General features: G+C 43.2%; 1 protein-coding gene across 3 annotated transcripts; it reads left to right on the plus strand.

Annotated features, from left to right (window-relative positions):
* The first annotated feature begins 13,155 nt into the window (after window positions 1-13,155).
* Window positions 13,156-31,961, plus strand: LOC139540024 (Wilms tumor protein homolog). 3 transcript variants are annotated; one of them, XM_071343522.1, is made up of 9 exons: window positions 13,156-13,940; window positions 18,497-18,613; window positions 19,641-19,743; window positions 24,997-25,080; window positions 27,406-27,505; window positions 29,748-29,892; window positions 30,010-30,099; window positions 30,575-30,667; window positions 30,968-31,738. In XM_071343522.1, the coding sequence occupies exons 1-9, from the start codon at window positions 13,541-13,543 to the stop codon at window positions 31,087-31,089; spliced, it is 1,254 nt and encodes a 417-aa protein (XP_071199623.1). In that variant the 5' UTR covers window positions 13,156-13,540; the 3' UTR covers window positions 31,090-31,738. The 3 variants fall into 3 exon arrangements, with proteins under 3 accessions (XP_071199623.1, XP_071199621.1, XP_071199622.1); XM_071343520.1 differs by lacking the exon at window positions 24,997-25,080 and having other exon boundaries at window positions 30,968-31,961; XM_071343521.1 differs by lacking the exon at window positions 24,997-25,080 and having other exon boundaries at window positions 30,575-30,658; window positions 30,968-31,961.
* Window positions 31,962-72,089: the final 40,128 nt, after the last annotated feature.

Here is a 72,089-nt window from a genome sequence, read left to right on the forward strand (position 1 = left end):
TGAGAACATCACATGGGTACATCCTCCTCCCATGGCTAGGAGGTACAGAATGTCACCCTATATATCTGTATGAATAACTCTGACTGTGTGGAGCTCCATAAAGGATGAACTGTTTCGGCTGTGATTGAGGGAGGAACTGGAGCCGGGTCTTAACCCATATGCCGTCTTGCATTAAGCCGCGTCCCCATTGAGGTGTCAGCCCATAAGTCTCCAACAGCAGGACGCAGCAGCCAAATGACGGAGAACACTTCTTCACTCCAGGGGATCTTGTAAAACTGTCATGCCCCCAGCCTCTCCTCCTTGTCTGGGCCTCAACCTCAGCCTGCACTACTCTCTTCCTAAATCACGACTATATAATAACACGCCAACATCCAGTAAGCGGTAAATGTGTTTAGTTAGCAACTTGTAGAATAGCTAAGAGAAGGTGCGCTTCTGTTGTTCACTAGGTAGTTGTGTTCTATTTATTTAACATTGAAATATGGCTGGAGATCAGAGCTAACTTTTGTCCTGTTTAATGTTTCAAAGGGCTAAAATATGTATAGAATACTGTACAAAAAACAATGTCCTCTGTAACCATGTCAACGCTAGTTTATGACAGGATAAATAAGGTGTTGTTTAAAGTTACAGTAGGCCTACTGTGTGTGGGCGTTCATGTGTTCAGAATTCACTGTGTTACTCAATACTGCTTTTCTCCACTATATTTTCCAGTGCAACGATTTTCTACATGAAATGAAAATACAGTTATAGAATGCTCTCTGAACTCTGCTTATAGCCTGAAGAAGCTTAAGACTGAAACTTCTGCTTGATGTTTTTAGATTCACGTTATAGGGAATGTTCCGTGCTCTTGCTGTATCCAACACACCACAAAGTATTGTAACTCTGATTTAACCTGGTATTATTTGATATACTTACACTTGCGAACTGTCTTTCCTTTATTCCTTATAGGGTATCTGCTTACTTTACCAGCCAACCAGAGAATCTCCTGATGAGGCTTCAATGACATGCTCCATTACTCTTACCAAGCGACCCTTGACTTCACCTCCCTGATGAATGTAGCCTCTGACTTGGGGAGTGTTGATGCCAGGTTAGCTGTCCCTTTTTCTCTCTCTCACCCTGTCTCACCCTGTGTGAATCTTGGTGCAGGGTCTTCAGTGATACGACAATATTATATGAGACGGAAAAGGACGTCGTGAGATGACAGATGTTATGGAGCGTGTTATTTGAGGTTTGGTCTCTTTCTCTCTCATAAATCTGTTTAGAAGGGAGCTGTCGCATAGGCACTCATACATCCTCCAACTGGGTCATATTATTATCACTCAATTAGTAGATCCAGTCTCAGTTTTCAGCTCTGTGGCCCTTCACCCTGGTTCCCACTGGCCAGAGAAGAGCTCATCAGAGAAGGCTACGTCTGGGTGAGCTGCTGGTATGCTGGAGGGAGAAGCCCCAGATATAGGCAGCTCAGTGAAAGTATAGAGGATAGGCCATCCAAAAGGGGCTCAGTAGAGAGGAACCAGTGCCTGGAGCAGGTGCCTTCCATCACAGTCTTCCTCTAGGTTCATAGGCATCTGTAGGTACATAAAAGCACCAGGCTGACAGCCCCCTGTCCATCCCTTAGCCCTCATCCAATCATGGGGATGCCCCTTAATGTCTTTGTCGTAGTTTTTTTTCCTTCTCACTAATAATGATAACTGACTTTATGTCTGGAAGGATGTTCTTTGGAAGGACAGTCTCTCTGATCTACCCACTTCCTTGTTTTGTCATGCCGCTCAGTGTAGGTTATTTGTTTCTTTCTCGATTATTGAGTTCCTTGGGATAACACGTAGACTTGTTGATAAAGTCTGTGAGCAACTTTCCGTAAACAATGATCAGATCTGATCAATGGCCTTCAGATTGATGATGTAGCGTTCAGTGTTTAATGATCTGTCAGATTGGAGGAAAAATTGGGTCAAAGGTCTTCAGATTGATGTCAGTGGAGTTCCTGGTGCCACTGTGTGTTCTATTCCTCAGCAGTGATAAGCAACGTTTATTTATTTAGTGTGTTCTGTACAGTATAACCAATGGAACTCAAGTTTTGGCATGTTTTCCAAGAGCAAAAAAGCAATGCATAACTGTATATCACCAAGAGTCGATAGTGTGAAATGTAAAGATCATTTTGGTGGGAACATTTGAAAAAAAAAAGTTCCACTACATTAGAATGTTATTACAATACCTGCAATAATGTAATGTTGTATACAACAAAAATGTAATACAAACATTACATATGTCGCACATTTAATAGACATTACACACCACAACACAACATCATCACATGTTACTTCATTAATGATTAAATTGAGGAATGTGCATGACTCTTTATCTTCATCTAGAGAGCAAGGGCCAAGACACAGCAGGAATTCAGATGATTTAGCAGAGTTTGACCCAATCTCTCTCTCACATGCACTACAATGGCAGAGTCCGGTGATGGATGGCCTTCATGTCACTGAGGAGTGTTTAGTTAGTGGGTACTCACTGCCTCACAGCCACGGTCCAGGAGTGAGCTAAATTTACACTGATACTGGGTGAAGCGGCACTGCTAAAACGTCATGCCACAGAGCAATGGCTGATGATCAGGACGTCAAATCTGCCAATAACACAAAGAGAATATCAAAAAATGATGTTAGAATGTTACATTATTCTGGAAAATGTCAAACTTTTCTTTAGGAATCTGTGATGCATACGGTAGGCCTACTTGGAACTTGAGTGATGTTTTTTCTACTTCCATGTTTTAGTCGTGGTAAGGCCCTGCATTTAGGCTACTGTGGGCCGTGTGAAACTGTAGTGACCAGCCAGTGAACCCAGTGGCAGACACAGACAGACCTCATGTTTACCGTGCTCTTCTTAGTTTTCCTGCCAAACGTTCTAGCCAGAAAGGTAATCTTCTTTAGCCAGACTCCCTATTAGTAACTACTGGAGTATGTGCCTCACGGACAGGTGACAAGGACGTGATGTTTAGGGAACAGAACACAACCTTGAATGTGGCTTCCACATCCCTACTTATATTACAACGTCTCATGACTCACTCACCACCCAACAATGAGGATAGATAAAAATTGAGACCATCATCAAGTGACACTTCATTATCTCCCAGCTCTGGTGAGTCAGAGGAATCAAAACATCAGCCAGCCAGTGTAGCGTGACCAAAACAAGCTAGTACACCAATGAACGCTTGTCCTTGGGTGAGGCTTTTTTTCCATTTGAAACACTGTAACATTGTGACCTTTTTATCAAAGCAATTTGTTCTCCATTTACTATCAGCAGAGTTGGATCCCATCGCTGACACCAACCGTCTGACGCGCTATTCACTTTTAGAGTTCAGTACCGTGGATTTGGCAGCAGATCAGAACTGCTCTGTTATTTGTAGGACTTTGATTCCTACTATACTGATGCTGTGGCGTTCTTATACACAGAGATAGTAAGTTTGAAAAAAATGGGCAGACCAAACATCATTTCTTCTGCCTGTTGAACCCCAGCCAGCCCTTCTCCACTTTCTCCTCCTCATAAACCATAGAGAGTAGAGACCGAACAGTTTCAACTCAAAGGATTGCTAGTGTGTTGTAAGGATGTAGAACTCACCGTTTTATACGACATGGGACTTTCCTTTATGTATTGTACATTACTTGTCGAACAATACCTATGAGGCATTTACGAAGAGGCAATGTAGTCTGTAAATTGTTTATAAAGGCTGTTATAGGGAGCCATAAGCAGATGTAACGGCTTATAGTAATTCATATAGTTCACAATGGATGTCATTGACGTTTTGTATGTCCTACAGTACACAGGTAGACACTGTGTGAATGTGTTATATACCGCTGGTTCATAGAAACTATTACCAAAAGGACTCCTTATAAATCCTTATCACTGCATTTCTAAATATTCCTATTGGTATGTTTCTGTAGTTTCCAGGCATAGTTTAGTGTAGTGTTTTTGACATGAATTCAAGTTAGTCTGACTTGCAGCATACCAAGGCGCATGAATTAATGGTGTGCTGCAGCTGGCGGTACCTCTCTGGCTGATACGGCGCTCAGTGCCTCAGTCTCCCTGTGTTTAGGTAATGTTGGATGGCTTCCAACATCCGCTCAAATAGCTGAATATTTCCCCATTCAGCCTTTTGAAGAGTTGCCAGTGTTTTTAAGATACTCAAGTCTCACACAAGTTTCGGCCTTTGCCTTATCAACTTCACTGCCCAAATCCATTACCACCTGCACATCCAGTACCACCTGTTATTCTTAGATCCTCCTCTTTCTGGTTGTAAATCAAACTCCCACATGTAACGCCACATTATTATTTCTGACCAGACTGCGAGCTCCATCTGGAACTTTTCCGTGGAGGTGTGCCCAGTTCAGGCTTATTGTCATTTGCATTAAGTTGATAAAAATATGATTAAATGTAACTTTTCCTCCCCCTCTGAGAGGTCCATGTTGCTCCTCCAATATAATCAGCGAAAGTTTGTTACATTTACTACAGTAGCTAGTATGTTTTGTGTTTTTGTTATAAACTTTTTATATAGTATTGAATTGACTGAATGGCGGTACAGCAGAAGATATATCTTAGTCAGTCCTCTGTAGCAGTTAGTAAACAATGGGCATTGTGGAACACCAGCCCCAAGGCCGCCTCTCTCTACTGGGCCTTAGTAATAACGACTGTATCAGTCTACTATCCCCAGAGAGAGACGCCCCAAAGAGGCTCTTTCTCTCCAACACCTGTGTAGTTTTAATGTCGTTCTGCACGTGGCCATGCTGCCAGCCGGCTGTGCTGCTGTGAACTGACCTCGGTGGTATCCGCAGATAGTGTAGAAGGGAGTGAGCAAGGGCCTTAACGGCACCAGTACGAGTACGAGAGAGTGTCCGATTATTTATGCTGAGCATGTGAACAGAGGGACATTGTTTTGAAGCAGACTTTGGGGGATTTCAAAAGCGAGTAGCCTAGTGTTGAGGCAGTAAACGAAAGGTCGCTGGATTCGAATCCCGGAGCCGCTAAGGTGGAAAAATCTGCCGTTCTGCCTTGAGCAAGGAAGTTAACCCCCCAAAACAACTGCTCCCTGGGCGCCGATGACTTGGACGCCGATTAAGGCAGCCCCTCGCACCTCTCTGTTTCAGAGGGGTTGGGTTAAATGCAGAAGACACATTTCAGAAGAATGTATTCAGTTGTACAACTGACTAGGTATCCCCTTCCCATTTAATGTAATTCACTGAAGACGAAAGCTGATTAAAGAAGACAGTGATTTATTTGAAAAAGATTTTGTGTTATCTGTCAGTTGTAACATCTGTACAGTTTGTTGCAGACTGCTCTCAACAGCTGTCCTCTGCACTCCATTGAAGTGAGGCCATATTCTTTCCATGTTTACAATAATTTGTCGCTTCAAGTGCTGTCTGTTTGCTCAAGGCGCCAGAAGCATATTCAAACTTGAGTGTTCTCTGCCATGGATTAAAAGCAGAATTTCTCATTTTCTCTAAGGCCTCTCAGTGGACTTAGACCACAGATGAATCAAACGACTGAAAGTCGACTGGGGCTATCAATTAGTGCAGAGCAAATGAAGTGGCCCAATGTTCTACCTTGAAGTCCATCATTTTCGAAGGAACTGAAGGGTGTGGAAAAACAAAATATTTTCCGGGTCAGCTGGATCACTGTGTTTCTTGAGGCTGGAAAGCACTTGGGTAAAAGTCTGTCAGGTTTTATTTGAAGATAATTTGTTGTTTGTAGAGTAAAAATGCATTCTATGGCCCTGGGAGCTATTACTCCTCTCTGCTATTTTTAAGAAATGCCAGATCGGACATCTACAGATTGCCTCGGAGATCCTCTGGGATAGGAAAACCTTTGATACATATATTTTTTTTTAAATAGAGTGAATAGAGTGAAAGGGTGTATGTGTGTTAGACACAGAGAAAGAGAGAAAGAGAGAAAGAGAGAGAGAGAGAGAGAGAGAGAGAGAGAGAGAGAGAGAGAGAGAGAGAGAGAGAGAGAGAGAGAGAGAGAGAGAGAGAGAGAGAGAGAGAGAGAGAGAGAGAGAGAGAGAGAGAGAGAGAGAGAGAGAGAGAGAGAGAGAGAGAGAGTGCAACCTATTGTCTCATTCTATCTTCGTTGTCAAGGTGGGGTATTATCTCTCAGTCCTTACCGGACATCTAAAGAACGATCATGATTGGTCTGCCCATTGATAAGAACAAAAAGATGTTCATCAGAGTACAGTTGTGGCATTCATGTTTTAAACAATAAATATGGAAAACAATCAAATATTTAACATCATAGCATTAAGCTGTGAAACCATAAGGGACCAGGGACCAAGCCCTGCTGTACACTACTAGAACGAACAGCAGTCTGACTTGTCTCATAGCTCTGTCTTTATTTCCCCAGCCTCAGACGACTCAGGCCTCCAATCTTATTTCCAACTCCCCTGTTGATGGTAAGATAAAGGACTTTGACACAGTGACTCTTCCCGACATGACAGGCTTTTTTTCTTTCTTGCCTTCTTCCCCGAGTTTAAGAGTTGAAACGTGGGTCAGCAGCTTTTAGCAGAACCCCAGACTAGAATTCCAGATGGTGGAGTCAGAAGCTAGCTCAGCTCATCAATTTAACGGAGTGCTGCTGCGTATATCTATGCTTGCTCGGGCCAAAGCTTCCGGCCACACCATGGCCCCAACGTGGAACAAATTGAGACATATCTTGTCTAATTGGTTACATGATGACCACTATGTACCCTACAAGGAAGCTGTCGAGGGGGAAATGATGCTGAGTGCATATTTCCGTTAGGAATCCCAAACTCTGACACGTCATCCTACAGTACAGACTGACCAAATGTCCATCTAGGCCTATGGCAGTTTTCCTGTGTATTACTGGACATTATTTTAGAACCAAGAGGAAAGTTGACACCATGTTTAAAAAAAATGATCAGGGAAATATTCCCTGCAAGAACATTTCTGGCATGTAACAAATTGAGGCAGTTACTGATAACAGGTGGTGATGATCTACTTTTATTTCCATGTAAACAGAGATGGTGGCCATTTTGAGTTGACTTTCATCCATGTCTGCTGTTTGTGTCAGTGTTGCCATGAGCACTGAGGGGTTGGCAAGATCGGAAGCAGTAGAGATAGATCAAAAACAAGGACTACATAAAATACTTGTGATTAAATGCAACAACACATTGCAAGATTTGGTTTGGGGGGGCTCCCCCACCTCGTGTGAAAACATTTAATGCTGAGTTAATTTCCTGCCTGGAACCAGCCCTGGGTCTATTGGTAACATGACCAAACGTATGTTTCTTTATTCATATATTTCTTCGTTAACATGCTTTGTTTCTCCCAATGTTGTTGTTCCAGCAATGAATGATTTATCTATCGATACTGACGGCACAAATGAAAACATACAGTATATCACAACTGCACGCCTAATCTCAGTTTTTGCAATTTTGCAAAACAGACATCCTGCATTGTTCACTCTCAGATAGGCCCTGTTTCCAATGTTTTCTATGCTATAAGCACTTTTCACCAAAAAAAATCTGTTTTGCCAGGAAAAGCAGTGAGTCACTAACTCTAACCACACAAACACTATGCTGGGTTTAGTTTTCTCTCTGTGTGTTGCTGTGTGTTTTGATGGAACTCTGATCCAGCATTCTGCTTTGTCCCCCAGCCTCCAGCAGGCTAAAGCTGGGTCACCCCGGCTATTTATTACTGAGCTCAGTAAACTCACTGAGGAATACCAACAATACAGACACGGGGCCTGACAGATTCCTGGGTCTCTGCCTTGTTTTACAGTTGGACACTGCTTGTTGGGAGTTATGATGAGTGAGGAACACTGTGTGTGGGTGTGATGTGTGTTTGTTTATATGGGCAAGAGTCCTTGTTTGTGGGCGTACAGAATAGGCTTCACTCCCAGGTGAAGATGGGCCACTCGTGGATTCCTATTCTCTCCCTTACTAAACATCTTGGATTGGATTACAGCAGAGCCAGGGTTGAAAAGGGGAGTTGGTGCACTGTCACAGAAGGGAAAGTAGCCTACTATTTTCTTTGAAGCTGAATGTGCGTGATTTGGCAAAAGTTAATGTGATGTCCTTACAAGTCATTACTTTCTGTATCCACTTTTTCACATTCTTCACTTTGCTGGTTGACAAAGCTTATTATAGACAAGGATCTGATCATTCCTCTGGGACTTAAAATGCATCCATTTAACTTTCCTGAAATGTACAATTCCTGAAATGATTAACTAGCCGAGATAGGGTCAGGGTCATGATCACTCATCGTTGCTCTCGGGAGTCGGGATGGTTTGCCCCATAATATGGCCGCTGTCTTCTTAACTATAAAAGCGGCAACATATTTTTTTATCTTAGAAGCGTCAGCGAAGGTCATAATTGGTAATGGCTGCAAATTGACACTGTCTGTCAAGCAGTAACACGTTTTATTTTATTCACTTTTTGTAACACAAATAAATGGTTTAATGCCCCCAAAATAAGCACATATTAGAAAAAAAATTGACATTTATAGCAAATTGGATGTTTGAAAATAAACGTTATTTTGATCAATTTGACCCATAGCCACTTGTCATGGACATTTTTCTGTTATTCATTCAAAGTGTTGGATTTCTGTGATACTCAGAGGCTGAGAAATTGGCGATTGAGCTAATCTGACATACATGTACCAGTACAACCTAAAATGGCCACCGATATAGGAAAAATGAGCTCATCTGCCATCAGACTTTTAGCTCTAACTTTGGAATGCTTTGGGCTATCAACTCAGTTCCAATTACATCTGAAATATGCAGTGGCGATTGTAGCACGTACATCTTGGTGGGGGAAAAGTGGGATGCATGCCAGCAAAGCCACTACACAACACAACACAACACAATACATCAATTGCACTATAACGGTGACAAACGGTGCCCACAAACTGTTAGGGCCTACATAAAGCTGTCCCAACAGCAGTCCTAACATCAAACCACTGCAACACCTGGCTATCAGCAGAGTCTTGTCTGGCAGCAACAGTTCATTGAGCCTCATTTATTGCCTTTCAAAAAAACATAGCTGATATGGCTGACTTGCTTAAACAAATTGGGTTTCTAATGACAGTTGAGATGTACAAACTATGGCATAAGGGGACGAGAAGCGGATTAGAGACAATCTGTAATTTCGATTCAGACATTAATGAGCGAGCTAGGACGGACGTTATCAATATAACTATTTGTTTAGCACTTATGAAATGTACGGCGACAGAATTCAGAACATGGGCCGTTCTTACAGTGTTCTCCCTGTACACCAAGTCAAAACCGTAGGATAAATAAAGGGGGCATGTAAGCAGACAATGAAAGCTCTTACAATATTTGATGATTACATTTCTCTAAAACAGGCTATAGGCTACATGTGCACCACCAGTCAGAATAGTAGGCGAAATGAAGAGGGGTAAATATACCAAATTATTAGGGTGAGGCATGTGGGCTACTAACATCTTACTACACAACATACACGTAATACTTTCTTAGCTACAGTATACATATCTCCCTGGCATATTACAACATTTATACAGCAGCATACAATACATTTTTGGACTCACCTTGTTGTGCTCACTTGAACAGGAAGGTTCATCCCAGATTTGGGACCACAAAGCCACTGTAACTGATTCCTTCCAAACCACTCATTGTTGAATTTGCGATTTCCAATTTGTTATGTAATGTTTATGGCCAATGGCCGATGAGCACCGATACGTTTTATCTATAATTTCTCTTCATTGTTTCTCTTCATATGAGAAGGATTAAAAAGGATTTGCCAGTAAATTGTCGACTTGATTGATGATGTTGACATGATCAGTCCTTTGCCTTGATGACAGCTTTGCAAACTCTTGGAATTTTCTCAACCAGCTTCATGAGGTAGTCACCTGGAATTCGTGCTGACTTGCCTAGTTAAATGGTTAAATAAAATAAAAGGTTAAATAAAATTTAAAAAAAATAAAAATGCTTTTCCAACAGTCTTGAAAGAGTTCCCACATATGCTGAGCACTTGTTGGCTGCTTTTCATTCACTCTGCGGTCCAACTCATCCCAAATAATCTCAATTGGGTTGAGGTCAGCCGATTGTGGAGGGCAAGTCATCTGATGCAGCACTCCATCACTCTCCTTCTTGGTCAAATAGCCCTTACACAGCCTGGAGGTGTGTTTGGGTCATTGTCCTGTTGAAAAACAAATGATAGTCCCAATAAGCGCAAACCAGATGGGATGGTGTATCGCTGCAGAATGATGGGCTCGTGTATAGCTGCTCTGTGCCAAATGTTGTGCTTTTATCACAAAGTGCACTATGGGGTCAACGTTTTCAGTTCAGCCACACGCCACTTTTTTGTTGTTGTAATTTTTACCCACTTTTTCTCCCCAATTTCATGATATCCAATTACGATCCAATTGTCATCTTGTCTCATCGCAGCAACTCCCCAACGGGCTCGGGAGAGGGGAAGGTCGAGTCATGCGTACCCCGGAAACATGACCCGCCAAGCCGCGCTTATTAACACCCGGTCGCTTAAACCCAGAAGCCAGCTGCACCAATTTGTTGGGAAGAAACACCGTTCAACTAAAAACCGCAGTCAGCCTGCAGGCCCTAAACCAGACAGCGCTGGGTCAATTGTGAGGTCCTATGGGACTCCCGTCACGGCCGGTTGTAATGCCGCAACACTGCGATGCAGTGCCTTAGACCGCTGCACCACTCGGGAGGTCCTACACACCACTTGTATACAAAAGAGAGACATTTTTCCAAACGGACCCATTGCCGCTTTTAGAGTTAATTTTGCAACCTGTGGATGGGTTTTGCGCGGCCCCTTTTTAGTAGGCTATAAGAAGACAAGACCTGGCCATATAGACTACTCTCTATTCGAAACGGAATGATCCGTGCTGAAGTAGGCTAGGGACACTTTAATCATCTTGTGAAGTTTTGTCTTGTTCCCTACCACAGCGGCTGCCATCATCAGATGCATGGTAACATTGGTAGAACAGCCTAATTCCATAGCCTTCCAAATCCTATCGCTGTTACAGTGGGAGCATAGAGAAGATGTTGGAGTCTTCCCGAATGCGCAAAATGTATTTCTGGATTGAAAGTACAGAGGTAGGCTAGGCCTACTTGTTTTGTCTTTCAGAATATTTATATGTTTTAAAAAATAATATAACCATATTGGACAAAATAAAAAATAATGCATTTCAATGTGTTGCCTTGTCATAGCGCCATAACACATCATTTACACTGGAAGATAATTTCAAAAGTATTCATAATCAATGATGTTTTAACAGTCTATTTTGGTCTCAGGGTCACAATCCTTTTTTGACAGAATTTATGCAAATAACCCATGTCTAGAAAATGTACTTCATCATCGATAAAACATTACTAATATAAGTGTAGGCCTACTACACATTTGAAGCATAGTTTGTAATTATTAATACACATATAATAGAATATAACAATATCATGTAATAATACTTTATTAGTAGTAGTATTAGTATTAGTAGACTATTAGTATTATTTTGCTACTTGGATGAACTTTTAGCCTTTGAGCTAAATTCAACTTTTAGCCTTTGAGCTAAATTCAACTTTTAGCCTTTGAGCTAAATTCAACTGTTTCGATAGACAGAGGTTCATATAATGTTTAGAGATACAGTGAACGAATTAAGAAAAATTACAGGGATTATCGGAATACATTTAGTCAAAATAATTAAGTTTCAAGTTGAAATGTCACATGCACAAGTACAGTGAAATGCCTTTCTTTGAGTTTGCAAGAAAGGCATTTCACTGTACTTGTGCACACGACATTAAAACTTGAAACTTAAATATGCCAATCAGAAAATAATTAACCAAGGCACGTCTATCGAAAAACGAATTGTGTTACTTTGCATGAGCCGCTTATTTAATCAATGTCAAAACATATTCAGGTTATGGTATCATTTCAAGAGACGAGAATGTCACTCCATCGTTTATATGTCGTGTTCAGGTACATTGTCTGTTCGTAAATAGATGGCTTTTGATTGCATTCATGATATACAACCTAGGCTACGTGCAGTGACAAGGCATGAGCAACACATAATGTATATCCAACTCACCGAACCAAGATAACATCCTCATCGTGTCGGACTATATGAAAAAGAGACGCTGATTTCATTGCGTAAACAAGAATGTAACTAATTTAAGTGTATCTTCCAGTTATAAATGACCAACAATGTGAGATGATGTTGTTATTTCGAAAGCATTTCCTACATTTTGTTGTTCTATATGCAGTAATATTAAATAGGCTGTGTGTCGACATCCCACATATGTTATATTTGTTGGTAAAGCTGATGATTAGTTTTAGGCCACCCCAGGAATAAGCTAAACACACAGTGGGTATAATAATTCCAAATCGAACGTTTTGGCAACATCCAAAGATTCAGTGAATAATCCTGTTCAAGACAAATCAAGCAGTAATATTGGTACTCACAACTTATTTGCACATGCTGTGAAAGGAATATAGTGAAGGGATGTACACTTGTCTTATTTCTAAATCCCCAAAATTATTTCAATTTCAATTGAACTCTCTCTCAGTCACTCACTGTCTCACTCTCTTGCTCACTTTCTCACACACGCGCGCACGCGCACACGCACGCACACACACGCACACACATGAACACACACACACACACACACACATGCGCATGCATCCATACACACGCACTGATCAAGTGGACAGCAAACCTGGTTCCAAAAAACAGATAAAGCAACACCTCATGTCACAATGCCTCTCCCCTGTTTGACCTAGATATTCTGTGTGTATGTAGGCTATGTTTCATGTTTTACATGTATGTAGCTCTGTCCTTGAGCTCTTCTTGTCTATTAATGTTCTGTATTATGTCATGTTTCATGTTTTTTGTGGACCCCAGGAAGAGTAGCTGCTGCTTTCACAACAGCTAATGGGGATCCTAATAAAATAACCCAAATCACACAAACATTCTCATTTAGACTTACTGCATGGTGTGATCTTACATAGAGAGGGGTGTTTAGAGTGAGGGGCTGAGGAGCCATACTGTAAATGAAATGAAGCCAGCTTCTCATCCCTCTTGCTCATTGGCCTTGGCTCCTCCTCCAGCCTTCTCACTAGGTCTCTATTTGAGCTTTGTGGGCTCTAAAGAAAACAGACGCATGAGTAAAGGAATAGAGGGCTACTCCTCTCCTCCTCTCCTCCCTTCCCACTTTTTCTCCTCCATTCACAGAGCTGAGAGAACACTCCCCAGGTTGGACCTCCAGGCAGCACCTCTCTCTGTCCACTGCATGGACTCCCGGAACACACAACAAAAGAAGCACTATTGTTTCACCTTCGTTTGGGGGAAATTGTGTGTGTTTCCCTAGATACAAAGTTTGCCGTCTTCCTATGTTACAATGAGGCTTTGTTGGACGTGAGTTTCCACAGAACCAGGAGCCGGGTACATCAGAACGCCGAAGAAGACTTAGGTCCATTTTCAGAGCGACCCTGTCGGGGTTTTGGACAGACTGGTTTCAGGGTGCGGTCGCTCCGCCAGAGATGGGCTCAGACGTACGTGACCTCAACGCCCTGCTGCCCCCGGTGCCAGCCTTGCCAGGGGGGAACGGGAATTGTACCCTGCCCGTCAGCAGTGCTCCTCAGTGGGGCCCCGTACTGGACTTCCACACTGGCACCCCCTACAGCTCGCTGGCCCCCCACCCCTTCATCAAGCAGGAGCCCAGCTGGAGCTCTGGGGACCCCCATGAGGACCCCCACTGCGGCCTGAGCGCCTTCACTGTGCACTTCTCCGGCCAGTTCACTGGCACAGGGGCCTGCAGGTACGGGGCCTTCGGGGCCCCCCCTCCACCCAGCCAGCCCCCACCAAGCCAGCCAAGGATGTTCAGCAACGCACCCTACCTGACCAACTGTATGGACACCCAGCCCCCCTCCAGGAACCAGGGTAAGGTTAACCCTAATCATCTATTCTGGAGATTAGATTAGATTAGTGTAGTGTAGTGTAGTGTAGTGTAGTGTAGTGTAGTGTGGTTGCACGAGGACTTGGTATTAGGTAAAATACAATATTTTAATTCTCAGAAAGAATGGATTTGTTCCGTGTTGTTCAAAGTAGTTTTAAGCAGTTACGTTTCTAGTCCTTCTGTATAATTTTGCAAATGTATGCTTTTCTTATGATTTTACTATTTTCCCTGCCTACAGTTTTTTGCTGACTCTAGTGATGTACATTTGTCTATAGTCCATGATCAATAAACAAACAAATGTTGTTGACATGAGTTTACAATTTAGAAAATCTCTGCATTTGCTATGCTCTTTTCTTTATTACCTTATCACAATTTTCACAAACTTATGATTGATTTAGCGAGTTTATAATTAGTGCATTGCATACATATATATAAACAATATTATTTAATGCCGCTCACTGAACTTAGTACTGTTTAAATTATTTATCAGTAGTATATTCCACTGCAGCAAGTCAATTTCATAACAAATTATATTATGAATTACTGACATTGCTTTTAAATGAATGTGCTCTGAAGTTCTAATACCAGCAGCTGTGTTATAGTTCAGCTGATCATACAGCCACAGGACTCTTAAACATTTACCAAAAAAAAACTTGCCTTTATTGTGGACTTGTGTTTTTTTTTTACAACTGAATCTCAAATACAAATGTTTAAGAGTCCTGCGGGAGGTTAACACACATAGCTACTGAACGTTCAGTATTATGCTGAGCCATGAGTTAGGCATTAGGCTACTGTATAGGCTATAGAAGAGTATGGTAATGTATACAAATTAAGGGGAAAAGGCTCAGTGATAACAGAAAAGGTCATTATTTTTTAACTTGTATTATGACATGAACTAATCTCAGTAGCGTTCCTTAAATCGATGAAAGTGTATCTGAAGCTGACCAATTGTGAGTGTGACATATACTTGGCTTCTGATTTCCAAGTTATTTTTTAAATGATTATTACCCCTCGGTTTCACTTTGACCTGAGCTATTTGTAGTCAAGCTCTGGGATTTCTTTTTAGGGTCTGTTGGGGGTCACCAGTGTTCACACACAAAATGTAATCAGTCTGCACTTTTAACGGAGGATTAATTAGAAATAACATCAGTTTCAAAGGGCTCGTCCAACCTTCAACCCACTTATCACACCCCTTCTGTGCCTGGCCAAGCAGTGCAAACAAGCATGGCTCAGACTCATGCGGGTCACTTTTACTAGATACTAAATCAATGATGGTCACTGAGGGAATGTCCACTGTGTTCATGCTCTGTTTACATTTAAAATACGAAACTTGAAAGTCAAAACGAGTTAGTGTGAGGACAGGTACTTTGTGTGTATTAGTGTCTGTGTCGTTAAAGTGTACTTGTGCTTGTGTAATTCCATGAGTGAGTGTGTGTGTGTGTGTGTGTGTGTGTGTGTGTGTGTGTGTGTGTGTGTGTGTGTGTGTGTGTGTGTGTGTGTGTGTGTGTGTGTGTGTGTGTGTGTGTGTGTGTGTGTGTGTGTGTGTGTGTGTGTGTGTGTGTGTGTGTGTGTGTGTGTGTGTGTGTGTGTGTGGGTGGGAAGTTTACTTGAATGGAAGCTGAGGAAAAGAGAATAGGCTAGTTAAGGTGTTATAGTAGGGACTTTCCTTGAACAAAATTATTAAAAACTGCAAATATTTGTATTACCCTTCAAAGGGTTATATTACCCTTCAGAACCCTTTTTGCTATGTAAAGTTTTTGAAATGAACGTATTGTTTCTAAGTACCATTCTGATATTCCAACTGTCGCATAGTTTTATAGTTGACTTCCCTTGGTTTACCATCCTGGTTGACATTTCTAACACACGGAAACTCTGTAATAACTTATACAAGATTTGTAGGCTACTTCTTGGCCTGCTTTTTCAAAACGAACATTAAAAAAAGACACTTATTGAAATACAATTACTGGGAAAATATAGATGGAATTCTAAAGTTGATTAATATCTATACAGTCACTGTGATATTAGTTTTTATTGATGAAGGCACTCATCTATAGAATTAGACACTTTGTATCTGACTATTGATTAGGTTACGGGTTGACAATACACAATTCTGTAATATTTGAACTCTTTGGGAGTCAGTCAAAACTCTTTATAATTTATTATTACATTGATGCTATACTGTAAGTAATACACATAAGGCCGTGGTTCAGTGATGTACATTTGAGTACTTGTCCTTATATGATTCATAATCTTTTCAGCAAAAGTAATAAGCAGACCATCAAATAAATTATTACAATTAACGTTCAACGCATTATATTTTAGAAGATATATGCAGTGCCTTCGGTAAGTATTCAGACCCCTTGACTATTTCCACGTTTTGTTAAATTACAGCCTTATTCTAAAATGGATTAAATTGTTTTCCCCCCTCATCAATCTATACACAATACCCCATAATGACAAAGCATAAACTGGTTTTTAGAAATGTTTGCTAATTTATTAAAAATAAAAAACTTAAATATAACATTTACATAAGTATTCAGACCCTTTACTCAGTACTTTGTTGAATCACCTTTGACAGCGATTACAGCATAGAGTCTTCTTGGGTATGACACTACATACTTGGCACACCTGTATTTGGGGAGTTTCTCCCATTATTCTCTGTAGATCCTCTCAAGCTCTGTCAGGTTGGATGGGGAGCGTTGCTGCACAGCTATTTTCAGGTTTCTCCAGAGATGTTTGATCGGGTTCAAGTCCGGGCTCTGGCTGGGCCACTCAAGGATATTAAGGGACTTGTCCCGAAGCCAGTCTCCCAGTCCCTGCCGCTGAAAAACATCCACACAGCATGATGCTGCTACCACCATGCTTCACCGTAGGGATAGTGCCAGGTTTCCTCCAGACGTGATGCTTGGCATTCAGGCCAAAGAGTTCAAGCTTAGTTTCATCAGACCAGAGAATCTTGTTTCTCATGGTCTGAGAGTCTTTTAGATTCCTTTTGGCAAACTCCAAGCGGGCTGTCAGGCCTGATTGGTGGAGTGCTGCAGAGATGGTTGTCCTTCTGGAAGGTTCGCCCATCTCCACAGACAAACTCTGGAGCTCTGTCAGAGTGAACATCGGGTTCTTGGTCACCTCCCTGACCAAGACCCTTCTCCCCCGATTGCTCAGTTTGGTTGGGCAGCCAGCTCTGGGAAGAGTCTTGGTGGTTCCAAACTTCATCCATTTAAGAATGATGGGGCCACTGTGTTCTTAGGGACCTTCAATGCTGCAGAAATGTTTTGGTACCCTTCCCCAGATCTGTGTCTTGACACAATCCTGTCTCGGAGCTCTATGGACAATTCCTTTGACCTCATGGTTTGTTTTTTGCTCTGACATGCACTTTCAACTGTGGGACCTTATATAGACAGGTGTGTGTATTTCCAAATCATGTCCAATCAATTGAATTTACCACTGGTGTACTCTAATCAAGTTGTAGAAACATCTCAAGGATGATCAATGGAAACAGGATGCACCTGAGCTCAATTTCGAATCTCATAGCAAAGGATCTGAATACTTATGTAAACAAGGTATTTCTGTTTTTTACGTTGTCATTATTGGGTATTGTGTGTAGATTGCTGATTTTTATTTAATTAATCAATTTTAGAATTAGGCTGTAACGTAACAACATGTGGAAAAAGTCAAGGAGTCTGAATACTTTCCAAAGGCACTGTATATATATATATATATATATATATATATATATATATATACAGTATATATATATATATATATATATATATATATATATATATATATATATATATATATATATATATATATATATATATATATGTAGCTCCGAGACAGGACTGTATATATATATATATGGCAGAAAATTCTGGTCACTTCGTAGGTGCATTTGGTATTTCTTCACATCCCGCTCTACTGCAGTGCATAAAGCAGACTGGTTTAAGGTGAGAACACTACCACACAAACTCCCTGGGCAGTGCCCTTCACTATGCCCCCTTGTGTCCCAGACCAGCCCAGGAGGCTACCCAGCCCTCTGCAGGTCTACTGTAATGGGGATCAGTCCTGTCCTCCTCTCCACTGTCAAGACAGAGATGAGTGGAAGACAAATAGAGCTCTTTAATGAGTTTTAAGTGAACCCTGCTGGGGCGCTGGTGAAAGTGGCTGTGGTGTGTACTTCCTGGCGTCGGTGATGGTTGGTGTGTGACTGATGAACTGGTGCTCCACCCTGGGTCAGACATAGACATGATTAAGCCTTGAACCTGGTGTCAGCCCTCCAGTGTCCTGCCACAGTTTGTTTTCACTCCGGACGCTTTCACTCTCACCGCAACACAGGGGCAACTGGAGTTTGAGGAGGGAGGAGGAAGGTAATTTACCTACCCATTCAGTACAAAGGGTTATGGTGCTGAATGTTAATGGATGAGCTAATTCAGAATTTATAAAGTAACTTTTCACATGTAAACACATTTTTATGTACTTTCCTGAAAACCTTGACATTAGTAATTTAGTTTTTCTAAACCGTTCTTCTTTGTCTTTACAGGTTACAGTGCTTTCGATGGTACCACTAATTACGGTCACACTCCCACACACCACTCCTCCCAGTTCCCCAACCACTCCTTTAAACATGAAGACTCCCTCGCTCAGCAGACCAGTATGGGTAAACAGCACAATATTCTCACCTAGATTCCTGCTTGTGTGTGTGTGTGTGTGTGTGTGTGTGTGTGTGTGTGTGTGTGTGTGTGTGTGTGTGTGTGTGTGTGTGTGTGTGTGTGTGTGTGTGTGTGTGTGTGTGTGTGTGTGTGTGTGTGTGTGTGTGCATTCAAGTATATATGTGTGTAAACACGTGTATTGTGAACTCCGTACTCCTCGCCTAGGGAGTGGCCTCCATCTTAAAGTCACTGCGAGGTTAAGTCTTACAGTGACCTTCACGTCAGTGTCCTAAATCACTATCATCTTGGGTTTTTCATTTTCCTTTTCTTCATCCATGGCCCTCCTGTTAGTAAACGGCTGGACGTGTGTTGTTAATTTTATAACTGCGATGTTGTAAATTTCAGACTCTCTTCATGGAAATGATAACTGTAGGAAACAGCGATACAAGATTTTTGGAATGTTTAGAACTGCCCTGGGACCCATTCACAATATGTGGAGGCAGAGCCAAAGCAGAGATCCTTCATTTGCGCTTTGAAAAAGCAAAAAGATTCAGTGTGCTTTACGGCTTCAAAGAAGAGCCTCTTGTTTGTATAAGTGCTGTGTACATTCGGCCACAGGTCACAGGTTTCTTTCACAATTTCCATTTCAGGATAGTTTTTCTCAGAGAAGGATCCATTCGACCAGAGATGAGTTCCCTGAAAGCTTTATAGCTAATGTGGCTCTTCTTTCTTTGACCCATACCCACGTCACTCGTAGAACAGCAAAGTGCTTCATTTGAAACATTTTGTTTGTTCACGCACAGAAAATGAACCGTCAGACAAGTATGTTTACTATTGTTCCTCTCTCATAGCTGTGCGTCTGGGTTGTCGAGAGAAGTAAAGAATCGGGGAACTCACTTCCAGTGCAGTCGTGAAGCTGTCTCTTATCCTTAGGACTGTCCCATGATACTGTTTACATTCTCAATCTGTAATGTGCTTAGTTGGTGGGTGATTATTGAGATGAACATTAACGGTTTAATGTGTCTGTTTGTGTAGGTGAGCAGCAGTATCCTGTCCCTCCACCCGTGTATGGATGTCACACCCCATCAGACAGCTGTGCAGGCAGCCAAGCCCTACTGCTAAGGAACCCTTACAACAGGTAGGCGCTGGAGCCTCCCCACTACAGTAGCTTCCCTTGCCCTTACCTGACATCACATCCATGCCACTCACCTTAGCCCCATCCTTATCAGTCACATAAGCCCCAGTCGAATAGGCCTACCACTCACCTGTCATCTATTGCTACAAAGCAGCATGCGGACAGGCAGAAATCTTACTAAGGAATCCTGTTTGTAGTGACTATAGTCTTGTTAAAGGTGGCTAGGAGGCTCTAAGGACAATCTGTACAGGATGTTCACCTGTGTAGTAGTCCTAGTCTGGAAAAGGTTGTGCTGCCCTCAGCCAGATTGTCTGCTAAGACAATAATCATCAGCATTGTGGTTCTAAAATGAAATGTAGAAAAGTCACGCTGCCATTGAGCACGCCCAGTGGCTAGAGGAAGTAAAGTAACAGGGAAAGGAAGTTGGGCAGAAGGAGAATATCCTGATTTTCAGTCAGGAAATTATCAAAATAAAGCCATTTGTCGACTTTGTACTCTCAAAACTTTCCATTGGACTAAATCCACCGCAGTCCTTCTTGACAAAGAATAGTATAATATAAAAGCACATTTACCGTGTTGTGTTGACGTTGAAAGTTAGTTGTCTTACGGAAAAAAGACTTCAATACACTGCGTAGATGGTATGGATGAGGACCATGTCCAGATAAACTCATAACAGTTGTCAAGACAGAAGCAGTGCTCAGCAGGCCAAGATAAACAATGGAGTCCACTACTGCTCTCCAGTCTTAGACCAATGTTGAATTCTTCCTAAAAAGTAGCTCACTGTCCTCTGAGTGGAGAGATTCCCATTGTAACCTCGCACAACTGTTAACCAGTGGTCGAAAAAATACCCAATTGTCCTACTTGAGTAAAAGTAAAGATACCTTAAAGAGAAAATGACTCAAGTAAAAGTGAAAGTCACCCAGTAAAATGCTACTTGAGTAAAAGTCTAAATGTATTTGGTTTTAAATAAACTTACGTATCAAAAGTAAATGTAATTACTAAAAATATATTTAAGAATCAAAAGTAAAAGTAAAAGTATAAGTCATTTCATATTCACTATATCAAGCAAACCAGACGGCACAATTTTCTTGTTTTATTCTTTTACGGATAGGTACACTCTAACACGCAGACATAATTTACAAACGAAGCATTTGTGTTTAGTGAGTCTGCCAGATAAGAGGCAGTAGAGATGACCAGAGATGTTCTCTTGATGTGTGGGAATTGGACCATTTTCCTGTCCTGCTAAGCATTCGAAATGTAACGAGTACTTTTGGGTGTCAGGGAAAATGTTTGGAGTAAAAAGTACCTTATTTTCTTTAGGAATGTAGTGGAGTAAAAGTAAAAGTTGTCAAAAATACAAATAGTAAAGTGAAGTACAGATACCCCAAAAAACGACTTAAGTAGTACTTTAAAATATTTTTACTTAAGTACACCACTGCTGTTAACTCACTGGTCTTGAGACGGCACAAAATTAGCTTGCATTCCTCGAATAGCTTTAACATTTTGTTTTCAGCTCAAGGGAACATAAAGATTCAAAATAAGAGGATAGTAGATAATGGGAGTGTGTTCGACAGACTGGATACATGGTCTGGAAGCCCATTCTTCAGGTTCTGCTCCTCATGATATCTGTCTGATATCTGTTGGGGAAGGGAAGGGGCTGGGAATCCTCAAATCAAAGCCGCTCTCTAACCAAATTCCCGGTACCAACAGCTCTGTGTTTATACAGTGAGACTGCAGTCATGCACTTTCTAATGATTTGGAAGTACATTTAGTAAAAACAAGCTAGGAACAAGGTTTCTTTGGGAAGCGCTGGTGCAGAGGATGAAGACTGGTGTCCCCAAAACATTTTTTTTTTTTAGAGCACCTTATTAAATCAAAATACCCAAACATTTGGTTATTTTATCAAGAGATTAAGTCTCAGGTATGTATAGAACTTGTCATAGAGGACTTCACCTACCTTGTACAGTAATGGTTTAGAGAAAGTTCACAGTGTACCAGTGGCAATTTTAGCATGTAAATCTTGGTGGTGCAAAAAAAAAAGTTTTTATTATGCATGCCAGCAAAGCCACCACTCAACACTAAACAATACATTAATTGCACTATAACGGTGACAAACGGTGCCCAAAAACTGTTATGTAGTGGCCTACATTAAGCTGTCCCAACAGCAGAGTTCCAACAGCAGTCCCAACACCTTACCACTGCTACACCTGGCTATCAGCGGAGCCTTGTCTGGCAATGAAACGGTTAATTCAGCCTCATTTACTGTCTTTTTAAAAAACAAAGGCGGACTTGTTTAAACAAAATTCGTTTCTACTGACAATTGAGATGTACAAACTATGGCATAAGGGAAAGACGAGCGGATTAGAGGCAATCCGTCATTTCGATTAAGACATTAATGAGCGAGCTAGGACGGACGTAGTCAATATAACTATTTGTTCAGCACTTTTGAAATGTACAGCGACAGAATTCAGAACATAGGCCGTTCTTACAGTATTCTCCCTGTACACCAAGTCAGAAGCGCAGGATAAATAAAGGGGCCATATAAGCAGACAATGAATGCTCTTACAATATTCAATGATTACATTTCTCTAAAACAGGCTATAGGCTACATGTACACGTGCAACACCAAGTCAGAACAGTAGGCAAAATTAAGATTATTAAATGATTAGGGTGAGGCACATGGGCTACTAACATCTTACTGCACAACATACATTTAGTATTACTTTGTTAGCTACAGTATACATATCTCCCTGGCATATTACATAATTTATGCAGCAGCAAACAATACGTTTTTGGACTCACCTTGTTGTGCTGTGAGCACTTCCTTCCAAACCACTCATTGTTGAATTTACGATTTCCAACTTGCGTGTAATGTTTATGTCCGATGGCCGATGAGCACCGATACGCTTTATCTATAATTTCTCTTCATTATTTCTCTTCAAATGACAAGGATTGAAAAGGATTTGCCAGTAGATTGTCGACTTGAAAGATGATGATGACTGCTAGCTAAGATTTTGAAAGTATGATGTTGACATGATCAGCTACTGTACCTATAACGTGATTTGACATCATTATATCTGTGGCCAATGACCTTGAGGCTTCTTGGATGGGCACTTCTAATGTATCTCTATGTCAGAACCCAAAGGGCTCGAATTTTCGAGGTCTCCCCTTAGACTTCGCGGTGACGTAGTTTCCCCATGAGTGACAGAACACTGAGCCAATCACGGCACACCGCTCCGTATTTCCTGCTGGCTTGCCCCACCACCACCACCACCACCACCACCACCACCACCACCACCACCACCACCACCACCACCACCACCACCACCACCACCACCACCACCACCACCACCACCATCACCACCACCACCACCACCACCACAACAGAAAGCACTGAGCTGGGCTGAAACACCTGCATTTTGGACCTGCCTCACTCAAGAAAACAAAAAAGAGACCATATTTGTGTGCAGCTTTATTAACTCAATGACATATATATATATTTCTTTACATTGTTTGCAAACTGATATGTGACACGTATTAATGCCAAAATAACATGCAAAACAAGCAAGTGCTACCCCATTCTTTGCCAAAAGTTTGGGGCTCAAAACAGGCTCTGGCCCACCTGCCCTGAATGCCGGGTTGCCACTGCAGTGTACTAACAATGGGCCCTTCTTCTTCCTTTAACCCTCAAGACAGAACTGTGACACTTTCTGTCATCCAAATTGCTGAAATGATTTGAACTAAAAAACTACAGCCTAAAAAGTCAAACTTTTCTGAGCACTGTTGGGGAAAGTGGGGTAAGTCGTGCCAAAGGGTTAGTTGAGCCACGACTTGTTTTTAGAAAACCATACGCAAAATTAATCATGTGACCAAATATTTAGGAAGAGGTCATCATTTCATGGAGTCTGTGAAGAAATAAACCACATGGAAAAAGCGGTAATCAAGTGAGGTAAAAATAAAACGGAGTTCAATGAATTTATTGTGTTATAGGTTTCAAAATGCTTGTATCTAAACCAAAGTAGATCGTTGTAAGACAGTCGGGGTCTCTGTAAGCTACAATATGAGGTCTTAAACCTAGCATAAAAGTGCATCCGTGTAGCTGTGTGGGCTGATAGTCAAAACGGTTGCTTTGGGGTAAATTGTGCCATTTGGCAAGTGGCAAGTTGAGCAAATGGCTAATCAATTTACCCCGTACAAATGATGATTATATTTAGTCAGTTTTATGCATAATATGCATAGTATTTTGAAGACACCTCGCATTTGTGTGATTAGTCATGTTGAAATGATGAAAAATGCCATCCTCAGTTGGGTGCACCCCCCTCTAGGGCTAGGCCACAATTGAAGTGTTTTCTTCCCATGCGTAATGCAAGGCATTATCACTGGGATATGATGTTACACCAGGGCCTGACCTATTGTTAAAAGTGTATTATTTTATTTTACAAAGTGTTAGAAATGAGTCCCAATGCTTACCCTGGCCCTAAGCTCAATTTACCCCATAAATTGTGCCAAGAGACCACTTTTTCTTTGGACAAGCTTTTTCAAATCTGTAATGTTTACATGAATTCTGATTATTTCCAGGGATAGACAACATCCTACAATATGTGTAGATAACTTTGATAGAAAGAATACTATGTTTCCCTTGACGGAGTGATGCTGAATGTAACAAATGACTCAAGATACTCCACTCTCCCTTATTGTATGTAGGTACCAAACAGAGTGTAGGCTACTACGGTCAATGTGCAGGGTACCAGGCACCAGAGCATCCCAGCGCAGTGAGCTGTTCCTGTGGTATGATAAAACGATGTGATGTCAGAGGCGGCAGTGATTTACATTGACATTTTAATCATTTAGCGGACGTTCTTATCCAGAGCAACTTACAGGAGCAATTAGGGTTAAGTGCCTTGCTCAAGGGCACATCAACCTCTTTTTCACCTAGTCAGCTCGGGGATTTGAATCAGCGACCTTTCGGTTACTGTCCCAATAATTCTAAAGTATGCGTTTGGGAAAGCACCTGGCAGGTTAACTAATGGTCTGATGCTTCATAACGGATTGCTATTTGGTTCTGAGTGATGGAGGGCTGTAATTATTCGTGTGGGAGGATCCTCATTGTGTAGTGTGTTCAAGAGCTGTTACCCAGGATGCACTTGCATAGATGGGGCCAAATTGTATAATCCTCTGACTCTCTTGTGGCGCTTGTCTACACTGAAAACAGTGGTGGCACCGCTGGACGTCAGCGCCCGAGGAATACATTCCAAGCGGCGATCATTTATATCAAATGGCATCTCAGCCGGAATGTACGGCACGGAACCCTGTTAACACGCTGGCTTCCACCATGAAGAGGTATGTCGACATGACCAGTTCCTGTCATCTGAAAAATTCCTATTTGATCTGGATTAACAGTCATTAATCTGCACTTGTCTCAGAATAGCAGAGGGGGTGGAGGGCTCCCTTCATTAAATAGCACATTTGACCACTCACTGGCATTGCTGAAGTATTTGATTTAGTGGCAGAGTGGGACTCCACAGGGGCCCTGTCATTTCTCACTGAGGTGATTAGAAAGAAGAAAAGACCTTGTATCACAGTAGTCGCAGCCGGGTTGCTTGTTGTTTTATCTTAGCAAGTTCGGTTGTGCCTGAAATGGTGATTTCGGATGTTTTCCATGCCTGTGTGTGACCCTGATATGTTAAAGGTGACAAGCCATGATAGTGAGTCTAGGATCGTTTCAGAGGGCTATTTCTAGTTGAGGGGGAAACATCACTTTTTCTCTTGCTTTAGTGCTGTAATGAAAATATCCTCTTTCATTCTTGCTTTCTTGTCATTTTTAGTGGCCCTCTTTTTCTAACTCCCTTTCCACCTCCTCCCGAACCCCCTCTCTGTTTCTGTTTTCGCCAGGGATCGTGTGCATGTTAAATTAGCTTCTCTGTTTTGTATGTCCTGTGAAATGTATCCTGCTATAATTTTCCCGTGCGGGGCATTAGCCTTGACCACAGTGGGACATGTAACGGAGGGGAAGGGCCCTGCACTGGGGAGTAGTGGAAGTGGATCAGTACACAATGGGATGGCTTTCCCCCTGGGATTCTCCAGCCAGGGTTACAGAGCCAGGGCTCAGTTAGACTGGAGGGGAGGGTCTGACCCTTCCACCACCTCCCCAAAAAAGCCAGCAAAGGCCGGGGTGACTGAATGATTAATCTGCTGCTAAATGAGAGGGACTCTGGTGCTTAGGCTGTGGAAAATCAGACTTGGAGTCTCATCTCCAGGGACTCACGCCAAAGTATGCATGTGCCTCTTCCAGATAAACGCCACCACTCCCCCGTCTCTCTCCCCAGGCCCCGTCTCTCTCCCCAGGCCCTGGATGCATACATTAACGTGAGCTTGAGGTGTTTAGCTCCACAGTGAATGAGTGAATGAATGAACTGTGAGGAGATGTATTGCAGCATGCAGCTTGCACTGTCCCGACTCCGGCTATCCTTGGAAAGAGTAGAGACAAATACAGCTTTATGCCTTCTCAACCATGTATTCATAATTTAACTGTACAGGATACAACCTCCCCCTTCCATGAAATACAAAAATAACGGACAGATTTGTAAGACTAATAATATAACGGTATTGCCATCTGGTTATTATGAAACTAGATGTGACCCTTAGCTGCCTTGAAATAGCTACAGTGTATGTAACTGAACCAACTTTAATGAATACTTTCGGAGGCTACCTTCATCTTTTGAGGGGTTAATAAGTGTTCAGCTAAAATGGCCATTTCTAAATTGAATTGTTTTTTTTTGATCTCATAAAATAAGTAGGTTAGTACACAATGGATGGATAGCACACAATACCTGACCTGTGTTTCCTATTTCTACATATACTACAATGGATCATTGTCCTTTTGTGCTACTGTATGTCCTTATCCTGTACGTCTATTTGATTGAGAGTCGTGTGTGGGTGACAACAAGTTTTGGCAGGACGTTTTGCGGTGTTAACCAGTTCCTCTTTGATTTACTAAAACAGGCCCTTATTTATGGAAGAAAAATAAGTTAGTATGCAGCTTGAATTTGTGTTAATCCAGGGTTAGAGTGAGAGGCCAGTTTACCGCCTAGCCATATGAATAAATCTGGGAATGACAGGAAGTTAACCATTAGTCTTTCCTCCGAGTTCCACTTTGGATGCTTTAGGTGAATATACTGCGCTGTGACCCGTAGAGCAATTTGCCCCTATGTCAAGACAAGTTATAGCTGGTGATTTTGCTGCATTTATTTATTGGGAGCTTTTACCTGCTGTGCATGCTATTGAAATACAATGCCAATGCAACTTTGCTGAACTGGCTTACATAGACAAGAGTGGGAAACGCTTAAACGACGACCTTTATTTACGAGTGGGAGACCCTTAACAACTTTCCCGTATATTTCAGGAGTGGGCCGTTTACGGCAACATTTTACAGTACATTTAACGGCGTGAAAGACAATAGCCATTCATCCTACAATTCATCCTACAATACATCCTACAATTCATCCTACATGTTCTTGCCTTTCACTCAGTCCTTTTTCATCGCTCCTAAAACTGCTGAATGCTCTTGAACAGCTTTTATGTGAATTGTAATTTGTCAGACAAAATAGGAAACGGTCACATATTTCCTCACTAAAAATGCTTTTGTGTCTTCCTCTCTGTGGGCAGCCATGCTACGGGCTATGAGAGTGACCCCAGCAATCCCATGGTGTATAGCTGCAGCACCCAGTACCGCATCCACACCCACGGAGTATTCAGAGGCATACAGGTCAGTTCTGTTCCTCTCACGGCTTCTGAGTTCGCACCCAGGTCACACACTCTGATTCCTCTCTCCATACACATCTTTGCTTATGTGATCAGGGCCAAGGTCGGGACTTGGAGCACAGGCCAACACTTTCTTGCATGAACACACACACGCGCACACACACACACGCGCGCACACACACACGCACGCACACACACATGCACGCGTGCACACACACACACACACACACACACACACACACGCACACACACACACACACACACACACACACACACACACACACACACACACACACACACACACACACACACACACACACACGCACACGCACACGCACACGCACACACACACGCACGCACACACACGCACGCACACATGCACACGCACGCACACACGCACGCACACACACACACACACACACACTCCCTAAATGCCAGCACAAGGTCAGCCTCTACTCCCGAGCTCCAGGCACTGCACGGGTGCTGGCAGAAGAAGAGGAGGTGGGAGAGACCAGAGAGATACAGTACAGGAGGGAGAGATGGAGAGCGAGAAAGAGAGAGAGAGAGGGAGAGGGAGAGGGAGAGCGAGAGGGAGAGCGAGAGCGAGAGGAGAAAACAGCCTGACGTAATGAGCAGACTATGCGAGAGGAAGCAGTCCTCTGCCAGAACAGTTGAGACATTTAAAAGGCATCTCAGGATAAAAAGGGACGAGGAATCACTTTCAAGAAATCCATTAGCAATAAAGCCACAGGTTCCTTACACAGGCCCATGTTAATAAATCATTAGCTCTTCATTAATGTCCGTCAGCAGCTTTAAAGCACAGAGAGAGCAGAGATTCTCCAGACCTATTCCCGTTGAGAAATGGGAATTTTGGTACTTCATCCCTCTCTTTCTCCCTTCTCATTGTTCTCAAGTGAAATGAACTCAGGAAAACCTCATTCACAAAATGAATTCGCATAAGTATGCTTAATCACATATGTATGCAAAAGTACACTGAGTGTACAAAACGTTAGGAACACCTGCTCTTTCCATGACATTGAGTGACCAGGTGAAGCTACTATCCCTTATTGATGTCCCTTGTTACATCCACTTCAATCAGTGTAGATGAAGGGGAGGAGACTGGATAAAGTGGATTTCTAAGCCTTGAGACAATTGTGACATGGATTGTGTATGTGGGCCATTCAGAGGGTGAATGGGCGAGACAAAAGATTTACGTGCCTTTGAATGGCATATGGTAGTAGGCGCCAGCCGCACCGGTGTCATGAACTGCAAAGCTACTGGGTGTTTCACACTCAACAGTTTCCCGTGTGTATCAAGAATGGTCCGCCACCCAAAGGCCGTCAAACCAACTTGACACAACTGTGGGAAGCATTGGAGTCAACATGGGCCAGCATCCATGTGGAACGCCTTTTGACACCTTGTAGAGTCCATGCCCCGACGAATTGAGGCTGTTCAGAGGGCGAAAAGAGGTGCGACTCAACATTAGGAAGGTGTTCCTAATGTTTGGTGTACTCAGTGTATATTTTTTGAAAGTCATGTTCAAGTTGAACGTGGACACTTGGTGCTCAGAAAGCTTTTTATTTGACAATCCCATCATTGGCTTTTCCCCCTCCGTGAAGTGGGGCGTCTAGACAAGGGACAAGGCAGGCATACGGTGGTGTCATAAAACACTGAAGTAATTTGCTTATCAATAGGCTGCTAACGCTATTTATTAGAGCGCCAGTGTGCCCACAGAGCCCATTACACTAAGCGCCTGCTAATGGACAGCAGATGGGTATCAGGGTCTGGGAGGGAGTGGAGGAAGGGAGGAGAGAGGGAGGAGAGAGGGGAGCACAGGGGGGCACGGAGAACTGAGATGGGGTCTGCCTAACGTCTGTGACTAACTGCTTTAGAGAGTAAATCAGTGGCATGGAGTAAATTTGACCAATCATTTTACGGCTAATTCCAGCATAATGAAGCCCCCTTAGCAAGGTAATTACACTTCTTCTGCCTTTAAAATAAATGTGGTTATTATTTTTGAGTTACATTTTGCTGGAATAGACTAGTGGATAGCTTAGTTACTATTATCTGTTCATATGATATGTCGTGGTTCTAAACCTGTATCGTGTGTGTGTGTGTGTGTGTGTGTGTGTGTGTGTGTGTGTGTGTGTGTGTGTGTGTGTGTGTGTGTGTGTGTGTGTGTGTGTGTGTGTGTGTGTGTGTGTGTGTGTGTGTGTGTGTGTGTGTGCGCGCGCGCCCTTTCACAGGATGTCCGACGGGTGCCAGGTATCGCCCCTGCCATTGTTCGCTCAGAGGCCAGTGAGAAGAGGCCGTTCATGTGCACATATCCTGGCTGCAACAAACGATACTTCAAGCTGTCCCACCTGCAGATGCACAGCAGAAAACACACAGGTAAGTGCCAGGGCAGCCATAGATCAAGCGCTCGTGAGACTAACATACCAGTGTATCAGTGATCCAGGTCTCGCTGTACCAAAGCCCTCTCTGTGTTCCCCTGGGTCCTCACTCCAGGTGAGAAGCCCTACCAGTGTGACTTCACCGACTGTGGACGAAGGTTCTCCAGGTCAGACCAGCTAAAGAGACACCAGCGAAGACACACAGGTTTGTCCTCTCTCTATCCCACTGCTCCTTTTTTTCTTGTTCCTTTTCCCTCTTTTCAGCATCTCTGTTCGAGCTCCCTCCATCTCTCTGCCCTCTGTTTTGTAAATAGAACGCTATAGCTCGAACTCCCTCCATCTCTCTGCCCTCTGTTTTGTAAATAGAACGCTATAGCTCGAGCTCCCTCCATCTCTCTGCCCTCTGTTTTGTAAATAGAACGCTATAGCTCGAGCTCCCTCCATCTCTCTGCCCTCTGTTTTGTAAATAGAACGCTATAGCTCGAGCTCCCTCCATCTCTCTGCCCTCTGTTTTGTAAATAGAACGCTATAGCTCATGCTCCCTCCATCTCTCTGCCCTCTGTTTTGTAAATAGAACGCTATAGCTCGAGCTCCCTTTGGAATGGCTTCTCTCCTGGCCTCTGCTCTACTCCGTTTCTTTCTTTGTGTGTGTGTGTGTGTATGTGTGTGTGTGTGCCTAGGGGTTAAACCGTTCCAGTGCGAGACGTGTCAGAGAAAGTTCTCACGGTCTGACCACCTTAAGACCCACACCCGGACTCATACAGGTAAAACAAGTGCGTAAACTTTGATTTTTCCACATTCTGCTTATTACTTAGCTAGTTACTTCACTGTTTCATGAACAGTCGGTTGGTAACGTCTCAAGGCTTTTGGTGGTTTAGTATTTCAACTAATCTACGGTATGTTATCATACTGGATGAAAATAGGTTAAGTCGGTTCATTGTAACAAATGACCTGTTACTGAAAGTGATCGAAAATGATCATAGGCAATTTTTTCATCTCTTCCTCCCCTTCAGTTAGGTTTAAACCACAAAACTCTCTAACAGCGCTCTCTCTCTCTCTCCTCACTCTCCTAGGTGAGAAGCCGTTCAACTGCAGATGGCCCAACTGTCAGAAGAAGTTTGCCAGGTCCGATGAGCTGGTTCGTCACCACAACATGCACCAGAGGAACCTGACCAAGCTCCAGCTGGCCATCTGAGCCAGATCTTAGCCAGCCTCACTGCTCTCAAACACCCTCCCTACATGCGACTGAATCCTCCAGCTCGCATGGGGGAGCAGCAGCAGAGCAGGAGGCCCGACAACATTGTTAATCTGCATGTTACTGTACAGCCTCACCAACGGACAGTTCTCCAAACAGTGCCACCTAGGGACAGTCCTCCGTTCATACGCTCTGATTCAGAGGGTTATTTTAGTAAGATATATTTAATGAGGAAACCAAACGGTTTCTATCGCTTGTCGGTGTACTATAGATGTGTATAACTTTTGTGCCCATTTCTCAGTTGAAGTATTACAGACTAATTTATTTGATCATACTTTTGTGAATTAAAATCTTTCACTGGAATGATTTCTGGAATGGGGGATTTCTGGAAAGGGGGACATTGGTCGGACATAATCTTCATCATCGCTATTGTTCAGTCCACATCCCTGTGTTTTTGATTTGATCTGCACCGGGTAGTTGAAACATAAAGCTACACTATGTCCGCTTTTGTCTGTGATGTTGTCTGTAAATATTGTTTCACTTTGACAGTGGATTTTGGGGCTGTGAGTTAAAAAAAAATATGTATCGGGCTTCTTGGCTATGTGGCCAAGAAGTTGTCATATTAAATGATGTAAATAATAATACTGGACCATGGATTGCATTCATATTCTTGCCATGGAAAATGTGACTTAAGTATTATAATTTAGACTAGACCTACTTCGATAGATCCAGGAAATGCTTTTTTAAGTGTATCATAAAACACTTATCTGTTTTTTTTCTCCCTCTGAAGTGTTTTATAAGTACATTATGGTCTGTTCCCATCTGTTTAAACTGTATTGTTCTTACTGTTTTTATACAGTATATATACGGATTCTGTTGGTGTTGTTGTTATTTTTCCCATCGAGTTCTGTATTAAAGCCCTCTCGGAGTGTGCAGACTGCCTGGGCAGCTGTGTTGGCTCAGGGGCCAGTGTTGAGTTACTTTTGCCTTCACTAACAGGGCTGATCAACCGCGCTCCTGAGACCCACTGACCAGACCGTAACCTGACCAGGTCGTGACCCCTTGTAAGTCACCTGACACAAGTTACCAGAGGAGGCTTATACTGGCCCGGTCTCCGAATAAAAATAGTTATGATAACAAAATAGAACTCTTGACTGTAGCTAACATCCGCTGCTTCCTTTATCTCTGAGCAGATTCTTTTCAAATTCCTTGACTTCTGAGTGAAACAGGAGACGCAGATAAACATAGACGTGTTTTCTCTCAAACTCACTGTTCCTTGGGACTATTCATCTTAATTAAGCTATGCACTCTCCCTGCACTTTGAAAAAAATACACTTTTTATCCACTATTGTTGTTTTTCGAACAAGAAAAAAATATCCACTCTAAGTTGTGAGTTTTTTTTATCATTCGACATCCACGTAAATACACTGTCTCTGTGCAAACAACAAACAAAAAGCTTGGTACAAATTCAAAATTAATCACAGTTAGTTAGAAAACTTTAAGGCAGTGGAATTCTAACTTTTTCAACAGGGACGGCAGTTCTTCTGCCTGGACTCCATTTTTTTCCAACAAAAATCTCTTGTGACTTCACCCCCAAAATGTAATGACACAAACTTAAAATTGGTACTTTCGATTTTTACATAAACAAATAACCTTTAATAATTGCATTTTCATTTCTCATCAAAATGAAAAGAAACCAATAAATACATTTACTCAATAAAATTGTATTTTTCAAATTGCCTTTCTCAAAAACATTTGTATATTGTCCAACATAATAATCTGTACTCTTCATTTTAACCTAAATATATACACTACCGTTCAAATGTTTTGGGTCACTTACAATTTCCTTGTTTTAGAAAGAAAAGCAATTTTTTGGTCCATTAAAATGACATCAAATAACATCAAATGTTGTAAATAACTAATGTAGCTGGTAACGATTTTGTATGGAACATCTACATAGGCGTACAGAGGCCCATTATCAGCAACCATCACTCCTGTGTTCCAATGGCATGTTGTGTTAGCTAATCCAAGTTTATAATTTTAAAAGGCTAATTGATCATTAGAAAACCCTTTTGCAATTATGTCAGCACGGCCGAAAACTGAAGTGCTGATTAAAGAAGCAATAAAACTGGCCTTCTTTAGACTAGTTGAGTATCTGGAGCATCAGCATTTGTGGGTTCGATTACAGACTCAAAATGGCCAGAAACAAAGCACTTTCTTCTGAAACTCATCAGTCTATTCTTGTTCTGAGAAATGAAGGCTATTCCATGTGAGAAATTGCCAAGAAACTGAAGATCTCATACAACGCTGTGTAATACTCCCTTCACAGAACAGCGCAAACTGTCTCTAACCAGAATAGAAAGAGGAGTGGGAGGCCCCGGTGCACAACTGAGCAAGAGGACAAGTACATTAGAGTGTCTAGTTTGAGAAACAGACGCCTCACAAGTCCTCAAAAACACCAGTCTCAACATCAACAGTGAAGAGTCGATGTAGATATTCCATTAAAAATCATTACCAGCTACAACAGTCCTTTTCAACATTAACAATGTCTACACTGTATTTCTGATAAATTTTATGTTAATTTTAATGGACAAAAAAAATTGCTTTTCTTTCAAAAACAAGGACATTTCTAAGTGACCCCAAACTTTTGAACGGTAGTGTATATCGTTTTTTTTGTGTTTTCTGGTAACCCAACTGCTGTTCCCCCATGACACCACTAATACTTTAAATACCGCTGCATTATGGCCTAGATTCAATCAGATCAAGCGTTAACCGGCAATAGCAGACTGCTGCACAACTGATGTTTTGGTGTCGAAGTTGGAGGTGGAACTGGGTTGGAGCCGTCAAATCGGTGAGCAGCTGCTCTTGCGATCATTGTCAGGAAGCCACTTCCGCCCCACTCGTGTTAGAAGCTCAGAACGAAAAAGTGTAGGCTACATAGAAATAATAGAGAGAATTAGTAACGGTGTCTTTTTGTAGGCACTAACTCCGCCATCGTTCGCTGGACAAAGCCTTTAATGGGAAATGAATGCCGTTTCTGGATAAATTTCTGAAAATAAGGTCTGTGGTCAACACAGGCTTAGGATATCTTGTACTTTTTGTTCTATGAGATTATCTTCATCAGCTAACTTCACCTTTTGTGAACCTTGAAGCATTTATGCAGTCAAAAAAAGCACTTCATAATTCACAAAGGTCATGTTAACAGACTGATATTATCTCATAGAACAAAAACATAACAGATCTCCTAAGCCTGTGTTAATAACCTCAGACCTTATTTTTGGAGTTTATCCCAAAACCCTATTCTTGCCCTATACATTTTCCCCATAGGAATGGCTGAATGAACCAGAGATAACTCACTTACGTTTTTAGGACTATAAGCTGGCGAGCTCTATTACACTCAAATTGAAAAATCATTCAACTAAATAATGAGGGTTTCTATCATCTTAATGGAGGTGCAGATTCCAATGGCAATGTCCGCTTTAGGTATAAGACCGGCGAGACCCTTGTGGAGTTGACAGCTCTAACGCAGTTCCACCTCTGACACCGTCAAAACATCAGCTATGCGGATGTCGCCTAAATGTATCTGATGGTGTTTTACCACGTTGAGAGAATATTGTTGTGGCGATCCTCTTCTTTAACTATTCGCTTGGCCCCAGCGTTCTGTAAATCAGCTTGACTCTCCACCCTATTAGTCATGTAAAAAAAAAAAAACGCTATATCTCAAGAGTGACAGTGGTTAATCTCTGTCCCAGATTTCTGCTCCATGGCCCAGCTCCACGGCCTTTGAAGAGAGGTAGCTGTTTTTTGTAACTTTAATGCGGTCCACTTGCAATCGTCACAATAGAGGCTGTATGAAAACCCTCCACTTGGTACGTTCCTTTTAGACAAATGTGGGACCTTCTAGGAGGATAGGGTTGAATGGGATTGCATGCGGTTGACGTCAGTGTAGTGTACTGTCGTAGGCCAACTTTGCAGTACTTTATACACTGCATGAATGGCCTTTTGTGTTATTTCAGAAGACGTTGTTCACGAGGTTTACCTTCAACATAAAAGGTCGTTAACATGTTTGCATGACTACCCTATGGACTTCAGATGCGCGAGTCTCCCAGTTTAGCAGTCACGAGATGTACAGTATATGAAACACATTAAAGTAGTGAAGAAAACGCAAACACCTTAAAGCCTCTGGTCCATAACCCGGGAAGATCCCGAGGGACTGTTGACCAAGACAAGAGATTGGCTTTAGGTTCAGGTCAGAGAGACGTCTTCGCGGCGTGCTCCTCTGTGTCAGTTGACCCAAACAAACCGAACAATGAACTGATATCTGAAAAAACATGCACAAACATTATAGTGCACATTTGATGTCGCCGAATAGATGCCCCATGTTCCTACAACTTTGAAATCCCCTCCTTCGTAACGCACTCTTTTTCAGAATGCCAAAGCCGTGGTGCTGTGACCAGCGATATGAGAATAATACACATCAACAGTTAAATATTAACCATCCTCATCCCAATGGCTGTTATGCAAACTATTCAGCTGATACGGACGCTGTTCAGAGCTCATACAAATTCAAACCTGATCTCCATCCTATTTTCATCCCACTCAACCATTCTAATTATATCAATAACGATATATTATATTGCATCCCCTTATATATAATAGTGACCTTATTAAACGCACCAAAAGCATTAATTAAAGTCCTATAGATGATGTTAGGGTGGGGCCAGTGTGTGTGTGGTTGGTGTGTTGAGCTTGTAAATTGCTGGTGGGGGATTCCATCCTGATAAGCCCTTAGCCGCTTCGCTGCTCTGCTGGTCAAAGCAGCCTGCCGCGACGCTGACACGTTTACCACCGAGACCAGTTGAGCCAGTCTCAGCCTCTTAGTCGAGCCTCTCATTTGACAAGATTAACAGGGAAATGGGCGATAAATAAAGACACAGGAGGGAATGTTTAAGGTCTTAGGCACTCAGCGTCTGATCGGTTTGTTTATTTTGGGGGATAGGTAGTGAGACCAGAGGAGTCTGTCGGGCCGTCGGCGGCTTAAAGCCCGCTGCTGAGAATCTGACCCGAGGAGGGTGGAGAGGATATGAAGTATCAGTGAGTTGTAAATCTCATGGAGTTACACTTCTCACCCCCAACCACATTCACTTATCCCAAAGACATGTGCACTCCAACCTGCATGGCAATGGAGTGCATAAACAGAACCTATAACATCACCTTGGGGTCAGAGTCGTTTCGTAGCTCTAGCCTCCTTAATTAACCTTACTTGATTACAAATCATCTGTGGATGCTTGACCTCCTGGGTTTATGGGCCACAATACAATGGGAGATCCTTAGCGCACTACGTAAATACCATATTCACAAGCAATGGCAACTAAACACTGCCTTACCTGCAATTTATAGAAGCTCTTCCCCTATAACAAACAGGAGAGGGCTGATCAAACACAAACACATGCAGAACTGTTTGAGTAAAAATGCTATTTATTCCATTGTTTATAACGCACATAAATCCTATTATGATTATGAGAAATGTATCACTGAAGATAGAATGGAAAAGTGAAATGGTTAATAACACTTAAATCCCATAGTTTTTCTCAGCAGGCAGTCAGTACAGTAAGCTGAGCCAAATCACAGCTATAAATCCTTCACAGGAACAAGTGAACCAATGAGGAGAGAGAGAAAGCTGGAGAGAGCGAGAGAGAGAGAGAGAGAGAGAGAGGAGAGAGTGAGAGTAAAAGAGAGAGAGAGAGAGATTTTATTTGAGTTATTTGACCATGGTTACTGATCAAAACCTTAGAAAAACCTTGACAAAGTACAGGCTCAGTGAGCACAGCCTTGCCATTGAGAAGGGTAGACACAGGAAAACCTGGCTCCCTGTAGAGAAAAGGCTGTGCAACCACTGCACGACAGCAGAAAATGAGACAGAGCTGCATTTCCTGACAAAATGTCAAAAATATAAAACAATTAGAGAGTGTCATTTCCCCAAATTTGAAACCCTTATTCAAGGTTTCAAATACCTCTCTGATAAGAGTAGGCTACCCGTCCTGTTGGGGGAGGACGCAGAGAGCTGTGGGCTGGCAGCCCACTACATTGCTGCCTGCCATAAGATGAGGGACAGTGTCTGACAGACAAATCAACCTGCACATGTCCTCTACTGCACAAGTCCTCTTATTGTTATTGTCCAATGTATGGTTATTTTGACCCTTGGTTATTGTTGTTACTGTTGTCCCGTTGACAATTTTGATTCTCATTTTTATTTATTTTTATATTGTAAATATCCAAAGTAAGCTTTGGCAATATGTACATTGTTACGTCATGCCAATAAAGCAAATTGAATTGAATTGAATTGAATTGAGAGAGAGAGAGAGAGACAGAGAAAAAGAGAGAGAGAGAGAGAGAGAGAGAGAGAGAGAGAGAGAGAGAGAGAGAGAGACAGACAGACAGACAGACAGACAGACAGACAGACAGACAGACAGACAGACAGACAGACAGACAGACAGACAGACAGACAGACAGACAGACAGACAGACAGAGATAGGGAAAGAGGGGAAAGAAAGAAAGAAACAAGAGTAAAGGAGCTAGTGAGTCTTGGGGGTAAGCTAGTGAGTTGCGCAGGCCTCTAGGGTAATGCTGTAATGGTAGGAGATGATACTGTAGATGTTTGGGCCCTGGTACGACTCAGCACGAAGCAGAGTGCGGCCTGTTCCTCTGGAGGCTGCATTCCTTCAGCTCCTGCTGCCTGTCAGAGACATGGGCCAAGGCGGGGCCGGGGAAGGTGGCTCTGGAAAGGGGGGACTGTAGATAGTTGAGTCTTAAACTGTAGTTGTGTAGTGCCTCTTTGATATCATAGCATTGTAATCAGTCACAGCTGTGAAAGAAAGACATTGTCACGCCCTGACCTTAGAGAGCCTTTTTATATCTCTATTTGGTTTGGTAAGGGTGTGATTTGGGGTGGGCATTCTATGTTTTTGTTTTGTATGATTTTGTATTTATATGTTTTGGCTGGGTATGGTTCTCAATCAGGGACAACTGTCTATCGTTGTCTCTGACTGGGAACCATACTTAGGTAGCCCTTTTCCCTCCTTTCAGTGTGGGAAGTTAACTTTGTTTGTGGTACATAGCCCTTAAGCTTCACGGTCGTTTTGTATGGTTTATTGTTTTGTTGGCGTCATTTTAAATAAAGGAAAAATGTACGCTGACCACGCTGCACTTTGGTCCACTTCCTTTGACGGCCGTGACAGAACATCCCACCACCAAAGAACCAAACAGCGTGGTAAGGGGGAGCAGCGTTTGCAGGAGGACTGGACATGGGTCGGACATCCTGGACGGCAAAGGATCCTGGACATGGGAGGAGATCCTGGCCGGAAAGGATCGCCTGCCGTGGGAGCAGGTGGGAGCATTGAGGAAGGCGGAGGCAGCGAGTAAAGGGGCCCAGCGTTACGAGGGAACATGGCTAGCAAGGAAGCCCGAGAGGCAGCCCCACCAATTTCTTTTGAGGGGCACATGAGGAGATTGGCTGAGTCAGGTTGGAGACCTGAGCCAACTCCTCATGCTTACCGTGGCGAGCGTCGTACTGGTCAGGCACCGTGTTATGCGGTGGAGTGCACGGTGTCTCCAGTTCGCGTTCACAGCCCGGTGCGCTACATCCCAGCTCCCCGCATCTGCCGGGCTAAGGTGAGCATCCAGCCAGAACAGGTTGTGCCAGCTCTAAGCTCGAGGCCTCCAGTGCGCCTCCATGTCCCAGTGTATCCGGTGCCTCTGCCAAGGACAATGCCTCCTGTATGTCTCTCCAGCCTGGTGAGTCCTGTGCCTGCGCCCAGAACTAAGCCTCCTGTATGTCTCCCCAGCCTGGTGAGTCCTGTGCCTGTCCCCAGAACCAGGCCTCCTGTATGTCTCCCCAGCCTGGTGAGTCCTGTGCCTGCTGCCAGAACCAGGCCTCCTGTATGTCTCCCCAGCCTGGTGAGTCCTGTGCCTGCTGCCAGAACCAGGCCTCCTGTATGTCTCCCCAGCCTGGTGAGTCCTGTGCCTGCTGCCAGAACCAGGCCTCCTGTATGTCTCCCCATCCTGGTGAGTCCTGTGCCTGCTGCCAGAACCAGGCCTCCTGTATGTCTCCCCACCATGGTGAGGCCTGTGGCAGCTCCACATACCAGACTGACCATACGTCTCCTCACTCCAGTGATGATCCATGGCAAGAAGCCTCCAGTGATGATCCATGGCACGAAGCCTCCAGTGATGATCCATGGCAAGAAGCCTCCAGTGATGATCCATGGCACGAAGCCTCCAGTGATGATCCATGGCAAGAAGCCTTCAGTGATGATCCATGGCACGAAGCCTCCAGTGATGATCCATGACAAGAAGCCTCCAGTGATGATCCATGGCACGAAGCCTCCAGTGATGATCCATGGCACGAAGCCTCCAGTGATGATCCATGGCACGAAACCTCCAGTGATGATCCATGGCAAGAAGCCTCCAGTGATGATCCATGGCACGAAGCTTCCAGTGATGATCCATGGCATGAAGCCTCCAGTGATGATCCATGGCAAGAAGCCTCCAGTGATGATCCATGGCACGAAGCCTCCAGTGAGGAGTCATGGCACGAAGCCTCCAACGACGGCCTCCAGTTCGGAGCCTCCAGCGACGGCCTCCAGTCCGGAGTCTCCAGCGACGGTCCCCAGTCCGGAGCCTCCAGCGACGGTCCCCAGTCCGGGTCCTGCAACGAGGGTGCCCAGTCTGGGGCCCGCAACGAGGGTCCCCAGTACGGGGTCGGCGACAAGGGTCCCCGCACCAGAGGTGCCACCAAAGTGGGGTGAGCCAGTGGTGGAGCGGGGTCTGCGTCCCGCACCTGAGCCGCCACCGCGGATAGATGCCCACCCAGACCCTCCCCTATAGGTTCAGGTTTTGCCGGAGTCCGCACCTTTGGGGGAGGGTACTGTCACGTCCTGACCTTAGAGAGCCTTTTTATGTCTCTATTTGGTTTGGTCAGGGTGTGATTTGGGGTGGGCATTCTATGTTTTTGTTTTCTAGGATTTTGTATTTCTATGTTTTGGCCAGGTATGGTTCTCAATCAGGGACAGCTGTCTATCGTTGTCTCTGATTGGGAACCATACTTAGGTAGCCCTTTTCCCTCCTTTCAGTGTGGGAAGTTAACTTTGTTTGTGGCACATAGCCCTTAAGCTTCACGGTCGTTTTGTATGGTTTATTGTTTTGTTGGCGTCATTTTAAATAAAGGAAAAATGTACGCTCACCACGCTGCACTTTGGTCCACTTCCTTTGACGGCCGTGACAGACATGTACAGTACCAGTCAAAAGTTTAGACACACCTACTCATTCAAGGGTATTTCTTTATTTTTACTATTTTCTACATTGTAAAATAATAGTGAAGACATCAAAACTATGAAATAACACATCACGTAGTAACCAAAAAAGCGTTAAACAAATCAAAATATATTTTATATTTGAGATTCTTCAAAGTAGCCACCCATTGTCTTGATGACAGCTTTGCACACTCTTGGCATTCTCTCCGAAAATCCGCCAACAGTGCTGCACCAATTCTAAATAAAGAATACAGAGGATTTCGGTTGCACTACATTACAGTGACCTAATTACTGTGTTTCATATTACAGCGTAGTTATTGTAAATACTAATTGATACACGTTAGTTACAGTTACCTAGGGTTAGTGTGGAGGCTATAAGGTTGTGATTAAACCAGGAAGTGCACAGGAATATAGGGTTAGGTAAGGGGACTAAAGGTCTGTTACCCACGAGGGGAACAGGGCGCATGGGTGCATATGACGTCCTAGACCAACCCAAAACACCTATAGTTAACAATGAACACCAGACCAACCCAAAACACCTATAGTTAACAATGAACACTTCAAAAACCAGCCAGAGAGGCTAGGGGAAAGGGTCACACAGGCCACTTCAAACTCCTACCAGAATAAAAAGAGCTGCCGTGTAGTACTTCTAATTGTTAAGGGTTAGGGTTGAACCAGGATATGGACATGAACGATGGTTTGGGTTAGGGTGAGGGTTAAGGGTTAAGGGTTAGGGTTGAACCAGGATATGGACATGAACGAGGGTTGGGGTTAGGGTGAGGGTTAAGGGTTAAGGGTTAGGGTTGAACCAGGATATGGACATGAACGAGGGTTAGGGTTCGGGTTAGGGTGAGGGTTAGGGTTGAGGCCAGGGTTAGGGTTGAACCAGGATATGGACATGAACGAGGGTTAGGGTTAGGGTGAGGGTTAGGGTTAGGGTTGAGGCCAGGGTTAGGGTTGAACCAGGATATGGACATGAACGAGGGTTAGGGTTAGGGTGAGGGTTAGGGTTAAAGGTTAGGGTTGAGGGTTAGGGTTGAACTAAGAAGTGGACATGAAGTCAGTGTGCCAGAATTCAGTCGGGATCTGTAGAACATTGTGAAACACATGGAGAGGCACAACAGTGGAGTCATACCCTCAACTTGGACTAGAAGCTGAAACAGTATATGTGATGGAATGTTTGGTTTAATGTTGGAATCTCTGTTTCAGGCCCAAGCAGAGCTGCCCTGCAAGCCTGTCCTGTGAGTTAAGGGTGATGAGGGGGTCTGCGCCGTTCCACACAGTAAAACAGGCTGACAGAAGAAAGCAAACACACAGGAGATGACATAAAGTGCTTTAGAGAGGTCAGTGCTGCAGCTGCAGCACAGAGGGAAGAGGGTGAGGTGCTTTAGGTGCACCTCTCCAGTGGCCCCTGAAAGTGTCAGTTAACGTAACCATTTAGATGGCAGGACTCAGGAGAGAGGAGAGCCAGGTTACTGCACACACACTGTCTGATAATTTATCCCCCCTGGTCTAAGAGAGGGGAACAGGGTGATCAGAGAAAGGAGCGTTGATTTAAATGCCTTTTTCTCCTCAGGTATGGCTCTTCCTCTCTCAGAGTGGTGGGTGCTGGTCCTTCTCAGGTCCTTCACTGTGGCACCAACTTTCCTCTGATGAATGACTTCATCTGATGCAGTGAGTTTCACTACGAAAAACATTTGTTTTCTCCCTCACGCAGCGTTATTCTCTCAGCACTGTTGTAAAATGAACTATGTTGTTGTTGAAATAAAATAGGACTGAATAGATGATCGTAATGAAAAGTGGGATAGAAGAAAACATTTCTGAACGGACAAAAGCAATTGTTTCCCAGTTTTCCGTGTTATAAAAAGGCGATGAAATCATGTAAAGCCTGTGAATATAGTATATCAACAATGATGGTGGGATCTCAGCAAATAAAGGACAGATATATCCACTCCCATGTCATGTTCCAATACCTAAGGGAGATAGGCTCCGAAATATATGGGTTATGGCCTATCTAGATTCTGCTATAGCGGTTCGTGTGGAGTTTCATTAGTTCCAAGGAGATAGTCCAAAAGATTAAGAACAATACGTTTATTTAGAAAGTGAAACACTCTTTTTTTGCCTTATCCGGTCCATGGTGTATTAACATAGATGGGAAATATTTCACATAATAAAAACATAAACTAGCCTAGATGTGTTCTCTTGGGTGATGAAATCTTATAAAAACATCAAGCGGAACCTATAAATAGATTAAACAAATATTTTGTGATTAATCGCTGATGGTAAGATAAAACATTTGACTGGTTCTCGAGATTCTGAATGATTATCTATAGGCCTACAGGAAGTGCAAGTTAAAAATAATAATTTGCGGAATTGATTCATCAATTTGCTGATGTTTCATAACTGAAAACTGCCAAACTTTCTCAAATGTTTTATGAGATTGGAGAACACATTGGGAGGGATCTTAGACCATTCCTTCATACACAATCTTCCCAGATCCTTGATATTCTTCGTCTGCGCTTATGGACTGCCCTCTTTAATTTAATTTTCAATGGGGTTCACATCCGGAGACTGAGACGGCCATTGCAAAATGTTGATTTTGTGGTCAATTAGACATTTATTTGTGGATTATAATGTGTGCTTGGTTGGGGTTATTGTTTTGCTGGAATATCTTCCTGGTAGAGGAAACCAGGTTCTTGTCTAAAATGTCATGGTACTGGGTAAAGGTCATGATGCCGGTGACCTTAACAAGGTCCCCAGGGCCACTGGAAGCTAAATAGCCCCATAAAATCAAAGATCCACCACCATATTTTACAATATGAGTTATTTTCAGCTTATGCATCCTTATCTGGATGCCAAACCCACCACTAACGTGAGCTCTATTTTATTGTAACAAATGTAAACACATGGAGTTTGCTTAACGGTATTGTCACTTGGATTGGAACCGGTGCTATGGTCAGATGACATGAAAATAGAGCTCTTTGGCCACGCACACCGGTGGTTGGTGTGGGGTCGAAATAAGGATGCATATGCAGAAAATAACCCCATTATCTAAAAACATTGGTCACTGAACAATACATACACACACACAAAAAAGGCTCAGTCATTATCCTTGCAAGGTGAGGGGTTTTAAAGGTATTTAAAAAATGGCGGGGCCAATAACTTTGACCCCTATCTTTTTTGAGGAAAATTTGATTAGTTCGAATATCTTTATCATAGTTTAAAATAATGGAATTGGAGTGTCGTAAAATACTAAAGTAAAAATACTTTAAAACCTCTACGGGATCGGTGTCCCTAAACCGGGACGGTTGTTGCTAACGTGCGCTAATGTGACTAGCATGACGTTGTAAGTAACAGCCAACTTTCCTGGACATAGACATGTCTTATACAGGCAGAAAGCTTAAATTATTGTTAACCTAACTGCATTGTCCAATTTACAGTAGCTATTAGATTGAAAAAAAAAGACCATGCTATTGTTTTAGGAGAATGTACAACAACAAAACACTTTTATCACGATAAATAAAACATTCACCTCTGAAGCTAAATAATGTACTTACATTCAGTAAGTTTGCTCTGATTTGTCATCCTGCGTGTCCCAGAGATAAAATGTAGTATAGTTTTGTTTGATAAAATCCATTTTCTTATTCAAATGTAGGAACTGGGTTCTACAGTTTGAACCCCTGATAAAATCAATTTTTATATTCAAATGTAGGAACTGGGTTCTACAGTTTGAACCCCTGATAAAATCCATTTTCATATTAAAATGTAGGAACTGGGTTCTACAGTTTGAACCCCTGCCGCCACTGATTTGGCGGACTCACCAAACACAAATGCTTTGTTTGTAAATTATGTCTGAGTGTGACCCTGGCTATCCATAAATAAATAAAAACAAGACAATTGTGCCACCTGGTTTGCTTAATATGAGGAATTTTAAATCATTTGTACTTTTACTTTAACTTTTGATACTTCAGTATATTTCAACAACTACATTTACTATTGATACTTAAGTATATTTAAAACCAAATACTTTAAAACTTTTACTCAAGTATTTTTTTACTGGGTGACTCACTTTTACTTGAGTCATTTTCTATTAAGGTATCTTTACTTTTACTCAAGTATGAGATTTGGGTACTTTTTCCACCACTGTACAATACATACAATACAGCTCAATATTTGCATGATTTATTTTATACAGTCTTTTTTGCTCATTTTAATAAGGGTGACAATTATTATTGACCTCTGTATGTGCCCATGTTCCAACAGCAGGTTCTACAATATATATATATTTTTGTGCAATACGTTTTTTTTAAATTGTGATTCTGAAAAAAGTACTGTAAAATATGTGGAGAGGAGAATTAGCTGAAATCTGATTGAAATAATACAGTACCTGAGAGGGCATGGTTCTCACGTCCTTTGTGAAAATGTATTTTCTGAAAAATTGTAAAAGAAAATCTTTAAAATATATGCAGTAGCTCTCTCTAGTGGTGAAAAGCACATCATCACATTTTACCCGTTGTTTTCCCATCCATTGTAAATAGAAGAGCCTTATCACTGGCCCCTATTGACGGATGCTTTTATTGCCAACCTACAGCGCCACCTAGTGCTAGGACTTGAAATGAATTAGATTTTTTTATAATAGCGATTGGAACCGACAGATTATCATAAAATCATCCAGTAATTTACAGTGTAAATATCTTTCTCAATTGGTGTTTGTTGTATATTTTCCCTTATAGAATGAAAGCCCCATGAATATAAAACGGATGGTTTGGATCAGGAAGGAGTAGCCCTAAACATGTGGGGTGTGTTTGTCCAGAGCCAAGTGAAAACTGCCCAGCAGAGTATCACATTTCAGGGGCACATCCATCACTCTACAGACAGCAGCCACAGACAACCATTGGCCACTACCTGTAGGGTTCAAAGTCACATGCTGCGCTGTTTGTCTGATTTATGAACTGTCAGAGGTATCACATTAACAAGAGATTAGCCTCAACAAGGAGATGTATGATATAAACAAAGTGAAGAGGCGGCGAGCGGCCAGGGAAACAGTCAGCGGGGAACAGAAGCTAAGGTGCTGGTGGACAGACACACAATGAGAGCCGTATTGGCTATCAGCCAGGCCTAGGTTGTTTGGTTGCTTTAGGTTTGTAATCCTCATTTGGATGTGTGTTGTCTTTATTCAAGGATACTACCATTGCAAATACGGTTGGTTAAAAGCAGAAAAAAATGTATGAACAGGTTTTTTATTGTATGAATGATTACTGGTATGATTTATTGTGCGTGTGTATTACTCTATAACTGTTTGCATGTGTGTGTACTTGTAGGTGTATGTGTGTGTGCGTGCTCTTGTTTCTTACCATATGTATGTCAGTTCAGTGTGTAAGACAGTTGTTGATGTGGTTGTTGTCCCCAAGGCTAAGTTGGAATTGGCAGGGGTGCCCCCCCCCCCCCCCCCCCAGGACATAGACATGTCTTATATAGGCAGAAAGCTTAAATTATTGTTAATCTAACTGTATTGTCCAATACAGTAGCTATTAGAGTAAAAAAATACCATGCTATTGTTTTAGGAGAATGTACAACAACAAAACACTTTTATCACGATAAATAAAACATTCACCTCTGAAGGTAAATAATGTACTTGCATTCAGTATGTTTGCTCTGGTTTGTCATCCTGAGGGTCCCAGAGATAAAATTTAGTATAGTTTTGTTTGATAAAAATCTATTTTTATATTCAAATGTAGGAACTGGGTTCTACAGTTTGAACCCCTGCTGTCTCTGATTTGGCGGACTCACCAAACACAAATGCTTTTTTTGTAAATGATGTCTGAGTGTGAATGATTACTGGTATGATTTATAGTGTGTGTGTATTACTCTATAACTCTGTGCATGTGTGTGTACTTGTAGGTGTATGTGTGTGTGCGTGCTCTTGTTTCTTACCATATGTATGTCAGTTCAGTGTGTAAGACAGTTGTTGTTGTGGTTGTTGTCCTCAAGGCTAAGTTGGAATTGGCAGGGGTGCCCCCCCCCCCCCCCCCCAAGGGACTGGGCCCCTGCCAACACCCTCCTTCCTGTTCCCTCCATCCCTCCATCCTTCAGCCTCCAGCTCAGCAGAATCCAGAGCCCTAGTACTGAGCCACCTCCTCCCAGAACCCCCCTCTCCCTCTCCTCTCTGTCTCTGGGAGGTCTCAGCTGTCCCCCTCAGAAGAGACATCAATCCCCCCCAGGGGATTTCCAACACTCTGGTAGCTAGGACCACTGCAGGGGCCAAGCCTCCACTAACACACAAGCACATTAAGGCCCGCCACAAAAGAACCATGAAAAACCCCTATCTCTTGCTCTGAGAAAATACTTTGTTGCAGTTGCTCTTTCCCAACCACATGAGAGCAGTGTTAGTCTTTGTCAGAGACCTGGAGTGATGAGTGTAATTACTAACCGCACAGAGGAGGAGTGTGAAATCCTACAATGGTTTATGTCAGGGCACCTGTACTTGGGTCTGAATCCAGTGTGGATTAAACATTTATGATGTGTATGGAGTTGTGTGTCAGTTAGTGTGCAGTTCAATAAATATATTAATTATTGTGGTAAAGGTGTTTAAATAAAACATGTCAGTGTTTGGTCTGGAAGAAAATTGCGTGTTTCAACTTGTCTTTACTTGCTGGATATTACTTTCAAATAAACCACTGACAACACGCACACACACACATACATAAAAACGCTCTCTTGCTCTCTCTCTCTCTCCCTCTCTCTCTCTCTCTCTCACAAATGCACAACAGTGCATGCAAACTAGCCACACACACACACACACACACACACACACACACACACACACACACACACACACACACACACACACACACACACACACACACACACACACACACACACACACACACACACACACACACACACACACACACACACACACACACACACACCACAGGAGGCTGCTAAGGGGAGAACTGCTCATAATAATGGCTGGAACGGAATGGCATTAAATGTCAGAAAACCATGTGTTTGATATATTTGATACCATTCCACTTAATTCGCTCTACAGTCATTAACACAAGCCCGTTCTCCCCAATTAAGGTGCCACCAGCCTCTTGTAATACGCAGTGATGTGCAGTCAGGGTAGGCAAGGTAGGCAGTGCTAACCCTGTAATAATCGAATAAAAAAAAGCTGTTAAGAAAATTCTATAAAATATTGTCATTCTTTTTAAATCTAATGTTTTTTTCTCAACAATTCTAGTGGTTTTTCTGCAAAAAAATCTAAAACTGCATCAAAACCTCAGGAAATGTCCTTGGGTATTCATGCCTTCCTTTCCAGACATTCAAATACGTTCAAATCGTTGAGGCCACAGCCGTTCCTGAGTCCAGTCACGGTTAATGGACAGGGTAAGCATAGGCATCGCTGCTTTGCCTAGCTTGAAGATGAATTCGTTGCATTGAGCCGATTTCATATTTTGCGCATTCATATTGCCTAAACATGTTGTGTAGGTATTACCATCCCTCGAACTGAACAGAGCTAGCTAGTGAACAAAAACAACCTGAGAAATGGACACTATTGCACCTCCAAAATGTTCCAAGTTGGAATAATGTAAAGCGCCATTTGGAGGGTTCGAAGAGTGGAACCTATAATGAAAGTTAAGACCAGACAGAGGCAGCATACAGGAGCTCTACACACAGGAAGTGACCATGACACGCAACCACCATATCCCTCATTGCTAGCTGTCGGGCAAGCGAACATTGAGTACTGGACTGTCCACTTGTCTGAAACATCATTATCAATTAATCCTTTTTACCAGACTTTTACACATCTTGGACATTTACTTTTGCTTTGTGGATGTAATGGGAATGACTTGTGTCAGTGTGAAAATGGAACCGAAAGAGGCCTTGGGGATATGTCTCCCACGACTGGGGCCTGCTGTGTGCATGCAGAATAAAATAATGGACAAGGGGTTCTGCTTTGACTTCTACAACTCTGTCACCAAAAGGTTCACCAGATGAATGGACTTCATTTACAAGTAAAGGTAGGCCTAAATGCATTTTCCTTTTTTTATTTAACTAGGAAAGTCAGTTAAGAACAAATTCATATTTACAGCCCCGTCGATGTGGATGTGGATGTGCTCGGTCCTCTGTTTCCTGTAGTCCACGATCAGTTCCTTTGTCTTTCGGACTTTGAAGGATGGCGCTGCCGTTCCTGACCAACTCAGCTATTTGTGTGTGTCTTTATGTTGATCTTAACTTCTTTTGTACATAATGTTTTGTGGCTGAACAAGGACATGGATAATATACACCTCACTGGCTTTTCCATGCATCGTCAAGATAGGACGGCAGCCTCGGGTAAGATGAGAGGGGGTGGGGTGTGTCTCTTTGTTAACAACAGCTGGTGTGCGATCTCAAATTTTATGGAAGACTTGAGTTTTTATAATACCTCATGATGAGATGCAGACCATACTATTTACCAAGAGTGTTTTCATCTATATTTTTTGTAGCTGTCTATTTACCACCACAAACTGATGCTGGCACTAAGACCACACTCAACGAGCTGTATAGGACCATAAGCAAACATGGAAATGCACATCCAGAGGTGGTGCTTCTTGTGTCCGGTGATTTTAATGCAGGGAAACTTAAATCTGTTTCACCTCATTTTTACCAGCATGTCACCTGTGCAACTAGAGGCAACAAATCTCTAGATCACCTTCACTCGACACACGGAAGCGCATACAAGGCTCTCCCTTGCCCTCCCTTTGGCAAATCTGATCCTCCTGATTCCTGCTTACAAGGAAAAACTCAAACAGGAAGTACCAGTGACATGTTCAATACAGAAGTGGTCCCATGAAGCGGATGCTAAGCTACAGGACTGTTTCGCTAGCACAGACTGTAATATGTTATGGGATTCAACTGATAACATTGAGGAGTTTACCACATCACGTACATATCCCAACCAAAAGCCATGGATTACAGGCAACATCCGCATTGAGCTAAAGGCTAGAGCGCATTGAGCTAAAGGCTAGATACTAATCCGGACATTTTTGAAATTCTGCTATAAGCTCTGACGAGCCATCAAACAGGCAAAGCGTCAATACAAAACTAAGATTGAATCCTACTACGCTGGCTCTGACGTTTATGTGGCAGGGCTTGCAAACTAGCATGGATTACAAAGGGAAACCCAGCCGTGAGCTGCCACATTCACAAGGCGGATTACCAGGATGCGTACTCAGAGCATGCACTGCCCAGTTAGCAGGTGTCTTCACTGACATTTTCAACCACTCCAGGACCCAGTCTGTAATACCTACACGTTTCAAGCAGGCCACCATAGTCCCTGTGTCCAAGGCAGCCAAGGTAACCTGTCTAAATGACTATCGCCTCGTAGCATTCAAATGTGTAGCCATGAAATGCTTTGAAAGGCTGGTCATGGCTCACATCACCACCATCATCCCAGACACCCTGGACCCATCCCAATTCCCATACAGCCCCAACAGATCCAAAGATGACACAATCTCTATTGCACTCCACAATGCCCTCTCCCACCTGGACAAGTGGAACACCTATGTGAGAATGCTGTTCATTGACTACTGCTCAGCATTCAACACCATAGTGCACTCCAAGCTCATCACTAAGCTCAGGACCCTGGACTGAACACCTCCCTCTGCAACTGGACCCTGGACTTCCTGGCTGTAGAGGGTATGTGGAGAGTGTGGGGGCAGCGATCTCTTGTGTATCTTGGCTACAATGGTATTTACATTTTGGTGAATATTGTTAGTCGATTTTGATTAACACTATCTAAAGCAGAACAGCAATGATCAAATGTTCTGCTCCAATACATATACAGAACTTCGGATCATTTTCTTGCTTTAGTAACTGACTTGAAGATCTTAGACCACCTTTTGCAAAACTTTACATACAAATGTCATCAGTGAATACAAAATTCACTGTTAAGTATTTTGTTCATAGAATAAAACACATTGAAATGTGTGAAATTGTGTTCACTGTTTCCGGCAATCAGTAAATACTACTGCACAAAATTCTACATCACCCCATTCTACGTCACCCCATTCTACATCACCCCATTCTAAACCACCCCATTCTACATCACCCCATTCTACATCACCCCATTCTAAATCACCCCATTCTACATCACCCCATTCTACATCACCCCATTCTAAATCACCCCATTCTAAATCACCCCATTCTAAATCACCCCATTCTACAACACCCCATTCTAAATCACCCCATTCTACATCACCCCATTCTAAATCACCCCATTCTACATCACCCCATTCTACATCACCCCATTCTACATCACCCCATTCTACATCACCCCATTCTAAATCACCCCATTCTAAATCACCCCATTCTACATCACCCCATTCTAAATCACCCCATTCTACATCACCCCATTCTACATCACCCCATTCTAAATCACCCCATTCTACATCACCCCATTCTACATCACCATCTTAATTGAGTGACTGCAAAGAAAATGTATTGATCTACCGGGATTTTTTTTAAACTGTTTTGCAAAAGGCCACAGTTATGTGTCTTGTGAAATCTGTTTTGAAAATCACACTGTGTTTATGGCTATTAAGGTGTGTGTATATATATATATATATACTGTATATCTCAATATATTGTCAAGAAAAGAAAAAAACCCTCTCAAATAGAATGTTTACTTTGTTCATCACAGTGACTGACATTATCGAGCAAAATATTTTTGAGGCTTGAATAAAACAAAACAAAAACACATTTACATGACAAACAATGCGTCATGTTGGAGGTATGTTTTGGCATATGGGACATTTTAATTTGGATGTTACAGTAATTGTAGCCAAATCAAGCTGATTTGAATAAAGCAGGCCTGGGGGGGTACTAGCCTAGTGCAGAGAGAGGAAAATGTTATGTACCCTTCACCTCAATCACCAGATACTAAACTATATCTGTGGTGGCAAAACCCATGCGTGTCGTGTTTGCAAGTCAAATGAGCCTGTTGTGCATATGCTAACGACAGGCTGGAGTTGCTAATGCCGTGTCCTCTTTATGTTGATGGTGATGTCTGATGAGTCGCAGCGAGGAGTGGGCTGCCCAAATATGTGTTCATCTGCAGAGTTGCTGTGTTTCATTTGTGTAAGCTGCAGCTTTGGCGACCGTCCTAAACCCCTCTCTAAGGGCCTTGTAAGCTACTAAGCTTTCAGGGGCACAGTGGCACTGTGACAACTGACTCTCTATTCCATATGCTTTGATGTACAGAGAACAGTTTCTTGGACAAATCAGATATTCATAATAGATAATAATATTGATGGATCAGGATGGTGATTTCAACCAAAGCCAATGTTTTACTACTGCATCAAGGGATTTATAGTCTTTTGTTTTTTTCCCCCCTCGGAAATATTTCCCGACTCCTCTGCGTCCTCTGTGCTACAGTGGTACATGAAACAGGCCGGATGGATGCGTGTGCTCAGTGTCTGTGGGGAAAATAGCATAGAGCCAAGAGACTCTCTCATCTCTGCTGCTCACTGCGACTTGGCTCGGCTGTTTCCAATTTGGAGGATGAAAAGGATATGTTCTGACTTGACGGTGAATACATAACTCCTAGCTAACTGGGTGAGATTATGCATTCATAAGTAGGTACACCTACATACTGTCAGGCTTTTCACAGCCTCGGCCTGGATACAGCATTCTAAATATCTGACTCACTCATTAAAAAGGCTGTTGTTCTGTAGTTCCTCTCTTTCTGGTGGAGTTTTTCTGTTTTTTTTTTAACAGTGAATGGGTCAAATGTGTCCGTAGTCATCACTGATCCCCCACTTCAGTTCATTTAATAGGACATAGTATCCAGGCATTTAGTTAAATGGGGAAGTCCATATCTCAGCCCGTTCTGGCCCAGACTCTCGCCTCTTGGCATATAATTGGTGAAGGATGCTATTTACAGATTGAAGGTTGCACTCGCTATCAGAATAATGAATGTAATTCTCCTCATTTATTCCTGTTTGTCCAAGATCCGCCATTATTATTGCCATGTGACGGTCAGCTCAGGGCTTATTTTCACACAGGTACGTGTGGGAAGGCCAGAGCAGTGGACAAAGACATGCAAACAGATTGGGCTTTTCCAGCCAGCTGGGAAGTGTGCAGATGGAATTGGGAGGGAATAGGCACCAAAAGAAATAGCTGTTGGAATTTGATCATCCTAGAAAGAGATGCAACGGTATATTTTCTGCTTGACTGATCTGCCCTACATACTGGGAGACACAGATATAATGATTACAACGTGGAGAAAACAAGTAGGACAGGAGACCGAGCTCAAATGAACATTGTGTTACAGTAAGACGTGTAATAAACAACACATACCCTACCTAGTCAAATAAAATGCTTTCAGCATTTCATTTGGTTTTTCTCTGAAATGTATTCTTCAAGAATATCTGCTCGATGTTAAAACCAAAGGATCTTCAAAATATACCAAAAAGACCATAGTTGCATGCATGCAGTTCTACGCTACTCTATGCCTAAACGCCTGTTCGGCTTTCAACACAATTTGTAGTCTTGAAGAGGCGGCAATCTAAGTAGAAACCAACCGTGACTCAGATCCTGACCTTTTCCGTTCTTAGGAATGATCCCATATTAGCCCACACAGAGCATCACACCCAGCTAGAAAGCACTGCAGGTTTGGCGCGAGGCGAGGCTGTCTAAACGTCGAAATGACAGTGTCCCCCTCTGGTCTAAAACCCCAGGACAACATGAGACTGCTGATGACTCTAGGATTGCTTCCCTGTCTTTGGTAAATAAAGGACGAAAAACAAGTCACGGTCTAAATTGGCCTTTAAAATATAACCCACTAATTGTGAGAAGTCGTCTGGCCTTGTATCGCCTAAGGGTGGACCCTCATGTCATGTTGCCATGCTCAGTCATATAGGGTGTTTAGTCACAGATCCCACAGTGTTCATACCAGAGGGGTATGTTGAGTGAAAGACGGGCATATAGGGTCAGAAGAGTGTTGGATAATGCACACTTTCAGAAAGAGGGTGACATCTTAGAGAGGCCCAGAGATCCACTGTTCCTCTGGAGGAGTTGCTATGGTTAACACATCACGCCACGATGAGAGCTGCATGGAGCCTTTTCATTTACACATGACTCCTGGGCACTGTTACCCTGTCCTTCATGTATAATAATCACCCCCATTGCTAATACTGCCAATCAGACTGAGCGGAGACAGACAGAGGGAGAGTGAGAGGGAGGGAGACAGAGAAAGAGAGAGGGAGGGAGAGAGAGGTGGCGATAAAAAGGCAGGGAAGGAGAGAGGGGGGTGAGTAGAGAGGGAACACAGGGAAGAAGAGGAAGACAGTAGGGTTTTGGTCCCGATTGAGGCGTTTGGGGATATTAATTAAATGTCTTAAACAAACATCATGGCTGCGGAGGGTATGTGGAGAGTGTGGAGGCAGCACAGCGCTCCATCTGCCGTGTGTGTTTGTGTGTGTGTGTGTGTGTGTGTGTGTGTGTGTGTGTGTGTGTGTGTGTGTAGAGGGTCTCTCTGTGGAGGGTCAGGCAGAGCGGAGCATTGTGGTAGTTAAAGTTCAGGAACACAGAGGAACAGATGGGCTCCCCGTCTCTCGGGGCAGGCCAACAGCCTCCCAATGCCTCAAGCCCTTTATGTCTCTCTCTCTCCAAGTTGCAAGGATACAGAGAGAGAGGGAGAGAGGGAGAGAGAGAAAGAGAGAGAGTGAGAGAGAAAGAGAGAGAGACAGAGACAGAGAGAGAAACAGAAATAGAAATAGAGACAGGGCGAGGGAGAGGGGAGAGAGAGAAAGAGAGAGGGGAGGGAGGGAGGGAGGGAGGGAGGGAGGGAGGGAGGGAGGGAGGGAGGGAGGGAGGGAGGGAGGGAGGGAGGGAGGGAGGGAGGGAGGGAGGGAAAAATGGAAGAGAGAGAGACAAAAATGGGAACCAGAAAAATTTAGCTTAAACAAACCTAGCAAGGGGAGTTAATACAACTACATCAAACGACCAAACTGCGTGAGTAAACCAAAAAGGAGCACGGTTAAAACATCTCTTCTGTTTTTTTGTGTGAAGATTTTTCAATCCATTATTTCAAGCAACAGCAGCGGACAAACAAAAATGGTTGCCATAGCAATAGTGCAGCAGAACAGAGCAGCAGCAGCAGCAGCAGCAGAGCCCACGGGCACCATGTCCCCACTCCCCCTCACCGCTGAGTCCATTCTTTACTCTCCAGAGGCCAAAAATGACACAACGAGGAAAGCTCTTAAACAGCAACTACAAAAGGGGAGGCCAGAAACCCTTTTCGCAGACCTCTACAAAAACGGTGATGTGAGTAATCTCATCTTTCTCACTGACCAGCCAAATGCTTGGCGCTCAGCAGTCTGCTCTCACCACCCATCCATAAAGACAGAGGGAATCTGTAATGGGTGGAAGCTGAAAGTCAAAGAGAAAGATGATCCTGACTGCACCATGATAACAATCAACCTCTACAAGACTGGCATTCTCATGGTGCAAGGTAATCTTAGGCTGTTTGGAACAGACTTTCAGACCATTAAAAGGAGAGAGCAGAGAGAGAGAGAGAGAAGGACACCACCTCCCACAAGACAGACTCCACCAGCACCACCCTCACCTCTACTTTCCCCACCCAAAAAGGCATATCCAGCACCTCTCTTCCCACCTCAGGAGGAGAGCGACCACCCTCAGTGCAGAGCAGGCTCAGGCCCTCCCTACCACCATGGCTGCCATGAGGGATGAGTTCACCAAACTGGAGGGGGAGGTTATCCTGCTGAGTGAGAGCGTGAGCAAACAGCAACCAGACATCCACACCTTGGAGGAGCTCCTAACCAAGGTGCGGTCAGAGCCGGACAGTAGTCTTGCAAAACCGCTGAAAGAGGTTCATTAAGAGAGAGAGAGGGACTCAAGAGAGAGCTGGCTGATCTAGCAAAGGAGGTGAGAGAGCTCCAAAAAGCCAGGCAGAGCAGTAATAAGGAGCTGACCACACTAAGAGAGGAGCTGCAGGAGAGAAAGAGAACAGAGGACAGGCTGCAGGAGCAGCTAGATCACCACTCTATAACCTGGCCTCACACAGCAGAGGAGCCCACCTCAACCAGCCAGGCCTCCCCAGCCCTGCCTGCTGCACGCCTCCCCCCCAGCCCACAGAACAGTCTCCCACTGATAGCGGCACAGGCACAGACCAGCCACACCCCAGCTCCAACACCCACCAGCCCCCACTCTACCCCCTCCATTCCAGAAGAAACACTGTCTGACCGTCCTGTTGATGGACTCAAACGGGAAGTTTGTTCAGGAGAAGAAACTTTTCCCTCGACACAAAAGGAGAAAGATGTGGTGGCCAACAACGCAGAGTGCCATGGAGCTGCTTGATAAGACCCAGCTCGGGTCACCAAGCCATGTAATCATACAAACCGGAAGCAATGACCTGCGTGCTCAGTGGGAGAGGGTGGCAACTTCACTACGGGGAGTGATGTCAACCCTTCTACAGAGGAAGGACTTCCACCCTGCCACAATCCAAAGAATAAACGCCAGCCTCTCCAGGGACTGTGCCCTACGACCCAATGTAGACCTGGCCCACCATCCCACCCTCGATCTGGACTGTCTCTATGACCATGTTCACCTGTACAGGGAGACAGTCCCCATCCTTGCCAAGATTTTTCACTCTTATTGCTGTTTTTTGAGCTAAATTAGAGCTAGCTAGCAACAGCAGCAGACAAACAAAAACAGTTGCCATGGCAATGGTGCCACAGCAGCAGAACAGAACAGCAGCAGAACAGAGCAGCAGCAGTAGCAGAGCCCACAGGCACCATGTCCCCACTCCCCTCAGCACTGAGTCCATTCTTTACCCTCCAGAGGCCAAAACTGACACAACAAGGAAAGCTCTTAAACAGCAACTACAAAAGGGGAGGCCATAAACCCTTTTTGCAGACCTCTACAAAGGACGCTGCTTTAAACCGCAGCCCGACCTCTTCGTCGACGAACAGCGGAGCAATGCTAGAACACCAGAAGAACTAGACACTATTTACAGTCATGGGGACAAACACCTACCGGGAAGCAACAACTTTTCCCTCCCTACATACCTCCCCAGAAATAACTATGACAAAGTGAAAAACGAAAATGGAGCACAGCTCCTGAAACTCTGTCGAACACTGGGTCTGTACATCGTCAATGGTAGGCTTATAGGGTACTCTTTTGGTAGGTACACCTACAGCTCATCCCTTGGCAGCAGTACTGTAGACTACTTTATCACCGACCTCAACCCAGAGTCTCTCAGAGCCTTCACAGTCAGCCCACTAACACCTCTTTCAGACCACAGTAAAATCAGAGTGTATCTGAGAAGAGCGGAACCCAGCCATGAAGCATCACGTCCCAATAAATTACATGGTACTAAACAGTCTTATATAAATGGAGTGCAAACAGTACAGGAATCTACCAAAAAGCAATTTAGTAGCCAAAAATTACAATCTCTCCTGGACAACATTTTAGCCTTATCATTCTCCAACAACAATGAAGGTGTAAATTTGACCTTTTGGAACATAAACTTTATATTTGACAAATTAGCCACCTAATCTAAAGAAACATTAGAGTAAACCAGAAATAATAGATCATGAAAAATGGTTTGATAATGATTGCAAAAATCTAAGAAAGTCATATATCTAATCAAAAACACAGAGAACCAGACAACAAAAATATATGCCTCCAATATAAGGAAACACTGAAGAAATACAAACACACCCGAAGAATAAAAAAGGAACAGCACATTAGAAATCAGCTGGATGGAATTGAGGAATCCATAGAATCAAACCACTTCTGGGAGAATTGGAAAAAATGTAATGAGCCTCATCATGAGGGATTGGCTATCAAATCACTTTGCAAACCTCTACAGCAATATAACAAAGAGCCCAGAACAACAAGATATATAAGAAAAATGACAAATCCTTGAATCAGCAGTCAAAGACTATCAGAATCCTGTGGATAACTCAATTACAGATGAAGAATTATTGGGAAAACTATGCACTCTCCAACCCAAAAAGGCCTGTGGTGCTGATGGTAATTTAAATGAAATTGTCAAATATACAGACCACAAATTCAAATTGACTGTACTCAAACTCTTCAACATTATCCTCACTGCAGGTATTTTCCCTGATATTTGGAACCAAGGATTGATCACACCAATCTATAAAAATGGAGACAAATTTGGCCCAAATAATTACAGAGGAATTAATTTGGGTTCATTTGGGTTAAAGCAACTTGGAGGAAATTCTCTGCAGTATCATAAATAGCAGACTACGTCATTTCCTTGATGGACACAACGTCCTGAACAGAAGCCAGATTGGATTTGTAAAAAATGATGGTACAACAGACCACATTTACACCCTCCACACTCTAATTGACAAACAAGTAAAGCAAAACAAAGGCGCAATCTGCTTGTGTTTTGTAGACTTCAAGAAAGCATTTGATTAAATTTGGCACAAAAGGTATTTTTTTAGAAACTAATAGAAAGTGGTATTGGAGGGAAAACACATGATGTTATTAAATCAATGTACACTAAAAACAAATGTGCGGTTAAAATTGGCAACAAGCAAACAGACTTCTTCTCTCAGGGACGTGGAGTGAAACAGGGCTGCTCAGTAAGTCCAACACTATTTAACATCTACATGAATGAATTGGCAAAAACATTAGACAAATCTGCAGCACCTGGTCTCACCCTACACACCACTGAAATCAAGTGTCTGCTGTGCGCAGATGACCTGGTGCTACTGTCTCCCACTTACGAGGGGTTAAAGCAGCACCTAGATCATCTGCACAGGTTCTGTCAAACCTGGGCTCTGACCGTTAATCTAAAAAAACAAATATAATGATATTCCAAAAATGGTCCGGAAATCAGGATCATCAATATAAATTCTATTTGGACACAGTTCTATTAGAACACACCAAATACTACACGTATCTAGGACTAAATAGCAGCAACACAGGTAGCTTTCACCTGGCTGTGAACAAGCTGAGAGACAAAGCAAGAAGAGCATTCTATGCCATTAAAAGGAACATTAAAATCAAAATTCTAATTAGAATCTGCCACCCAAAAAACCCAATCAGTTATTTAAACAATTGCTCTATATGGCAGCGAAGTATGGGGTCCGCTCTCTAGTAATGAATTCACCAAATGGGACAAACATCAAATCGAAATACTGCATGCAAAGTTTTGCCAGACTGTATTGCAAGTGCAAAGAAAAACTCAAAATAACGCATGTAGAGCAGAATTGGGCCAAAACCCCCTCCTTATTCAAATAGAAAAAATAGCCATCAAATCTTGCAACCATCTAAAAACAAGTGATCCCAAAACATTCCATCACACAGCCCTACAATGTCAAGAGATGAAACAAGAGAAGAGTCCCTTCAGCCAGCTGGTTCTGAGGCTCAGTTCACTAATCCAAATCAACCCCATAGAGCCTCAGTACAGCACTCAGAAAATCTGGCCCAACCAAATCATCACAAAGCAAAAATAAAAATACATCACCTATTGGAAAGACACCACAAAAAAAGATATGTAAACGTCAATGCTATTTGTCTCTAAACAGACAGTACATGGTGTCAGACTATCTGATCACTGTGACTGATAGAAAACTGAGGAAAACACTGACTAGGTACAGACTCAGTGAGCACAGTCTGGCTGTAGAGACCGGTTGTCACAGGCAAACCTGGCTGCCCAGAGAGGACAGGCTGTGCTCACTCTGCTCCAGGGTAGAGGTAGAGACAGGGCTGCCTTTCCTATTACACTGTGACAAATACTCAGACCTAAGAATCTTTCTTTCCTCAAAATTATCATTTAGTACAAAGAATTTTAAACTAAATATAAATTGGGTGAAAAGCCAAAATGTGCAGTTTTGGTAACCAAGTATGTGTCCTCCTGCCACATCCTGAGGGACAGCCAGTGACAAGTGTTTTCATACCATGTCATGTGGCTTCTCAGTCAGCTTGAGACTAGTCTACTACTGTTGCTTTCATGTATTATTATTCTCATTAATATTGTTTCAACTACTACTATTATTATTGCGGTTGGTACTACCGTTTTTGTTAAATGTATACTTTGACAATGTACTGTAAGTAATGTAAGTTGCCACGTCAATACAGTCTACTGAATTAAACATTGAGAGAGAGAGCGAGTGAGAGAGTGAGAGAGTGATAGAGGTAGCGTGCACTGTTTCCTTCATTCAAGTGACGCTTAAGCCAGATTGATTGATCTGCAGGGCCAGTCACTGTGGTGTTAGCGCGCTGTAAAGGCTCACTACGAGAAGAATTAGTTCTATGTCATCCTATTGACTTCTCACCTCTCTAGAGCATAGACTTCTGTTCTGTTCTCTATAGCTACACTCAAAAGCCATTCAAACCTTTAATTTACTTGTTCTTAATTACTTTTAGATTTTGTAAATTACTTTGCCCAGTAAAACATCCATCTGAATCAGTAAATCCACAATCTACTGTTAACTTGAGCAATCATTTCTTACAGTCCCTTTCGTTTGTCAAGATCACCAATCAAACCACAGACGGTCCCACATGAGTCAATTATCTATAATGTCCATCTTTTGTTTCACTGCTATTGTACGTCTTTGGTAGAAAGATGTTTCCATGAAAATAGAATGACTAGATTCTATTATTTTCATATGGATGAATCACCTCTCCAGGAAGCCGGTGATCTAGGTTCTCGTAGGTCGGTTCGTCAGTGAAGGGTAATTATGTTCTCTGTCACCTATAATTTCCAACACCTACTCTCTCCAGGCCTGGAAGAACCTAATGGCTCTCCTCTGGCAGCCCATTTGAACCGCCGTACAGCTCTGACTCAATTAGTGTTGTCAAGAGATAACGACGAGGCGCTCCTTTTCCCTTTTAGATGAGTTCCAAGGTAAGACAGTAGCTTCGTACAGTATCTAAATCACACTCAAGTCTTTTTTAATCTCACTGTGCACATGATCTCTTGTCAAATCATAAAGTTCAGCTAGCCATTATTTTTATAAAAAGCATTAAAAGTGAATCCTTAGACTTTCTGTTGAGTGGAGTTGCTCTCTAGCTCCATTCCGTTTAGGTAGATTTTTTATTGGGAAAGGGATATCTAGTCAATTATATAACTGGATGCATTCAACCTAAATGCGTCTTCTGCCTTTCACATAACACCTCTAAATTAGAGAGGTGTGGGGGGCTGCTCCATCGGCGCCCGGGGAGCAGTTGTTGTTGGGGGTTAACTGCCTTGCTCAAGGGCAGAACGGCAGATTTTTTCACCTTGCCGACATGGGGATTCAAAGCAGTGACCTTTTGATTACTGGCCAAAAGCTCTTAACCACCCAGGCTACCTCTCGCCCCATATTGAAGAACAGCGCTAACAATGCTTATCTGGGGCGGCTCACATTAATGCCACATGATGATAAATATCATGATCGGGATATTTCTGATATTGATAAGTATGCTGAGAGTGGATAGTGGTCCTACCGCTGACTGATGAAAATACAGCATGCTTATATCAACAGTTGAAATAATATATATATATATTTTTTAAGCAGGCATAGTACAGAGCTGAAACAAAAGGAATAGCAATCAATGCCATAACCTACGTGTGAGCTTAGCGCACCCAATTAAAGTCCTAAGACTCTTCTTCTCCTTTGGACAATCCGCCGTGTGCAACTTATAGCATGTCCTGGTCCATTTCATTGCAACCAAAGGCATATACACACATTTACAGAGGGGGAGTCATTAGCTGTGTCTGAAATTACAGTGAACAAAAACGTTCCTAAAGTTCCCTCGTCACCTTGTCTTGTCATCGCCCGTCGCGCAAGGCGTCGTTTTCATCGAGCCGTTCGTTTCGCTCACACACATTAGCTTAGCCATTAGCCTGCCCTACTATCTCTGCCAATTATCTCCATCTGTACGCTGACGCTAAGGACAGCGAAGGATAATAAGCGTGACACGCGGTGTAAAATAATGACACGCAGATGAAGAGAAGTCCATGTCTTGATGGACAGAACACGAAATGGAAGACAAATGATGTCTCAGTCTCACTCTGCCAGCCCACACACGTCTAGCCCTCCGGTTAGCCTAGGCTAGCCTGTTTCTTTCCCCAAGAGTAGACCGTGGAATAAATTGGCCCATGTGATAAGACATCAGATGAATTGCCTTGTCGAACCCCCTGACTTCACAAACGTACCACGTACCTCCATTTATTTTTATTACACCAGGTAAACACTTTCACCTCAGCACTGAGCTCATTAGGCTAGCTGAAGGATGATGCTCATCACCCCACAACACGACTTCTCTTAACGTCTCACCGACCTTTTCCACTTTGTGTCAATGAGTAGCCTAAACCCTACTTCTCTCTTTGTGAATCCCAAGCTGAAAAAGAGGTGAGACCAGACAGTTAAGACATAACTCGATCTACCCTCTGCCTCACACTAAGTCAAAAGGCATTCTTACAAGCTGACTCCTAGAGCAAAGTTAATTGAAGATTGCCAGCAAATGGCTAAAACAGAGCATGTAGTCAAAACACCATCCTCAGATTGTGCCACAGTCTGCCAAATGCTGATCATCCATCACCACGATGGTATAGGATGTTCCTGGTGTCAGCAGTAATGGCGTTTTCCCTGGGAGGTGTCAGGTAATTAAGCATCTTTAGGGTCACACAGGGGTCCCAGCTTCAGTCACATTGAGGCTGTGTTTACACAGGCATCCGAATTCTGATATTTGTTTCACGAAAAAAGATCTGATGTGAAAAGATCTGATATGATTGGTCAAAAGACCAATTAGAGAGAAAAGAGATCAGAATTGGGCTGCCTGTGTAAACGCAGCCTGAGTGACATGATAATATGACATTTGGGCCAGCGAGAAACACATGACATAACATGGGCCATCACATGCCATTCATATGTTGTCTTTCAAGCGGGTTTATAACTTGCGCTAATATGCGTCCTTTGTCCTGATCTTGTCCACATTCTGATTGTGGACACATTTTCAGAAATATGTCTACACAGTGTCCACATTGTGAACAGATGTCCTGGTGCCACGCAGTATGCAAATTATTTGACAGCTATTTTTTCCAAAATAATATTTAGTTTTCATTTTAAAACATATATTGATGCCATAAGACATAGGTCAATGGTGCCACCTGTGAAGGATTTTGAAAGGCAGGATAATGATGATTTAAATGATTTCACTGTCCAGATCCATCTACAGTACACTTTTAAAATATCCAGACACAATGTGTGCCAGACTACCTCCAGAGGTGGTCAGGAAGATCTGATCACATTTCAGATCACAATCAGATCACAAAGCGTCTTTTAATCATCTTCACCTGTCTGAAAATGTGGGCACAATCAGGACAAAGGATTCATTTTAGAACCAGGTTTAAACAGCGCTTCATAATGACATGACCTCATATTGACATCTTCAGTTTCTGGATAACGATAATTTGCATATATTTAACCCTTATTTTACCACATAAGTTGACTGAGAACCCATTTTAATTTACAGCAACAACCTGGGGAATAGTTACAGGGGAGAGGAATGAGCCTGGGGATGATTAAGTGGCCATGATGGTATGATATCCAGATTGGGAATTAAGACCCTATTCTCACAATAAGTGTCATGGGATCTTTAGTGACCACATAGAGTCAGGACACCCGTTTAACACCCCGTCTAAAAAACAGCACCGTACACAGGGCAATGTCACTGCCCTGGGGCCTTAGGGGGAAAACAATGTAGACCAAAGGAAATAGTGCCTCCTACTGGCCATGCAACACCACTTCCAGAAGCGTCTCCCATCGAGGGATCAACCAGGACCAACTGTGCTTAACTTCAGAGGCAAGCCAGCAGTAGGATGCAGGATGGCATGCTGCTGGCCTATTAATGCTGTGTACCGTTGCAGATTGAATTCATAGTTTGTGTCTTTGACTTCCTCTTTACAGGCTGTTGTCTATTCGTCATGCTGCATGAACCTTGTGGAATCAGCTCAACTATACCTGCTTTGTTCAAATTTGATATTCATATTCACAGAAATTCACACATATTCACTGTTTTTAGCTTCACTAAATCTAACGTGAAAATAGTTTCAAATTGATTACATTTACATTTAAGTCATTTAGCAGACGCTCTTATCCAGAGCGACTTACGAATTGGAAAGTTCATACATATTCATCCTGGTCCCCCCGTGGGGAATGAACCCACAACCCTGGCGTTGCAAGCGCCATGCTCTACCAACTGAGCCACACGGGACCAAAGATAACGAAAACCTAGAGACAAGGGAGAGAGAGAACAAACACCATGACACTGCAGCTCTATGATGAGCTCTGAAATTGATGGCATTGTTTGAAACGTTCCGTATTATAGTGATCTTAACTGATGAACCTTACAGATTACGGTCGAAGGAGAACAAGCTCCATTTGATAAACATTGTGAATCTGCCAACACAGATATCCTCACACTGCACCATGCTGGATATCTGTCTGGGTTTACCGTACACTGCTTGTTTGCATCTCTCTATCCTTATTACAAACGTACCAATATGCATTGCACGGGATCGGTTATCTTTTATGGATGAGGCGAGGTGGATGGTAGTTAGAGAGCAGAGGGGGACTTCTCATTCCCTCAGATTGGGGGGGAATATATAAACAGGGTTTATTGTCATGAGCTGGCTTCGGGGGCTGTCATTTTACATTACACCCACCACATCTAAATTAACACAAATAACAAGGTTCCTGTTTACGTGGTCAGATGAATGCCACATTTCTGCATAACAGCTATCAACCCCATGCCGCCCCTTCCCCTGTGTTTGTCAAGCAGGTAAATTGGTTGGGATGGCAATGGTATAGCGTTAAAACAGACCTGCTGTAATCTTATTCAGTCTGTCATTTCATTCAGAGGACGAGAACACATTTCCTTTTTGTTCACTACGCTCTCGCATTAAATAGGATTCATTTTGGAGCTGAATAATTCATGTTTTTTGGGGCGGTTTGTCAGCATGCTGAGGGAGAGGAGCAGGAGTTGTCACAGGGGAAAAGTGAAAGGTTACACTAGCTAGCTACTTTCAGTAGATTGGCACTAGCTACCTCATTGTGCATGGAGGACAACGAGGAAGAAGGGGATAATGAAGGTATTTTTCACTGTCAATAAGAACAAATGGGGGACTTATTAGCCCTAATGGAGGACGTGAGGGAAACACAAGGTGTCACTTTATACCAGGGTCATAGGTCATTAAGCTGTTGTGTCAGGGGCCTTCCCTCCGACACATAGCATATAAAATAGATAAGGCAAAGGATGCAATTAAAGTTAGAGGTTAGGTAAGTCCTACCCCTTCTTGCATGATCTCAATTACTGATACATACGCTGGTGGGCAGACTATAAAGCTTATTAACTCAGTATTCTCTGGATGCTCAGTAGCGTATCTGTCAGGTTCCCCTACGGCAGTGTGGAGGGCCCTCTGAAAAGCAGAGAGAAGGCGTCAGTGGAGAGACCAGCTCTGACATCCACTTTGAGCTGACTGAAGGTGATCTCCCTGTTAGTCTGGCGTTACGCAGAGACGGGCAGTATTTATGTTTACATGTATTTGAAATACGTATTTGAATTACTTCTGAGTATTTTGTCATTTGTATTTTCTAAATACTGAATACTTTTCTATAACAAAACGTTTGTGGTTCACCCTGCATTGGTATCAGAAGTCTGCTAAATGTTTCTGCTAAATAAGCTAAATATAAATATATATGTAAAAGTTATCACAAAGCCTGCTAAGTATTCTTCTAATGAGCTCCGCCCCGAAACAGTACTGTTACTGAGAATGTTGTCACGCCCTGATCTGTTTCACCTGTCTTTGTGCTTGTCTCCACCCCCCTCCACTTGTCGTCCATCTCGTTTTGTTCGTAAAACCTACCAGCGTTTGTTTCCCTGCTTCTGACTGCTTCTTGCTCCTGTTTTCTAGTCCTTCCCGGTTTTGACCGTTCTCCCTGCCCTGACCCTGAGACTGCCTGCTACTGTTGTTAGGAATAAACTTTTGTTTCTTCAACTCTGTCTGCATCTGGGTCATACCTCAAACATGATAAATGTTGTTGCTGTTCGAGCCGGCTACTTGCAAATGTTTTTTTGTATTTGAATTAAATACATTACAAATACAAGTATTTTGTAGTTTATTTTGATACATTGATCTTTATGGTACTGTATTTGTAATTATTTTTATTTTAACCCCCTTTTTCTTCCAAATTTCGTGATATCCAATTGCAATCCAATCTTGTCTCAATGCTGCAACTCCCCAACGGGCTCGGGAGAGGCAAAGATTCAGTCATGCGTCCACCAAAACATGACCCGCCGAACCGCGCTTCTTAACACCTGCCCGCTTAACCCGGAAGCCAGCTGCACTAATGTGTAGGAGGAAACACTGTTCAACTGACGACCGAAGTCAGCCTGCAGGCACCAGGCCCGCCACAAGGAGTCGCTAGAGCATGATGAGCCAAGTAAAACCCCCCCGGCCAAACCCTCGCCTAACCCGGACGACACTGGGCCAATTGAGTGCCGCCCTATGGGGCTCCCGGTCACGGCCTGTTGTGACACAGCCTCGGATCGAACCCGGGTCTGTAGTGACACCTCAAGCACTGCGATGCAGTGCCTTAGAACGCTGCGCCACTCGGGAGGCCTATACCTGTATTTTCTCATTGTATTTTGTTATTTTTGCCCATCACTGGCGCTATGGAAACGTGGGATGAGTGACAGGTTAAATAGCATAGCTAATTTCCCTACGCAGTGGCTCCCAGTGTGCTGCCTCTACCTCCTCCTAATGATGTCTCTAGAATGACAGCTTAGAATCCTTGGATGATAATGAACCTTACAGATAGATAACTGGACAAATGCACACAGACGTACATACACACACACATATACACACTAGATCCTATAATTTAGTACTGTGTTTCATCCCACTGATCCCAGAATGAAGTAGAGTAGACAGAGGTTCTCTGTAGGGTGCTGTTACCCCTCGTGGAACAGACAGGCGCCCTCCCAGCTTTGAGGGCTTATTCCTTTGTATCACAGTTCTGGCTGGGTGCCCAAGTGACGGACCATCTTCTCCTGCCATCTCCTACGCTGGCATTTGAAAACCTCCCCAATCCCACCTACACACACACACGCGCGCGCGTGCCACCTGGAGCCAGATGCCTGATCAGCGCTCCTCTCCTCCAGTGCCCCAACACTCTGGGAAACAGTGCCAGCATGTGAAATCTCAGGTGACAGTCACCTGGAAGTCTCGTAGCCCCAGAACAGCTGTAGGGCCTTGATTACCTCCCCCTGTCTGCACCGCACAGCACGGCTTTGCACCACCGCCACATCAATCGCCTGTCAATCTCACTCAGCCTTAACCATGACCCACTCAACCACACACACACACACACACACACCCAGGCAGGGGAACACGAGGGAGGGGAGAGAAGAGGGGGGGTTAGTACAGGGGGAAGGGGGGTCGACTGCCAATGGTTCAAATTAATTGCTACATAAGGAAAAATTGAGAGATAATTATTTGCGCTTTCCTGTCATTGCTGCGGAGAGGATGACCTCATTAACTTGCAGCTTGTACACAATTCAATTACCAAGATATGGAAATACATTTTTGATTACTTTGGAGGCCGGAGCTCGATTCATCTCTATTTCAGATGTGGAGTGGGGGGAGGAGTGCATGTTTGAGCGAGGATGTCTTTGCGTCGGTATTTAATAAAAGATACCAGCTTTGGTCTTCATCCTTTGAGAGGGAGTATGTCTCAGTGAGAGAGTATGTCTATTGTAAGCATTAGGAGAAAGTAAAAGATTCCTTTGCACCTTTTGTGGGAGAAGTCTGACAATACTGTATGTCCCTCTCTGACGAGAGGCCGGCAGCAGGCTACGAAACCCACTCCTATGTACAGTATCTGGTGTCCCTCGCTGTTGTCAGATTAAAACAGCTATATTCACATCTCTATCAAAGATCCAGCCTCTCTATAGGCCCTCATTTCAACAGATGAGCATTCAATCTCTCCGACACTGTGTGTACTGTTTCTTTCACTTGTAGGCTACAGAGAGGCTGTTTCTCTTACTTGCATTATGATCTCTCGCTATCACTCTCTTGTGCACCGTCTGTCTCTTTCTCTCCTACCACCTCCCAAGAGCAGTAGTTTGACTGATGAGAGAGCCAAGACGTCTTCAAACAGCTGTGTCTCTTTGACGGTTCAGAGTGGCTGGAGAAACCTCCAGTTTCTCCCGGTAAAGAAGAAAGGGGTGGTGTGTGCGACTGTTGACTGAAGAGATGTTGGGGCCGTTGATTCCGACACAGCCCAGAGCACAGACAGACACAGTACTGCTGGAGTTGTTGATTCGTGTTTGCATTGATGAGAAGAGAGGAGCACGCGCCTTTAATCAGATGCAGCTGGAGGATCTCCAGCTGTTTCTATCTGATCATATTAAAGTTTCAACCAATGAACAAAACAGCTACGTCGATGAACGCACTGCACCCTGTCGCGTCACATCAATCGAAACACGCAGGTTGTTGTCACTTAATAGATTTGTCTTAAGTCATTGTGATTCTGTATAGTTGCGACTTCAACTTCACTGACGTTACTGACAATGCGATGCTGAGAATTCCTATGGTTGAGACTGGCTACATTGTGCTGCTTTACCTCAGCACCACACACATAGAGGCTTATGCTTTGCATGCTGCATGTCTCCCATTTGTGTAATGACATCAGTCGTGGTTAATCTCCAGGTCAAGTAGATCCAGCCTGTCCCACAGGATAATGTGTCAATATTGAAAGAGTTTTCCCTCTAAATATACCTGCTGAGGTGCCACTTCAAACAGGTTTAGATAATCGGGAGATTTAGTGTGTGTGCGAGTGTGCGTGCGTGCGTGCGTCCCAGCGTGTACGTGTACTGTGGTGGCTTTTGGCACAAGCCCTCCTGTCGTATAACTTAACGAGGCGTAAAAGGGTGAGCGCCTATGTGTGCCTTTCGGCAATACGGTGCCTGGCATGGTACATACAGTGCATCTTTCGTTCCGTCTTTTGGATTGTTAATTGTGTATGCCTTGTTCCTCAGCGTGACCGAGTGAGGGTGCCTCTGGGTAAGATATAGATGCAGTCAAGCAGGCATCACCCACAGATGAGTCTCTGTTGTCTTTGCTGTGTGCTATACTGTAAAGAACATACTGTAACCACTATAAGGTTTTTGCGTAAAAGGAGACACTATTAGCAGGAATAGATTGTACTTTGGTATGTCCCCCAAACTCAAACGTGTTGTGCAGCCAGCCTGCGGAGGGGAATGAACTTCAGTTTCCTGCCCCCCTGTCGTTCCCCAATGTTGGGAGTGACTGTGTGGGGCCAGGGGCAGAGAGGGGCTCAGATGGGCCTACTCAGGCTAACCTCTACCTCCCTGTAGCAAATATGGAACAGAGGAACACCTTAAATTAGAGCACACAGCCTGAGAGAATGAGAGCGAGAGAGAGCTCTGTCAGTCACACATACATATAACCCTTTATTAACCTACACTATATCACCAAGCACTCTGGGCATCTGACACTCATCCTGGCCTGTTTTTAGGCCTTCAGGGTTTTACAGAGAACAGGGAGAGGGAGAGAGAGATAGTCTTAATAGGATTACATCTGTTAACATCATGTGAGATAAGATCACAGTTTGGGGGGCAGTGCTCCTGGGGGATGATGGGGCATGGGGCCCCCTCTCCCCCACCTCCCCCTACACTCCCCTCGATCCAAATAGGAACCAGACACGCGGGCAAGGAGATAGAGGGATGTGGGAGAGAAATAGAGTGGGAGGGAGGGAAGCAGGCTCCAGGCGTTAACCTCATTTGTGACAAAAGCCGTGTCTTGGAACAGAGCAGAGAGAGAGAAGCAGAGCAGAGAGACTCTCCAGAGACCACTCAGATCCCTGGGCTCATTTCCATGCAGACCTAATGAAAATGTTTGGCTTGCTCTCTTAATTAAAGATCATTCCCATTTAAATTCACCAAAGCTTGTGATTTGTACACACATGAGCTCGTTTTAATTTCAAATTAGGGCCTGATTGGCAAAGTCCCTATGCATCTTGTGTCATAGATCTATGCAGTGTATAGTAAAAAGGAGATACATGAAAATGTTTTTGGACTTGGACAAAATAAGAAAATATATTGACTCTGTTACTGAAAAGACTAGATTAGAGATAGTCAAACATTAAAGAAACAGATACAGATAAATATTTTTGATCATTCAGTAAGTCAAACATTAGGCTAGAATAAAAAGCTTTTAAAAAAATGATTTAACCTTTATTTAACTAGGCAGGTCAGTTAAGAAAAAAATATTATTTACAATGACGGCCTACCCAGGCCAAACCCGGACGACGCTGGGCCAATTGTGCGCTGCCCTATGGGACTGCCAATCACGGCCGGATGTGTTCAGCCTGGATTCAAACCAGGGACTGTAGTGGCACCTTTTGCACTGAGATGCAGTGCCTTAAACCGCTGCGCCACTTGGGAGCCCAATGCATGTATGTCTACTCTTCCAAATACAGAGGATGTCTATGTGACAGTGCATTGCAAACGTAGTTATTGTTTGGCGATACCTGGAAAATGCTTGCTAAGATAATTACTTTTAGGATCCTTTCAAATACACATTTCTGTATGGGACATGTCTTTTTAGGATATTGTGTCTGGTTACTTTTGGTGTGTTTGCACGGATCATCCTAAAATTACAAAGCTACTGGGGAAAATTAAGTCAAATTAATGGACCTCCCTCTGTTCTGTCTGTTCAAACCCTATTAAATGATATTGTTAAACAAAAACAATAGTTTTGCTAATCATGCTCTATGCATGTGCATAGTGATTTCCCTGGAGGCTGGGAATATGCATTTCACCAACACAGTAATTCCCTGTGTTAATCAGAAACTGAAAAGGCCTGGCCAATGGATGGAGGATGTAAAACCGTTTGATTTAGAATCAGCTTCGTGCAACCCTCTCGAAATTGGCTTCCTTCCCCTAAAGATGGTTCAAGTTAATTAAGCACTCAACGGGTTTATGATGTTTAAATTAAAATATATCACCCTCTTTGTGTAGCTATCAGGGGAGAGAGCTGCAAGGCTGGCTAATGGGTGTATGAAAATTCATGATGTAAGACTGAGGGGGCGTTTGTGCTGCTAACCCTGTCACTCAGGGTAAGGGTAGCGAATGTGTAGGTACATAGTACCTCTGCTGCCCAGCAGGGGGAGTAGAGCTCTGTTTAGGCTGTGGAGAATCAGCTCAGCTCAGGGGAGTTAGTTGTTGTGACCAGATGCTTCATGAAAGATTGATGCCGGAATGTGCCCATGTGTCTCTTCGACACACACACACATAAACGCACTCACACACACAGGCACGCAAACGCACACTCAAACAAACACACTTTTTATGCCTTGTTTCTCTTTCAAGCGATACACCTTCTTCTCCCAAATGACAGATGAAAGTGATCTAACGGAAAACTTTGAGAAAATTTCTGATGCCCATTGAATGTCACATAATTCAAGGATTTTAGATGCCTATGTTTACGATTTGGCCATTTCTAATACAGTATTGTGTAATGAGGACTTTGAGTTGCAAACATGTCATGGGGATGCATACATTTGCAGATAAAGCCAAAATGCAGTTGATTGTTTTAAGGTAAGTCAAGGTAATAACATTCTGTGATCTGAGTACAAACAGAGTTGACTTTGAAATCCTCTTCTGTCGGCCCTGGCATATTTAATGAGAGACAACTTGAAATCCAATAGCATTGGGAGATATGACTTGACTAGAGGTCACCAATGTTTACCACAGATCCTGTCCTCATGGTCTTTAAATGTGTAGCATGACTGTCCCGTGTGGGGAATTAAAACTCTGTGCAATGAGCTGGGAATTGCTTTGGTTAAAGATTTTTTGTTGTTGCTCATTACCCAACAGAAACAAATCAACCATCTTAAAATTGTGCAACCTCTACACGTTGTATCGATATGGCCCTACTCTACAGATCTGTCGGTGGTTGCTTTCTTAGCTTTTGCTGTGGATCTTTGAGGGCTTCTATGAAGAGGAAAAGAGGAGGAACGGTCACATGTTAATTCTGTATAAAAAAAGGCATTACTATAATTGTGGGCTGTGAATGTGTTAATATTTTACATGGCATGTATTGGATAAATAAAATCACGCCACTTCATTGCTGGCCATCCTTAATGGGGGACTGAGGAAATGCCAATCAACAAAATGAAGGTTAAATGTATTATCAACCTGCCTTAATAACCTGCACATTTCTATTAACACTATTCATGTCTTTATATATAATCTGCCCGGGTGGCGCAGTGTTCTAAGGCTGTGCCACCAGAGACTCTGGGTTCGAGCCCAGGCTCTGTCGCAGCCGGCCGCGACTGGGAGGTCCATGGGGCGACGCACAATTGGCCTAGCGTCATTCGGGTTAGGGAGGGTTTGGCCGGTAGGGATATCCTTGTCTCATCGCGCACTAGTGACTCCTGTGGCGGGCCGGGCATGCTGACCAGGTTGCTAGTACGATGTTTCCTCCGACACATTGGTGCGGCTGGCTTCCGGGTTGGATGCGCGCTGTGTTAAGAAGCAGTGCGACTTGGTTGGGTTGTATTTCGAAGGACGCATGGCTCTCGACCTTCGTCTCTCCCGAGCCCGTATGGGAGTTGTAGCGATGAGACA

Source organism: Salvelinus alpinus, chromosome 15, assembly GCF_045679555.1.
Source record: "Salvelinus alpinus chromosome 15, SLU_Salpinus.1, whole genome shotgun sequence".
Taxonomy (NCBI): domain Eukaryota; kingdom Metazoa; phylum Chordata; class Actinopteri; order Salmoniformes; family Salmonidae; genus Salvelinus; species Salvelinus alpinus.

Bases quoted from the DNA above. Each gene is read 5' to 3' on its own strand.
- LOC139540024 (XM_071343522.1), top strand. From the start codon at position 13,541: ATGGGCTCAGACGTACGTGACCTCAACGCCCTGCTGCCCCCGGTGCCA. The intron at 13,941-18,496 runs GTAAGGTTAACC...TTGTCTTTACAG, and splicing joins GCCCCCCTCCAGGAACCAGG to GTTACAGTGCTTTCGATGGT. The intron at 25,081-27,405 runs GTATGTCGACAT...CTCTGTGGGCAG, and splicing joins CTGGCTTCCACCATGAAGAG to CCATGCTACGGGCTATGAGA.